Raw genomic sequence first — 72089 nt, forward strand, 5'->3', positions numbered from 1 at the left:
TCTGATTCTCATTATATTAAACCAATCCTGGGATAACCTGTGTAATGGTGCAGTACTGTTCATACGGTTTACTGTTGCTGTTCCACTCACTTATACCAGGCGGTGTTTGTTTTCATTCTGTTATGCATGCACTTATATTTTCATGGTTTATATTTGTATATTATGGTTTATCCAATGCAGCAATAACACTTTCTATCATTTAATTCCAGATGTACACGAATCTCCCATTCTGGAAGATGATGATGATTTTGATCCAACCCCAAAGAGTACGGCCACCACTATTGCTACTTCAGAGCAGAGCACAGAGTCTTGTGATACTAGTCCCTCTATCATTTCCCCGACCATGAGTCAGGACTTTGAGGACTTATCCCAGGCCCCCTCTGAAACGCCATCTGCCAATGGCCAGCTTTTAACAGATGATGAGGCAGCTCATGAGGACTAGTAGACTGTTGTGGGTGAACTATCGCTCATGAAGGTTATTGGAAAGACCTTTGTCATGACTGAGAGTTCTACAATCTTGAAATGAGCACACTGGTTCCAGTAGGAATGTTGGGAGGAACTTTGAATTCCTGAGCCTCTGCATATGGAGACCTCTCCCAAGGCTGAGATCACGCTCTCCCTTGTCCTTCTGAAGGTTGTGTTTAAAACTGCACTTCTTCCTATATTTCCTCTATGTCTATATGTAAATGACTTGACAATACTGCAAGTGAAGATTAAACACTTGGAAAGCATTGCCGTTATTCTCCTTGTTACAGATCAGCTTTTATAAAATACAGATACCCTGCTCTATTGTCAGAATTGCATTACGTTGCTTTGTCTTATCCTATGTAAATGTTTTGTTTGGCTCAGGAACGTAACCCCTCATCATGGTGTAGCACCTTATTACATTGTCTTCTGTCTGTTATTTTCTGTCATTAACAATATATATTACCACTTGTTGCTAATATCCCTTTCTGTTAGTACCTTACTGTTCTGCTGAACATGATCTTTAGTCTTCTGGGACACTGCCATCATAGTTTTGTCTAATATATATGAAATATATACCAATAATAAGACAGTGATGGAAACAGGTTTATATATGCTTTATCTTTTAGGCCGAGCAGAGAGTTATTTCAGGTGTTGCTTTCAATAAGTTAAATTCGTACTGTCCTTTCTCTCTGGAATTATTTGAACTTAGAGGAACCCAAAGTCTCTTTAACCTCTAGAAAAAGATGGCATGTTATTGGCGATCTGTAAGGCTGCTTTCACACTAGCGTTCGCTGGTCCATTCGTGAGCTCCGTTTGAAGGGGCTCACGAGCGGACCCGAACGCAGCCGTCCAGCCCTGATGCAGTCTGAATGGAGCGGATCCGCTCAGACTGCATCAGTCTGGCGGCGTTCAGCCTCCGCTCCGCTCGCCTCCGCACGGACAGGCGGACAGCTGAACGCTGCTTGCAGCGTTCGGGTGTCCGCCTGGCCGTGCGGAGGCGTGCGGATCCGTGCGGATTCGTCCAGACTTACATTGTAAGTCAATGGGGACGGATCCGTTTGAAGATGCCACAATGTGGCTCAATCTTCAAGCGGATCTGTCCCCCATTGACTTTACATTGAAAGTCTGGACGGAGGCTATTTTCACACTTAGCTTTTTTTAAGCTAATATAATGCAGACGGATCCGTTCTGAACGGAGCCTCCGTCTGCATTATTATGAGCGGATCCGTTCAGAACGGATCCGCCCGAACGCTAGTGTGAAAGTAGCCTAAATAACGAAAAACTGATTTCAGATTGATTAAAAGATATCTCAGTACCTGACACCTGGTCATCAGTACCTGACTGGTGGGGGTCTGACACCTGGGACTCCCGCGATCAGCTGTTTGAGAAGGCATCAGTGTTCACAGTGGTGCCGCACTCTTCCACAGCTTAGTCTAGGCTAGTGATGTCCCGTTCATGTGTCACCAGGCGTAGCTCAGCTCAAAGAGGTGAATCGGGAACACCTACAGGCTCGGCACATAGCATCTGCCGCCGGCTCACACCATAGTTCACAAATTCTGAGGTACCAGGGCACTAGTCAGCAACATGCCTAACCTCCAGAGCCATGCTCACTGTCACTTTGACTGCTACACAAGCAATAACAGGAACGCTCTTACCTATTGATGTCACGGGTTTGGCAGTCCCAGGAGATGAGGGTGCTCCAGGAACATCTCCCTCGAGGTGACCCACGCCGGGAGTCTCGGAGGATCTCTCACATGATTCGTCATGTCTCCTGATCAAACAATCCTCCATAGCACACTCCTCCTATCGGCAACACTCCCAGCAATACTTTGTTGCACCTGGTGTGCTCCCCCAAGCCGCAGCAACTTCCACATTTTCATAGTGACCCAAAAAAAAGAATCCTCCACCAATTGTAAGGGATTGCTCTCTCTCTGGGGGTTGCAGTCTTAGACTTTACAAACAACAGGATTTCATGTCCAAACTGGTGCTTTATTGTGGCATTTCAGCACCCACACAAATATAAGCATCAAAATAAACACCTGCCTATCTGGACTCTAACTAATACAAAGTTTGTTTCCCTGATTCACCTCTAATCACAGTTTATACACAGGGTCTCAAGCTCCAACTCTTAGCAGATTCGCTCACGGAACACAAGTCCAGATAGAGATCCGGGAAGAACCTCTGCAGGCCTCTGTTTCCAAGTCTTCTTTTCCCAGACTGACACACAGAGGGTTGGTTTTATCCCTCCTTGATTACAGCAGGCCTCACTTGCGATGACCTCAGGTAAAAGAGAACACATGTACTGGAAGGGTGTGGACTGGCAGATCCCACTACCATACCTATCCACCAGTCCAGAACAAAATGTAGACAACTGTCCCAGCAAACTACGCTTTGCTGAAACCCCTGCAGCTTTCTGGATTTTATTTATCTCACCCAGCTGAGGTATCTAGATGGGATATACACAACTTCCGTTTTTAACGGCCATTAGACTGGTGAACGCCTGTCTAAGCGGCCGTTAAAAACTGTCTAGTTGATTTCAATGGGGTCAGTCTGGCCGGAAAAACTGCCAAAAATAGGACATGTCCTATTTTTGGATGGCTTCTATTCTCTGGCCATTAAAAAAAAAGGCTATTTGAATAGCCCTATGGACTTCAATTCTTCTGAAAACAGATGTTTTTCACTATCATGTGCATGTAGCTTAAGGGCTCATGCACACGACCATGTGTATTTTGTGGTTCGCAAAAAATATGGATGACGTACATGTGCATTATGTATTTTGCGGAACGGAACAGCTGGCCCCTAATAGAACTTGTTTTACGGACAAGGATAGGACAGTTCTATAAAGGGCATAATGTTCCATACTACAAAATGTGGAACAGACACAGCCAGTATATGTCTTTAGCAGACCGCAAAAATGGCAACAACTGTGTGTATGAGCCCTTAAGCTGTGGACTTTCTGCACGAAAATCCATGCATAATGCGCACCATGTGCATATAGTCAAAGTGTATGGCTACATGGAGTGAATTTTCAGCAGCAGACATTCCACTGTGTATTTGGCAGGCAATGAATATTCAGACAAATTCACCCTGTCGATTGCAAAGGGTGAAATCCATGGTGGAAATCCATACCATTAAGGCCAGACACACAGGCGAGTTTGCAGTGTGTCAGTGATGGGTCCAGTTCTGGCCTCCTCTCCTCTGACAGGATCGCACAGCATCTGATATATTATAATGCTGTGTAACCCTTAGGCCCCTTATACATGAGTGAGTATTCCACGCGGGTGCAATGCGTGATGCGAACGCACTGCGCCTGCACGAAATACAGAACCATTCATTTCAATGGGTCTGTCTACATGAGCGTTGGTTTTCACGCATCACTCGTGCGTTGCATGAAAATCGCAGCATGTTCTATATTCTGCGATTTTCACGCAATGCTGGCCCCATATAAGTGAATGGGGCTGCATGAAAATCGCTCCCGGATGCAAGTGCGGATGTGATGCCTTTTTCACGGATGGTTGCTAAGAGATGTTGTTTGTAAATATTCAGTTTTTTATCACGTGCGTGCAAAACGCATTAAATTGCATTGCACCAGCGTGATAAAAACAACAACTGAGCTCGATTGCAAACAAAACTGAATGGACCTGCTTGCAAAATCGTGCAGTTTTCACTGAACGCATCCGCAACGCATCTGGACCTAATCCGGACATGCTCGTCTGCAAGGGGCCTTTTGCTGGTCCTTCTATCTTCATTCAGCAGGACCTGCGCTGACGTCACCATGCTCACCATGTGGTGAGCGCGATGACGACAGCGCAGGTCCTTTTGCTGGTCCTGCAAAAAGAAGAAAGAAGACTATAACGGCTGTGCGATCAAGTGGATGAGGTAAGTAATTTTTTTTATTTTTTTTTAACCCTCAATGGACATTTTACTTAGCATTCTGTAATACAGAATGCTATTATTTTCCATTATAACCATGTTATAATGGAAAATAATTAAGTAAATGAACTTTAATGGGGTCCCGGGTCTCATCCCTATTTATTAACATCATCTCCTTAGCAACCATCTGTCAAAATTACATTGCATCTGCACTTGCTTGCGGATGCAATGCGATTTTCACGCAGCCCCATTCACTTCTATGCACACGCACAAGTCATGCGTGAAAATGGGTTCACCTCACGCATTGCACCCATGCGGAAAACTCGCCCGTGTTAAAGGGGCTTAAGGGTTACACAGCAGTATAAATCAGTATGCTACGAAATCCAGTCAGAGGAGTGGAGGCCGTTCTGGACCTCACACTGTTGCTATCTTGCACAATATTTTTTGTAATGATAGCCAATGGTGTCACACTGTGACATGCCGCGACTGTAATGTGACAGTTGCACCAAAAGCCAACTTGGGTAAATTTTTATGTGACATTTGCATCACTGTCGCAGCATGTCGCAGTTCGACACCATTGACTGTCATTACAAAAAATGTAACAGATAGTTGGATGACATACCTCGTTGTGTAGTCAAGCCCTTAATCTACTATGTTGGCAAATCTGCAGTGATTATGCCTGTGCAGGAGCACCCTTAACACCCAGCGCCGTACATGTGCGACGCACTGATCAGGCGGGTGCAGGAGCTGCGCCCACCCATTCCGCTGCAGGGGTCTGGTAGTCACTGATAGCCTGGACCCCTGCTGTATGCATTAACCATTGATGTGGCGGGGTCAGCACTGACCGCGGCACCTGCGATGTCCGTGAACGGATCTCACAAACGGAAGCCAAAACACCAGTGTGAAAGTAGCCTAAAACTTAAATAAATAAAAAAAAGTAGACATATTAGGTATTGGCACATTTGTAACAATTTTGTCACCTTATATCACAAAAAGTGTAATAGCAAGCGATCAAAAAGTCACACGCACCCCAAAATAGTGCCAATAAAACCGTCATCTCATCCCGCAAAAATCATACCCTACCCACGGTAATCGCAAAAAAACTGAAAAAAATTATGGCTCTCAGATTATGGAAACACTAAAACGTGATTTTTTTTGCTTTAAAAATGAAATCATTGTGTAAAACTTACATAAATAAAAAAAAGTATACATACTAGGTATCGCCGCATCCGTGACAACCTGGTCTATAAAAATATCACATGATCTAACCTGTCAGATGAATGTTGTAAATAACCAAAAAATTAAAACGGTGCCAAAACAGCTATTTCTTGTTATCTTGCCTCACAAAAAGTGTAATATAGAGCAACCAAAAATCATATGTACCCTAAACTAGTACTAACAATACTATCCCGTAGTTTCTAAAATGGGGCCACTTTTTGGGAGTTTCTACTCTAGGGGTGCATCAGGGGGGCTTCAAATGGGACATGGTGTAAAAAAAAACTCCAGCAAAACCTGCCTTCCAAAAACCGTATGGCATTCTTTTCCTTCTGCTCCCTGCCATGTGCCCGTACAGCTGTTTACAACCACATATGGGGTGTTTCTGTAAACTACAGAATCAGGGCCATAAAAATTGAGTTTTGTTTGGCTGTTAACCCTTGCTTTGCAACTGGAAAAAAATTATTAAAATGGAAAATCAGCCAAAAAAGTGAAATTTTGAAATTGTATCTCTATTTTCCATTAATTTTTGTGGAACACCTAAAGGGTTAACGATGTTTGTAAAATCAGTTTTGAATACCTTGAGGGGTGTAGTTTCTTAGATGGGGTCACTTTTATGGAGTTTCTACTCTAGGGGTGCATCAGGGGGGGCTTCAAATGGGACATGGTGTCAAAAAAAACAGTCCAGCAAAACCTGCCTTCCAAAAACCGTATGGCATTCCTTTCCTTCTGCGCCCTGCCGTGTGCCCGTACAGCGGTTTACGACCACATATGAGGTGTTTCTGTAAACTACAGAATCAGGGCCATAAATATTGCGTTTGGTTTGGCTGTTAACCCTTGCTTTGTAATCGGAAAAAAATTATAAAAATGGAAAATCTGCTAAAAAAGTGAAATTTTGAAATTGTATCTCTATTTTCCTAAAGGGTTAACAAAGTTTGTAAAATCTGTTTTGAATACCTTGAGGGGTGTAGTTTATCTAATGGGGTCATTTTTGGGTGGTTTCTATTATGTAAGCCTCGCAAAGTGACTTCAGACCTGAACTGGTCCCTAAAAATTGGGTTTTTGAAAATTTCAGAAAAATTTCAAGATTTGCTTCTAAACTTCTAAGCCTTCTAACGTCCCCAAAAAATAAAATATCATTCCCAACATGATCCAAACATGAAGTAGATATATGGGGACTGTAAAGTAATAACTATTTTTGGAGGTATTACTATGTATTAGGCCTCATGCACACGACCGTTGTGTGCATCCGTGTCTGTTTTCCGTGATTTTCTGCGGACCCATTGACTTTCAATGGGTCAGTTGAAAACTCGGAAAATGCACCGTTTGTCATCCGTGTCTGTGATCCGTGTTTCCTGTCTGTCAAAAAAATATGGCCTGTCCTATTTTTTGGGCGGACAACGGTTCACGGACCCATTCAATTCAGATCCGCAGATCCGTCTGCATAAAGCTTTTTCAGAGCTGAGTTTTCACTTAGTGAAAACTCAGATCCGACAGTATATTCTAACGCAGAGGCGTTCCCATAGTGATGGGAACGCTTCAAGTTAGAATATACTAAGAACTGTGTACATGACTACCCCCTGCTGCCTGGCAGCACCCGATCTCTTACAGGGGGCTGTGATCCGCACAATTAACCCCTCAGGTGCCGCACCTGAGGGGTTAATTGTGCGTATCATAGCCCACTGTAAGAGATCAGGTGCTGCCAGGCAGCAGGGGGCAGACCCCCCTCCCTCCCCAGTTTTAAATTCATTGGTGGCCAGTGCGGCCCCCCCCCCCCCGCACCCCACTCCCTCCCCTGTATTGAATTCATTGGTGGCCAGTGCGGCCCCCCCTGTATTAAATTCATTGGTGGCCAGTGCGGCCTTCCCTTTCCCCCCTAATTAAAATCCCCCCCCCATCATTGGTGACAGCGGAGAGTTCCGATCGGAGGCCCAGTTTAATCGCTGGGGCTCCGATCGGTAACCATGGCAACCAGGACGCTACTGCAGTCCTGGCTGCCATGGTTACTTAGCAATTTTAGAGGCATTATACTTACCTGCGCTGCCTGTGACCGGCCGGGCGCTCCTCCTACTGGTAAGTGAAAAGGCTGTGCTATAAGCAATGCGCTGCACAGACCTTTCACTTACCAGTAGGAGGAGCGCCCGGCCGGTCACAGGCAGCGCAGGTAAGTATAATGCTTCTAAAATTGCTAAGTAAACCAAAACGAACAAGTGGAAATGATGTATAAAAGTATAAATTTATTATGAAGTATAAAGGATGGAACAACTACAGATAATGCAAGGATACGGAGAAGCGCAGGGTCACAGGCACCACAAAACACCAATGTATCTGTGGGTTATAACACACAGAAAGGTACAGTCCATTAATGATAGTAAAAGCTCAGGGATTACCTAGATGGCCAGATGTGGTGTCACCGCAGTAGGACTATGCACAAATCATGCAAATGACCATACCAGGTAAGCAAAAGAGCTTTGTCACACTACACACAGTACTTGAACAATTAAAGTAACAGGTACTCAGATAGAAGTAAGAATCTTGATAATATGCACCATGGGTGTGTTGAGGGACTCACTATGGATGTATACAGAAGTCCCAAGCAACGGTGTGAAACGATACTAACTCAGAACGTACCTGAGGACATGGTGGTGAGTGGACGGTCGGACCCTGCATTAGCGTCATGGTTGCCATGGTTACCGATCGGAGCCCCAACGATTAAACTGGGACTCCAATCGGAACTCTCCGCTGCCACCAATGATCGGTGGTTGGGGGGGAGGCCGCACTGACCACCAATTAATTCAATACAGGGGAGGGAAGGAGGGGTGGGGGCCGCACTGGCTACCAATGAATTTAATACAGGGGAGGGAGGGGGGGGGGGGGGCCGCACTGGCCACCAATGAATTTAATACAGGGGAGGGAGGGGGGGGCCACACTGGCCACCAATGAATTAAAAACTGGGGAGGGAGGGGGGTCTACCCCCTGTTGCCTGGCAGCACCTGATCTCTTACAGGGGGCTATGATATGCACAATTAACCCCTCAGGTGCGGCACCTGAGGGGTTAATTGTGCGGATCACAGCCCCCTGTAAGAGATCGGATGCTGACAGGCAGCAGGGGGCAGTCATGTACACAGTTTGTAGTATATTCTAACTTGAAGCGTCCCCATCACCACTGGAACGCCTCTGTGTTAGAATACACTGTCGGATCTGAGTTTTCACGATTTAACTCAAATCTGATGGTATAGTCTAACATAGAGGCGTTCCCATGGAGATGGGGATGCTTCAAGTTAAAATATACCATCGGATTGGAGAAAACTCCGATAGGGACTCCTGACTTTACATTCAAAATCAATGGGGGACGGATCCGTTTGCAATTGCACCATATTGTGTCAACGTCACAATTGACTTGCATTGTAAGTCAGGACGGATCCGTTTGGCTCCGCATGGCCAGGCGGACACCAAAATGACTTTTTTTTAATTTTCCTTCATGTCTGGTGATCCTCCAAAAATCACAGAAGACACACGAAAAAAACGGACACGGATCACGAAACAACAGAAGCCCGTTTTGCGGACCCTGAAAAAATACTGTTGTGTGCATGAGGCCTTATAGAGGTAGAGAAATTTCAACTTAGAAATTTGCAATTTTTTCAAAATTTTTGGTAAATTTGGTCTTTTTTATAAATAAAAATGATTTTTTTTTAACTTCATTTTACCAGTGTCATGAAGTACAATATGTGACGAAAAAGCAATCTCAGAATGGCCTGGAGTTCCGTCGTCGGGGCTCTATGCCGGAAGGAAGAATCCTGATCAGGATTATCCCCATGCATTCTGAATGGAGAGAAATCCGTTCAGGATGTCTTCAGTTCAGGACCGGAATGTTTTTTGGCCGGAGAAAATACCGCAGCATGCTGCGCTTTTTGCTCCGGCCAAAAATCCTGAAGACTTGCCGCAAGGCCGGATCCGGAATTAATGCCCATTGAAAGGCATTGATCCGGATCCGGCCTTAAGCTAAACGTCGTTTCGGCGCATTGCCGGATCCAACGTTTAGCTTTTCCTGAATGGTTACCATGGCTGCCGGGACGCTAAAGTCCTGGCAGCCATGGTAAAGTGTAGTGGGGAGCGGGGGAGCAGTATACTTACCGTCCGTGCGGCTCCAGAGTGACGTCAGGGCGCCCCACGCGCATGGATGACGTGATCGCATGGACACGTCATCCATGCGCATGGGGCGCTCTGACGTCATTCTGGAGCGCCCCGGGAGCCGCGCGGACTGTAAGTATACCGCTCCCCCGCTCCTACTATGGCAACCAGGACTTTAATAGCGTCCTGGGTGCCATAGTAAGGCCCCATGCACACGGCCGTTGTTCACAGCCGTGTGCGGGCCGTGGAACCGCGGCCTGGATCCCTCCTGAGAGCAGGAGCGCACGGCGTCACTGGTTGCTATGACGCCGTGCGCTCCCTGCTGCCGGCACAGTACAGTAATACACTGGTACGATCTATACCAGTGTATTACTGTACTGTGCCGGCAGCAGGGGGCGCACGGCGTCATAGCAACCAGTGACGCCGTGCGCTCCTGCTCTCAGGAGGGATCCAGGCCGCGGTTCCATGGCCCGCACACGGCTGTGAACAACGGCCGTGTGCATGGGGCCTAACACTGAAAGCATTTTGAAGACAGATCCGTCTTCAAATGCTTTCAGTTCACTTGTGTTGTCTGGATCCGGCGTGTACTCCATTTGCCAGAATTACACGCCGGATCCGGAAAAACGCAAGTGTGAAAGAGCCCTTAGTCAAAGTGTTTTAAAGTTATCAGCACTTAAAGTGACACTGGTCAGATTTGCAAAAAATGGCCTGGTCCTTAAGGTGAAATAGGGCTGAGTCCTTAAGAGGTTAATTCTTGTGGAACACCTAAAGGGTTAACAAAGTGTGTAAAATTAGTTTTGAATACCTTAAGGAGTGTAGTTTCTAAAATGGGGTCACTTTTTTGTGGTTTCTACTGTAGGGGTGCATCAGGGGGTCTTCAAATGTGACATGGCAGCTTAAAATTATCCCAGTGAAATCTGCCTTCCAAAAACCATATGGCGTTCCTTTCCTTCTGCGCAATGCCGTGTGCCCGTACAGCAGTTTACGACCACATTTGGGGTGTTTCTGTAAACTATAGAATCAGGGCAATAAATATTGAGTTTTGTTTGGCTGTTAACCCTTGCTTTGTTAGAGGAACAAAATTTATTGAAATGGAAAATCTGGCAAAAAAGTGAAATTATGAAATTTCATCTCCATTTTCCATTAATTCTTGTGGAAAACCTAAAGGGTTAACACAGTTTATAAAATCAGTTTGTAATACCTTCAGGGGTGTAGTTTCTAAAATGGGGTCTATTATGTAAGCCTCACAAAGTGACTTCAGACCTGAACTGGTCCTTAAAAAGTGGGTTTAGGAAATTTTCAGAAAAATGTAAAGATTTGCTTCTAAACTTCTAAGCCTTCTAACGTCCCCCAAAAATAAAATGTCATTCACAAAAGGGAATCTGTCACCGCAATATTGAACTATAAGGCTATGTTCTGGCAGAAAACGGCCTGCGGGAGTTCTCCAGATCCAGCGTAGCCAGATAGTACAGCGCCGACTGTAATGGGAAGCGGTGGCCTCTCCTCAGCATATCAGCTGGGATTGCTGCACACAATGTTTTTTGTCCGGCCGAATCCCGGCAGATATGTTATTAACAATACAGGCCCACGGACACGTTGCGGTCTCATTGGTCTTATTACAGCTGCTGCAGCCCGTACGCCGCTCAGTAGCCTAACACTGGAGGCTGCGGAATGCTGACATCCATTGCATTTTTCTGTGAAGAATCCTGAACAGTGTGAACATGGCGTTTGTTGTCTGGATATTTAGTGCGGAAATGGCAGCTATGTTTGGGACAGGCTCCCTGAATCCTATTCTTGGCAATTCATCTGATTCCATTACAGGAGTATGGACCTATGTGGACATTGTATATTAACTGCCAAACATTGGCTAGACTCCCATCTATCAGACCTGTCCTTATTTTCTGACACTTTTCGAGCAGTCACACGTCTAAGATGATAAAAGTATAGGTAAATGAAATAAACAAGAAAATGGTGGCTCTTTCATAAATTCAGATTCAGTAAGCAGTCCATTCACTGACCACAGAGTGGTATTAAACAGCACAGTTATGCCACTGATTACAGGGGTTTATGGTGAGCTGTGGAAGGCTGTACAGCCCTGCTGAAGCATGTGCCCACAACAAACATGGCGGCACTGCGGACACGGATGACGTCAACTGGCACCACCCACAGTAACGGGAGTGAAAACGTCACTTCCAGGTCCGGCCAGTCCTTTTCTCCTTAGTCGGGTCCGCCGTGCGGGTGGGTATGTAGAGCCTGGTGGCCGTGCTCTGCACTGGGCGGGTGTGGGGCGCCCACAGTGTGGTACAGTGGTGTGGCGGGAGCGCCTCACTACAGCGAGGGCCGGATGGGCTCCTGAGGGGCCCCTCCTCGTGTAGTGGAGCAGCAGCGGCCTGAGCTCCACATGGCGCCGGCCTGCTGTGTGATCCTCGCCCGCCTGCTCCCGTGTTACATACAATGAGTTCAGACGTGGGTCTCCAGGCTGTGCTAGAGTAATCTCCTGGGACATGTAGCATCCTGTGCGGGTGACATGACTGCCCCCTGGATTGTCAAATAAAGCTCCTACCATGGCTGTGTCCTGGCTCAGAGGGGTGCGGGTGGTGCTAATGGCTGGGGACCCTAGGAAATGGATGTGTGCCATGGAGAGGCGATATGGCTGTTTGTCAGTCTCCAGGTTAGGTGAAGCCAGTGTTAAAGGGGCTGTCTAGCATACTCTCCCACCTGATCTGATACTGTGCACAGGTCTTATTAATTTGCTAGGATCCATTGCCTTGGCAATATGACTGACCAGTGTGCAGTTGTTCTGGTTGACCTATCACTTGTGCGCTTGGCAGCTGTGTTGGCCCCATGTTTATATGTGCCCGCATTGCTGAGAAAAAGGAAATCTAAATATATGGAAATGAGACTCTAGGAGCCATGGGGCAGATCCCTCTAATTGCTGCACTTTGACAGGACCAGGCATGATCACATTTACACTGACTGGCCCCGTCAGTCGTGGTGCAGAGCGCTGAGCCTGTAGGAGTAACAGCAACGCCCCAGTTGCTCCTAGAAGCTCATTTGCACATATGAACATGGGACCAACACAGATGCTTTCAGCTTCTAAGTGCCCATGTGACAGGTCAGCCAGTTTCATAGGTACAAATCTTCTGACAGACGCCCTTTAAAGGTTCTCATATATGTAGGCTAGAGGCTAACTATTAGATCAGTTGTGGTCCTACTGCTTAATTCACCTCTATGGGAGTTCTGGAAATAGTTGCATGGTCCAGGAGATGCGGCTGACACATGGACCATGTTTCCCAGACTGAGCAGGGTTGTGAAAATCAGCCCTTATCTGTGGAGCAAAAGTGGCATCTTCCGTTTAATTATCCTTACGTTTTTCTTTTTTTTTTCTTCAGGCAACAGAAAGGCGTCAAGATGCAGATCTTTGTAAAAACCCTTACCGGGAAAACGATCACACTTGAGGTCGAGCCCAGTGACACTATTGAAAATGTCAAGGCTAAGATTCAGGACAAGGAAGGTGAGGAACCTGTCGCACTTCCCAGTTTGTGCTGAACAAGTTCTCATCCCTCATGCCCCTTTTTTTGTTTTTTTTGTTTGTAGTTTGTTGACCAAGTTATGTTTTCTTAGGTATCCCACCTGACCAGCAGCGTCTGATCTTTGCTGGCAAGCAGCTTGAAGATGGACGTACCTTGTCTGACTACAACATCCAGAAAGGTAGGAGAAGCATATTGAGGCCAGTTTCACACGAGCGCGTTGGGTCTGGAAAACACACTCTTTGTGATGGACACATTTCCCAGACCGATCCTTGCTCCTCTGACTGAACTCATAGCATCATAAGGACTTGTCATGCTGAGTCCCTGTCTGAGTGCCGGTCTGCTGTGAGCACAGCCGAGTGGACCCTCGGTCCGGCAGGAAGTCACTATGCTTCTGTCAGCTCAGAGATGTAGTGCTTGTTCTGGTAAATGCAGCATGTTTACCAGACCTAATACACTGCTGTGAAACTGGCCTAGAAGTTCATCAATATGGTATGGAAAAAATCCATTGTTACATTCCACATTGACCACCCAGCAAGTCTACATGTTACAAGTAAGGTTGCTGCGGGTTTCACGCACTGCAATGCAATCCGTGGTGAAGATCCGCAGATGGATGTCAGCAGTGTGTGGGTGATATTTGGTGAAATCTCATCTGCTGTGCTGCTACTGCAATATGCCGTGGGTTTTCAGCTCACAAATCCGGATGAAAAATCGCAGCGTTTCTGCTGTGTGTGGGCCTTAGTGTTGTATGTTATATGCCATTATTGATCAGTATGTATAATATAGACTTGTTTCTTCATCAGAGTCCACTTTGCATCTGGTGCTGCGTCTTCGTGGTGGTATCATTGAGCCTTCCCTCCGCCAGCTTGCCCAGAAGTACAATTGTGACAAGATGATTTGCCGCAAGTAAGACAGCGTTACTTGACCCTTTATGAGGTTGTAAGGTGTAGTGCATTCCTGTAGAAGTGCAGGATTACTATGGCATAGGCATCTATGTAGCATCATAAATAGTTTTATACACGTAATTCACTGTGAGCAAAATGTGTTATCACTAATGTCCTGATCCTGAATACTCAACCTGCATGAGGCAACATGGTGCGCAAAGGCTCGGGCCCCTACATGATATTTCAGGCAAACTTTATTTTTAAAGCTATTCCGGATTAGAAAACAAAGCAATGCCAGTGAAATTGATGTACCCACTATGTAGAAAGGCCAACTGTTTTCACTGACCACTTGGGCTTCATTCACATCTGTCAGGCATTCCGTTCTGTTTTTTATTTTATTTTTTCAGTCACAGAAACAGAAAAGTGGAATGAAAGTTTGATCTGTCACATGACTGACAAACAGCACCCAAAGGACCTCAGTGATTGTAACGGGGTGTGCCAGGTTTCGGCCATTTTTCCAGACAGTTGCAGAATGCTGTGCTATTTGTCCAGCAGAATTTGACAGAATTTTTGAATGGAGGCTCCAACACAAATGTGAACAAAACCTTATTCTAGCTGTAGGCAGAACGCTCGTTTAGCTGTGCAGACGATTGCCCCCTTTGCCACGTCTGCCAGTGTTGCGTTTTCTCATGCCTGATCCCTTCATATGACTGCTTAGTAAATGGTAAGCCCCCTCATGAAGCATCATAGACTTTCTAAATGGAGGCCATTTCTGTAACCCTCTTCATTGGTTGCAGTGAAGCAGGATTTTTTTGTAAAAAGCAAAATAAACCCTAGCAGGACTCTAGGAGAGTCAGTGAAGGTTCTCCTCCATCCAGTCATGGTGTGTCAGTAGTAATAAGTCACAGCCACTGACCTTGTTGTAATTAATCGAAGATGTTGTCACTAGTCATCTGACTATTTGAGAAAGCCAGTTGAATGACCATATTGGTAGCGATTGACAGCCTTCTGGGTACACACAGATACAGGGAAAGCTAATCAGGACTCTCATCATCCCTAGGACTCAGAATTCCTTCTCCTAATCACATAATCTCTATATATCGGGGAGCTCGGCTTTTCTCCCTCTTGAAGATGAGGTAACAGAAATCGCCTAAGTTCACTTCAAAGGGATTTGACAATCTGTAAAATAATTTGGCTGTAGGCACCAAACTTTTGATGTTGCATAATAACATATAACCTTCTGCTTCTTGGTGCGGGTAAATTATCATGTGACATGGATGTCACATGCTAATCAGTTTAGGGTCTATTGCCAAATTATTTTTATAAATATGCCAACCAGTCCAGGCACCATGTAGTATGCCATTGGTGTGCTGTGACTGAAGCATATTTCAAATGCTGAGCCTGTTCCATACCTGGCTGATGGCGGCTGTGCAATACGGCTAACAATGACCAGCAAAGGCCAAATTGCAGACTCCAGTTGGTTGCTGGGACAGCCTATTGCCTTGTGAAGTATATGTGATCAGAGGATCACATATTCAAACCCCTTGAGGGGACAAACGGATTGAGTAAAAGTATAAAAAATGTTAACTCGGATCACCCTTCTTTCCTTTTTAGGCTACTTTCACACTGGCGTTTCTGGGTACGCTTGTGAGATCCATTTCAGGGCTCTCGCAATTGGCCCAAAACTGATCCGTTCACCCCCAATGCATTCTGAATGGATAAGGATGCATCAGTTTGGCTGCGTTCAGCCTCCATTCCGCTCTGGAGGCGGACACCAAAATGCTGCTTGCATCGTTTTGGTGTCCGCCTGACTATGTGGAGCCAAACGGATTGTAAGTCAATGGGGACGGATCCGTTTTCACTGACACAATATGGTGCAATTGAAAAAGGATCCGCCTCCCAATGTCTGAACTATTAAAACATTTCAGAGGTGATGAACGCCATACTGGAAAAATAAAAATGGCCAACTTGTTTTTTTTTTTTTTTGCCACCTTGCCCATGAAAAATAATTGAATAAAAAGTGATCAAAAAGTTTTATGTACCTCAAAATAGTACCAATAAAAACTACAGCTCCCCCCACATAAAGCAAGCTCCGACACCCCAAAGTTGTGGGTGTCAGAATGTGTACAGTATTTCTTTTAATTGCCGGTGTAGCTTAAAGGGGTTGTCATTTATCATGTAGAGAAAGTTACTACCAGTGATTGTTCATATAGCTGCTTTTGATGCCTGGGTTTACTTTTCTATCACATGATGTACTGCTAGTTTCCATTTATTACAACCACCCTGCAGTCCAGCAGCGGCCGCGCTTGTGCACTATAGAAAAAAGAACCAGCCTATGTGAGCTCCTGCGGTCCTGGCCACCAGAGGGGCCGGCATTTTTTCCTATAGTGTGCAAGTACGAGCACCTCTGCTGGATGGCAGGGTGGTCGTAACCATGGAAACGAGCAGTGTATAATGTGATGGAAAAATGAATCAAGCCAATAAAGGAAGTGCCTTGTATTAACTCTCTCTACATGATAAATGCCACTTACTGAAGTGACAACCCCTTTAACAGTTAAAAAGTCAGTTGCACTTTGAAGTCTCCATGTAGCCCAAGATGTCTTAATAGTGTGGTGCCAAATGGTGAAATGATTTGAAAAGGTGTGTACAGACGGCTTCATACTCTTGTGAAAGTGCTACTTAAATGGTCTATTCTAAGGCGATATTCACAAAAGTGAGCTGAGCCTAATTTACATATGGGGTCATTTATAAAAGTGATGTAAAGTAACTGGCTTAGTTTTCTATAGCAACCAATTAGATTCCGCCTTTCATTTTCCAAAGGAGCTGTCAAAAATGAAAGGTGGAATCTGGTTGCTATGGGCAACTAAGCCAGTTCTACTTTACACCTGTTACAGTTTGATAAATGACCCCAATAGTGGCTGAAAAAAAGTCTGGAAAAGCAGAACCCGTGTGTGTGTGTTTTCTAACGTGGTCGTGGAAATTCCCTAATTTGTATCTATTTATCACACATGGTTTGTGAGCAGTCATTGGTCTGATTTTATTATTTTTAAATAAAATAAATATTGCTGTTATTTCAGGTGCTATGCCCGTCTTCACCCACGTGCTGTGAACTGCCGTAAGAAGAAGTGTGGCCACACCAACAACCTGCGCCCCAAGAAGAAGCTCAAATAAACTCCATATGTCCTCTGCTTATTGTTTGAGTTTTGTTCAGAAATAAATAAAAATCTAAAGTAATTGGGTTTCCAGCATTGTGTAACAGTTGTGAGGAACATTCACACACTTAAGTGGTCTAAGGCTACTTTCACACTAGCGTTCGGCTGTCCGCTTGTGAGCTCCGTTTGAAGGGGCTCACAAGCGGACCTGAACGCTTCCGTCCAGCACTAATGCATTCTGAGTGGACGCGGATCCGCTCAGAATGCATCAGTCTGGCAGCGTTCAGCTTCCGCTCCGCTCAGCAGGCGGACACTTGAACGCTGCTTGCAGCGTTCGGGTGTCCGCCTGGCCATGCGGATCCGTCCAGACTTACAATGTAAGTCAATGGGGACAGATCCGTTTGAAGGTGACACACTATGGCTCAATCTTCAAGCGGATCCGTCCCCCATTGACTTTACATTGAAAGTCTGGACGGATCCGTCTGAGGCTACTTTCACACTTAGAAATATTTTAACAATATAATGCAGACGGATCCGTACTGAACGGAGCCACCGTCTGCATTATATGAGCGGATCCGTCTGAGACGGATCCGCTCTGAACGCAAGTGTGAAAGTAGCCTAAAATGACATGTTTTAAAAGCAGTTGGCATACATCAGAAGGCCTGAATCTCTTCTAGTAGAATGGTTGTTTATGATCGTGCCTCAAAGCAAAGTAGTATCTCAGGATAATGATCTGTAAAATGGATGTGTGACACTGGTCATAGCCTAAAATAAAGGGGCGTGCTCACAGATGTGTGATGGGGGAGAAAATCTGCTCCCTTCTGCAGGCTTTGCCAACCTCTTCTGTACACCCCTGAAGTGGTTGGTATCAACAGTTGAAGATGGAGGATGTCTGGGCTTTCCTAAGTGATGGCCTATCCTCAGGATAAGCTGTCACTAGCTGATCTCATCACAGGTCTGACACCCTGCATCTCCAACGATCAGCTATTTGGGTGTAGCTATGTTGCTCAGTCAGTGCCAGGACTGCATAGCACCAGCAGCCTACACCAGTGCCAGGACTGCATAGCACCAGCAGCCTACACCAGTGCCAGGACTGCATAGCACCAGCAGCCTACACCAGTGCCAGGACTGCATAGCACCAGCAGCCTACACCAGTGCCAGGACTGCATAGCACCAGCAGCCTACACCAGTGCCAGGACTGCATAGCACCAGCAGCCTACACCAGTGCCAGGACTGCATAGCACCAGCAGCCTACACCAGTGCCAGGACTGCATAGCACCAGCAGCCTACACCAGTGCCAGGACTGCATAGCACCACACCAGCAGCCTACACCAGTGCCAGGACTGCATAGCACCAGCAGCCTACACCAGTGCCAGGACTGCATAGCACCAGCAGCCTACACCAGTGCCAGGACTGCATAGCACCAGCAGCCTACACCAGTGCCAGGACTGCATAGCACCAGCAGCCTACACCAGTGCCAGGACTGCATAGCACCAGCAGCCTACACCAGTGCCAGGACTGCATAGCACCAGCAGCCTACACCAGTGCCAGGACTGCATAGCACCAGCAGCCTACATCAGAGTAGCTGATCAGCACCGTGTCAGACCCTATAAAGTATGGATATTCATTTTGCGATTTAGTGGAAGCTTTCAACATAACTTCTGGGAATTCACTTAAGATCCCTAATCTGAAGATTCTAAATATTAAATGGCTGCAAAATGCAGCTTTTGAAACTGCTGATTTCCAGCTGAATGTTTCCATTTAACAAATTAAAATCCACAGCAGTCAGAAGTCCGTGCTTCCCTGTCAGGTCTGTATGGCGGAATCCTATTTTCAGGAGCTGGCCATGTTATTTCATGGGTAAACGTATGAATTTCAATGTGTTTTTATATGGCACTGACAGCATCTTCACCTTCGCTGCCATTAAAGTGGTTTTCTGGTTATATTGTTATTGCTAACTATTTGGTGGGACCCCACTGATCACAAGAACAGGAGCCCCTGCATCCCCTGAAATGAAAGGAGTGGCTGGTAGGGCTTGCTTGTGGCTGTTCCATTAACTTCTATGGGAATTCCAGAGCTAGCTGACTACAGCTATCTGGTTATCTCCAGAATTCCCATAAAAATGGATATAACCGCTGTGCGCATGACTGCACCATTCACTGCGGGATGTATGGACCCCTATCCTATTTAATGTAACTGGAATACCCCTTTAAACCTCCCTCACTTGGCCATCCACGTTTTTGTTTAGACAGCGCTTGCAGATGGCAGGACGTGGCTAATCGCATCATTGTGCCGCCTTTATTGACATACTGTGCACCTGCCATCTTGTGCATATGAGCATGCCTGAACATCAGACATGTCGTCATGCCGCCTCCTGGTCACCTGCCCCTCTATCGCAAACCATTGTGTGTTTGGAGGCTGGCCGACGGAGTTGAAAGGGTCAAGAAGATGATCTAAGGACTTATTAGTAAGTGCCATGTATTGCATGTCAGGACTCCGTGACCAACCCCTTTTAGGCAACTTTCGACAGAGTGGATCTTTCCATTATACGTTGTAGGTTCCACTCTGGGTTTTGGCTTACAAATACTGATGAAAGGAGCCTTAAACATACTGAGGGGGAGACTGTGGCTGGTTACGAAGGCAACGCGCATATCGTCATCTGTTTTGTGGTACGTCCACACAGGATGTATGTAAACTAGTGGAAAAATCTACATGAGGTGTGTGCAGATTTGCAATGAATTTCGCCCTATGCATTGAAGATTAAATATCCACTCAAGGTCTCATGCACACGACCGTTTTTCGGGTCTGCATCAGAGCTGCAGTTTTTACGGCTCGTATGCAGACCCATTTACTTCAATGGGGCCGCAAAAGATGCGGACAGCACTCTGTGTGCTGTCCGCGTCCGAGGCCCCGCAAAAAAAAAAAGCATGTCCTATTGTCCATATTGCGGACAAGAATAGGCATGTCTACAATGGGCCGGCTTCTGTTTTTTTGCGGAACGATCATGTGCATGAGGCCTTACTGCTATTGTATAACGCTGCAGACGTGTGGACGTACCCTCAAGACGTGGGCACTTCAGAAGTGCAGCTGCTCTTTACCTGCTGTTATGCTGTAGATTTACTTTACTAACACATTATATTTTCTCACATTATACTGAATAGAACATATTCCAAATTCACAACTGTCTTCAGTATAATGTGGACTGTAGACTCAGCCAGTCGTGCACCTAAACAGAAATTGGTGCCATAGATTTCTGGCTTTATTTGTGCAAGAAAACTGGCGTAAATGAAGATAAATTCTTCTTGGCTGCTGGTCACGCCCCCTTTCTGTCCTTGCCACTCGCCTTTTTCAAAAGCGGGTGATGATAGCCCCCACCCTAGTCTGAATATAAATGCTAAATCTGGTGCAGGGACACTTTAGTCTAAGGCTACTTTCACACTTGCGGCAGAATGATCCAGCAAGCAGCTCCGTCACTGGAACTGCCTGCCGGCTGCGGCAAAACGTATGCCAACTGATGGCATTTGTAAGACTGATCAGGATCCTGATCAGTCTTAAAAATGCCTGATCAGTCAGAAAAATGCATTGCAATACCAGATCCTTCTTTCCGGTGTCATCCGGGAAAACGGATCCAGCATTTATTTTTTTCACCTTTTTTTCAGTCTGCGCATGACGGATCCGGTATTTTGAATACTAATACATTCCTATGGAAAAAAATGTCAGATCCGGTATTCAGGCAAGCAGTGGCGACTCTAGGAACAATATATAGGGGGGGCACAAAGATACCACAGTCAAAAATGGGGGGGCAAAAACAAAATAAGTATATAGAAATAAGATTACAAAATACTAGAGAGTTGCGGTATGCAGGGATACATTTATAATAAAACAATTTACTTACAAAAGAAGCTATTCAGTCGTCTGCTGTGCCGTCCTCTGCTTGCTTCCGCGGATTCTTTCCCCTTCTTTCTGTCTCTCGTCAGTGCACAGGCGCACTGTTATGGTGGATCTGTGGAAGACACACTGTTATGGGGGCATCTGTGGATGACACATTATGCCTCTCATTAGCCCTCATTATGCCTCTCATTAGCCCCCATATCAGCCCTTATGCCTCATTAGCCCCCATTATTCTTCATATTAGCCCCATTATGCCTCATTAGCCCACATTATGCCTCATTAGCCCACATTATGCCTCTAATTAGCCCCCATTATGCCTCTTATTAGCCCCCATTATGCCTCCTATTAGCCCCCATATGCCTCCTATTAGCCCCCATATGCCTCCTATTAGCCCCCATATGCCTCCTATTAGCCCCCAATTAGCCCCCATATGCCTCCAATTAACCCCATATGCCTCCAATTAGCCCCATAGACCCCATATGCCTCCAATTAGCCCCCATATGGCTCCAATTAGCCCCCATATGCCTCCAATTAGCCACCAATTAGCCCCCATATGCCTCCTATTAGCCCCCAATTAGCCCCTATATGCCTCCAATTAGCCCCTATATGCCTCCAATTAGCCCCCATATGCCTCCAATTAGCCCCCATATGCCTCCAATTAGCCCCCATATGCCTCATATTAGCCCCCATATGCCTCCAATTAACCCCCATATGCCTCCAATTAGCCCCATAGACCCCATATGCCTCCAATTAGCCCCCATATGCCTCCAATTAGCCACCAATTAGCCCCCATATGCCTCCTATTAGCCCCCAATTAGCCCCTATATGCCTCCAATTAGCCCCTATATGCCTCCAATTAGCCCCCATATGCCTCCAATTAGCCCCATAGACCCCATATGCCTCCAATTAGCCCCCATATGCCTCCTATTAGCCCCCATATGCCTCCTATTAGCCCCATATGCCTCCTTTTAGCCCCCAAATATGCCTCCTATTAGCCCCCAAATATGCCTCCAATTAGCCCCCAAATATGCCTCCAAATGCCCCCATATGCCTCCAATTAGCCCCCAAATATGCTTCCAATTAGCCCCCAAATATGCCTCCAATTAGCCCCATATGCGTCTAAATGCCCCCATATGCCTCCTATTAGCCCCATATGCCTCCTATTAGCCCCCATAATGCCCCCAGCAGCCACATTTTTTATAAAATAAAATAAAAAAACACTTACCTCTCCTGCTCCTGGACGGACGCCGCCTGCCATTTTCTCCCTCCTCAGTCGACTGTGCTCTAAACTGGCGCGCACAGCGTGAGGTCACAGAGCGACCTCACGCTGTGCGCAGCCCTGCACAGCCGACAGCCGAGGACCAGGAAGTGGTGAGTACAGAGCGTTCACCACTTCCTGGTTCTTCGGTACTAATGAGCGCTTCCATAATGGAAGCGCTCATTAGTATTCACTCAGGGGAATCAGCGGGGGGGCACCCGGGGGGGCAAGGAACAACATAGGGGGGGCAATTGCCCCCCCTCGCCCCCCTCTAGCGACGCCACTACAGGCAAGTCTTTTTTGGCCGGAGATAAAACTGTAGCTGCTGTGGTTTTATGTCTGTCCTAATCAGTCAAATAGACTGAACTGAAGACATCCTGATGCATCCTGAACGGAATGCTCTCCATCCGGATATGCCCGATCAGTTCTTTTCCGGTATTGAACCCTTTTGATGGAACTCAGTGCTTCAAAAGAAAACCGCTAATGTGAAAGTACCCTAACTTGATATCATCTGTTGGTTGGCTTAGGGTGCATTCACATAACAGACCACAGATCCACAAAATATGGATGCTGTCCATGTTGTATAGGACATGTTATTTCTTTTGCGGAATGGACATACTGATGCGGACAGCACACAGCGTTTGTATTTTGCAGATCCTGAATTTGTGGACTGCAAAGCAAATACGGTCTTATGAATACACTCTTAGGCCTCTTTCACACAAGCGAGTTTTCCGTCAGGGTGCGATGTGAAGCAAACACATAGCTTCCGTACTGAATCCTGACCCATTTTTTTTAATGCATCTGCGTTTTGGAAAAATCGCAGCTTCTATATTCTACGTTTTTTCACGCAGCCCTGGTTCCATAGAAATGAATGGCGCTTCAGTGAAAAACGGAAGGCATCTGGATGCAATGTGTTTTCTCTGATGGTTGCTAGGAGATGTAGATTGTTATTCTTTGGCTTTTTTTCACCTGCATGAAAAACGCATCAAAAGTGATTGCACTCGCGCAGAGAAAACAAAACCACTGAACGTAATCGCAGACAAAACTGACTGAACCATCAGTTTTAGGCCTCATGCACACGACAGTTTTTTTTCACGGTCCGCAAAAACGGGGTCCGTGATCCGTGACCGTTTTTTCGTCCGTGGGTCTTCCTTGATTTTTGGAGGATCCACGGACATGAAAAAAAAGTCGTTTTGGTGTCCGCCTGGCCGTGCGGAGCCAAACGGATCCGTCCTGAATTACAATGCAAGTCAATGGGGACGGATCCGTTTGACGTTGACACAATATGGTGCAATTGCAAACGGATCCGTCCCCATTGACTTTCAATGTAAAGTCAGGAGTCCCTTTACTTTCACACTTGCGTTCATATAATGCAGACGGTGGCTCCGTTCAGAGCGGATCCGTCTGCATTATATTGTTAAAACATTTCTAAGTGTGAAAGTAGCCTCAGACGGATCCGTCCAGACTTTACATTGAAAGTCAATGGGGGACGGATCCGTTTGAAAATTGAGCCACAGTGTGTCATCTTCAAACGGATCCGTCCCCATTGACTTACATTGTAAGTCTGGACGGATCCGCTTGCCTCCGCACGGCCAGGCGGACACCCGAACATAACTTGAAGCGTCCCCATCACCATGGGAACGCCTCTATGTTAGAATATACTGTCGGATATGAGCTACATCGTGAAACTCATTTCCGACAGTATATTCTAACACAGAGGCGTTCCCATGGTGATTGGGACGCTTCAGGTTAGAATATACTGAAAACCTGTGTACATGACTGCCCCCTGCTGCCTGGCAGCACCCGATCTCTTACAGGGGGCCGTGATCAGCACAATTAACTCCTCAGGTGCCGCACCTGAAGAGGTTAATTGTACTATCATATCCCCCTGTAAGAGATCAGGGCTGCCAGGCAGCATGGGGCAGACCCCCCCCCTCCCCAGTTTGAATATCGTTGGTGGCACAGTGTGCGCCCACCATCGGGCCCCCCCCTTCCTCCCTCTATTGTTATAAATCGTTGGTGGCACAGTGTGGCCCACCATCGCCCCCCCCTCCCTCCCTCTATTGTAATAAATCGTTGGTGGCACAGTGTGCGCCCACCATCGGCCCCCCCTCTCTCTATAGCAGTAACAACATTGGTGGCAGTGTGCGGCCTCCCACCCCCCCCCCCCCCCCCCGATCATTGGTGGCAGCGTAGTTCCGATCGGAGTCCCAGTTTAATCGCTGGGGCTCCGATCGGTAACCATGGCAACCAGGACGCTACTGCAGCCTTGGTTGCCATGGTTTCTTAGCAATAGTACAATTGTAGAAGATTCATACTTACCTGCTTGCTGCTGCGATGTCTGTGACCGGCCGGGAGCTCCTCCTACTGGTAAGTGACAGTTCTTTAGCAATGCGCCGCACAGACCTGTCACTTACCAGTAGGTGGAGCTCCCGGCCGGACACAGACATCGCAGCAGCAAGCAGGTAACTATGAATCTTCTACTATTGTACTATTGCTAAGTAACCATGGCAACCAGGGCTGCAGTAGCGTCCTGGTTGCCATGGTTACCGATCGGAGCCCCAGCGATTAAACTGGGACTCCGATCGGAACCACGCTGCCACCAATGATCGGGGGGGGGGGGGGGGAGATGGGAGGCCGCACACTGCCACCAATGTTGTTACTGCTATAGAAAGAGGGGGGCCAATGGTGGGCGCACACTGTGCCACCAACGATTTATTACAATAGAGGGAGGGAGGAGGGGGGGTGATGGTGGGCGCACACTGTGCCACCAACGATATTAAAACTGGGGAGGGGGGGTCTGCCCCCTGCTGCCTGGCAGCCCTGATCTCTTACAGGGGAATATGATAGTACAATTAACCCCTTTAGGTGCCGCACCTGAAGGGGTTAATTGTGCTATCATATCCCCCTGTAAGAGATCGGGTGCTGCCAGGCAGCAGGGGGCAGTCTTGTACAAAGTTTGTAGTGTATTCTAACTAGAAGCGTCCCCATCACCATGGGAACGCTTCTGTGTTAGAATATACTGTCGGATATGAGTTTTCACAAAGTGAAAACTTAGATCAGAAAAAGCTTTTATGCAAGTCAATGGGTCCGCGAAAAAAAACGGAAAACGGCACAACGGGCACGGATGCACACAACGGTCGTGTGCATGAGGCCTTAAACTAAACAGACCCTAACGCTGGGTTCAGACCTGAGCGTTCGGAAACGAGCGCTCTGTATGCGCGATTGTACGGGCGTTTACAATCGCGCATACAGAGATTGGCGTTCACACATTGTCGCGCGTTCCCGAATTTCTATGTGCGGGAACGCGCGACAAACGCCCAAAAAAAAGCTCAAGCACTTGTTTGAGCGTCGGGCGTTTTACAGCGCGATCGTACGCGCTATATAACGCTCAGGTGAGAACCATTCCCATAGGGAATCATTGGTTCTTGCCTGTTGAGCGTTTTTACAGCGCTGTAAAACGCTCAGGTCTGAACCCAGCGTGAGAGAATCTGTATCGCGAGTGTGAAAGAGGCCTTATAGGGAACCTGTCGCCTGGATTTTGTGTATAGAGCTGAGGACATGGGTTTGTAGATGGCCACTAGCACATCCGCAATATCCAGTCCCCATAGCTCTGTGTGCTTTTATTGTGTAAAAAAACGATTTGATACATATGCAAATTAAGCTGAGATGAGTCAGAGCTTGAAAATATGACTCTTCTCTGGTCACACAAGCAAGATATGACTCTTTTGTGTTAATTTGCATATGTATCAAATAGTTTTTTTGACACAATAAAAGCACACAGAGCTATGGGGACTGGGTATTGCGGATGTGCTAGCGGCGATCTAGCAACCCATGTCCTCAGCTCTATGCCCAAAATCCTGGTGACAGGTTCCCTTTATATTGTGACCAAATTTAGTGACAAAATTTCGGTGCAAAATGTCACATCTTAGGCCATGCCTCCTTGGCAAGCTAAGTGCAGTGGATTTATTTTATTTTTTTACCAGATGGGCCAAAATCCCAATTTTATGACAAGCCATAGAGACCACTATTAGTAAATGTGAGCCTTAGTTTTAAAAGTAAAAGCTACAGTTGCAGAAAATCAAACACTTGGATTTTTTGTTGTAAGTTGCACATGGATTTGCCATCATAGACCACAATGTGCAGTGTGCGACATGCAACTTGCCTGCGCCTTTTCTATGACTTGGCGGCTTCTTTATAGAGAAATCTCAGCTCAAAAATAGTTGCATCACAGGAAGTTGTAGACAAGTCGCACAAATATTTCACGTCGTGTCATTTTCCTGAGCCTTGGTGGCACTAGTGAAAGGGGGCATAACTACCGTAAAAAGGGGAACTGCTAAAAAGGGGGTATAACTATTGTTGAAAGGGCAACATAACTATTATTTAGTGGGCACAATGTGAGAACAACTACAATGAGATGGCACAATATGGGCATAACTCCTGTGTGAAGACACCATGTGGGCATTACTACTGTAAAAGGGGCACAATATGAGAATAACTACTGTGAAGGGGTACATTGTAGTCATAACTACTGTGAAGGAGGCACAGCTGTGAAAGGGGAACAATGTAGGCACAACTACTGTGAGAAGGCACAATATGGGCATAACTACTGTGTGGGCACAAAGGGGAAATAATTATCATGTGGGGGCACTAAGGGTACTACTGGACAGGATTGTGTGTGTATTGATGCACTGGGCAGAGTTAGAGGTGTGGCATAGTATTGAGCCCCTGCTATCACCCTCTTTGTGATTTTTAAGAATTGGGAAGTATGTATGCCCATATGGTGGAGTTGGGCGAAATGGCTGTCGGTCAAACAAAGGACTGGCCCACAGTCTGCAACTTATATCATTATTGGTAGCAATTCTGCTCATTTTACTTTAAATGAATAAAATAGGACATGAAGAAAACAAATGTCTTTGGTATCATTTACTTGCCATAAGTCATCCAGCCGTTAGAGGGCGCTCCTTAGTCACCGATGAATCAGCACCGGGCCCTCCTTGCCTGGTGGAGGAAGGCTTCAGTCGCTGGTGGGATACATGACGGTGTGTACGATGGTGAGTGGTAGAGGAGTGGGCTGCCGCCTGTGCTGGGGCAGTGGCCGGTACTTCTCAGTGCTCTGTACGGCGGGGGCTGGGAGTCTATTGTTCCCTGTTATCAGCCATTGCAGGCCAGGAGAGGGCCTCTGTATTGTGTAGTATAACCGGATAAAGAAGCTGCGGGTTGCGTGAAGTGCTGTCCATGTTTATTGTATCACAAACGCGTTAATTCCCTGCTGTTTGCAGATTTGGTTACAGTATACGTTGTGGGTGACAACGCCTTGGGGTGCTGTAATGACCTGCCTACAGATTCTCACCCAGCTTTCCTGGAAACGGATGTACTTAGGACTGCGTTTGCACATTGCAGTCAGCCTGTTTTTTTTTTCAAGTGTGATTTTGGGAAACCATTGCTTTTGCTGCAATATCGTAGAAAAATTAATGCAGTATATCTGCAATGTGTGAAAACTAGAATTTAGCAAGGGATGACTGAGCTGACATTAAAGCGAACCTTTCACCTGCATTTCACTTAATAAACTATCAAAAGTACCTTCTAGATCATCCTCATTGTGTTATCACACAGTCTTGTCCCGCTTTTCTGCCATGTATATGCATGAAAAAAATCGCCTTATAAAGTACTCTTCTCCAGCTCCACAAGTCACGATAGAAGTCAAGGGGGTAGCCCTTCCTGTAATTCAGTTACAGGATCGCGCTTGAGTCCACTCGATAGAAGGGATCGCGCTGGCAGAAAAGCGGGACAAGACTGTATGATAACACAATGAGGATGATCTATAAGGTACTTTTGATAGTTTATTAAGTGAAATGCAGGTGAAAGGTTCGCTTTAAGGCCTCTTGCACGTGTTCGTCGCCCCGTGAATTTGCGGGCAGCGGATTGCGGACCCTGTCACTTTAATGTGGGTCCGTGATCTGGCCTTTCCGCAAAAAGATAGGACATGTTCTATCTATTTTGCGGAACGGAAGTACGGGACGAAACCCCACGGAAGCACTCTGTAGTGGTTCCGTTCCGTATCTCCGGATTTGTGGACCCATTGAAGTGCATGGGTCTGCATCCGTGATGCGGAATACACACAGAACGGTGCCAGTGTATTGCAGATCCGCAATGCGGCCACGGAGCGCACACGTTCATGTGCAAAAATAGGGTATTCTGGTTGGTAAATGTTAAGGAGGTCCTGTACCCCCTGCAGCTCCCCTGAAAAGTACAGCGCTTGGCTAACTTGTCCTTTTCAAGCATTATTACAAAGTGCACAACAGGTACATATATACCCCCACCTCAAACTGCGCTGGTACCCATACAAGTGTTTCTCATATATAATTAATCACTCCTCCCACAACTAAACAATAATACTGCCAACCTCAGATCTATACAGTATCTCACAAAAGTGAGTACACCTCTCTAGGGCTGCAACGATTAATCGATGTAATCGATTATATTCGATAACTGGATTCGTTGTCGACGAATCCAGTTATCGAATAATCGCCGATTCGTTGCTATTCGGGCGGGCGGGCGGTCGCTGCATCTTTATTTTACCTTTTTACAATGACGCTCCCGCTCCTGTAACAGCCAGGCAGAGCGGACGGCGGCGTAACGTCACTCACTCACGTGACACGCCTGCTCCGCCTCCTTCATTCATGAAGTGGGCGGAGCAGGCGCGTCACGTGATTGAGTGACGTTACGCCGCCGTCCGCTCTGCCTGGCTGTTACAGGAGCGGGAGCGTCATTGTAAAAAGGTAAAATAAAGATGCAAGCATCGGGGTCGGGGCTGTTAGGGGGAAGGGGGAGGGGGGATCTGTGTATAGCACTGCTATGGGGAGGGGGGAGGATCTGTCTATGGCACTGCTATGGGGAGGCGGGTCTGTGTATGGCACTGCTATGGGAAGGGGGGTCTGTGCACTGTTATGAGGAAAGGGATCTGTGCACTGTTATGCCCATAACAATGCACATATCCCCCTCTCCATAACTACGCCGTCCACAGATCCCCCTCTCCATAACTACGCCGTCCACAGATCCCCCATAATAGTGTCGTCCACAGATCCCCCATAATAGTGTCGTCCACAGATCCCCCATAATAGTGTCGTCCACAGATCCCCCATAATAGTGTCGTCCACAGATCCCCCATAATAGTGTCGTCCACAGATCCCCCATAATAGTGTCGTCCACAGATCCCCCATAATAGTGTCGTCCACAGATCCCCCATAATAGTGTCGTCCACAGATCCCCCATAATAGTGTCGTCCACAGATCCCCCATAATAGTGTCGTCCACAGATCCCCCATAATAGTGTCGTCCACAGATCCCCCATAATAGTGTCGTCCACAGATCCCCCATAATAGTGTCGTCCACAGATCCCCCATAATAGTGTCGTCCACAGATCCCCCATAATAGTGTCGTCCACAGATCCCCCATAATAGTGTCGTCCACAGATCCCCCATAATAGTGTCGTCCACAGATCCCCCATAATAGTGTCGTCCACAGATCCCCCATAATAGTGTCGTCCACAGATCCCCCATAATAGTGTCGTCCACAGATCCCCCATAATAGTGTCGTCCACAGATCCCCCATAATAGTGTCGTCCACAGATCCCCCATAATAGTGTCGTCCACAGATCCCCCATAATAGTGTCGTCCACAATTTGTTTTAATATGGCCTTTGAACATAATTTTTCAAGTAAGATCATATAAACCTCTCTGTTTTGTAATTTTGTCGTTTTTCCCGATTAATCGATTAATCGTAGAAATTAATCGGCAACTAATCGATTATTCAAATAATCGTTAGCTGCAGCCCTACACCTCTCACATTTTTGAAAATATTTTATTATATCTTTTCATGGGACAACAAAGAAGATCTGACACTTTGATACGATGCAGTCAGTGTACAGCTTGTATAACAGTGTAAATTTGCTGTGCCCTCAAATAACACAACACGCAGCCATTAGTGTCTAAAGCGCTGGGACCTGCACCTACAGGTGAACGGAGCGGAGAAAGTTGAGGAGGGCACACTGCGCATGTGCAGCCACCCTCCATTAATTTATATGGAGCCGGGCTTAGCTATTTCCGTCGGCACCGATAGAGATGAATGGGAGCGGTGGCTGCGCATGTGCGGTGCGCTCCCATTCACTTCAATGGGAGAGGCAAGGAGCTGTGCCTAGTGGTGGACCCGGGGTCCTCCAGCCACAGCTCTACCCGACTATGTTCTTGTAGGTGCGGGTCCCTCTGGAACCCGCACCTATCGGACAATGGGGGCATATCCTAGCGATATGCCCCCATTGTCTAAGATGGGATAACCCCTTTAACTCTCTTGGACATGGAGTTCACTAGAGTTTCACAGGTTGCCACTAGAATTCTCTTCCACTCCTCCATGATGATATCACAGAGCTGGTGGATGTTAGAGACCTTGTGCTCCTCCACCTTCCATTTGAGGATATCCCATAGATGCTAAATAGGGTTCAGTATGTCACAGTACATGTTGGCATTCATGGTTCCCTCACTGAACTGTAGCTCCTCACAGCTGGCAGCAGTCATGCAGCCCCAAACCATGACACTCCCACCACCATGCTTAACTGTAGGCAAGACATACTTGTCTTTGTACTCCTCACCTGATTGCCACCACAAACTAAATACATTTATGGCTACTTTCACACTTGCGTTCATATAATGCAGACGATGGATCCGTTCAGAACGGATATTTTAAAATTTTTGCATAGTTTGCATGGAAAAAAGCCTTTTCTGACATTGGCTTTCTTGCTCACTATATTCTTTTTAACAGACGGAGCTACAAGATTGCCTAGATTGGCAGATTTTTTAAAAATAAATGTCGGTTTGGGGGGGATTTTGTTCCCGATGGTTTTGTCGTATTTAAGAATATCCCAATATTTATAGATAATTTTCTTAAAATAATTGGCCCCTGCACTATATGTGGTGATGATTGGTACTTGGATGTTGTCAGTGTCATCACTTATATATTGTTCGTTTTTAGTTTTTATATTTTCTTTAAGTAATTTATTTCTATCCATGTCAATCACAGTTTTAGTGATGGGAATCAGTGTTTCTTCCTTGTAGCCCTTCTCAATGAGTTTTTTATTTAATATGTCAACTTCCTTGTGGTAATCTTTGGTGGTGGTGCAGTTTCTACGGGCTCTTATATACTGACTAAAGGGGATGTTGTTGAGCCATAAGGGTAGATGGCAGCTTTCCAAGGGGATGAAGCTATTGGTGTCCGTCGGTTTATGGTAGGTTTTGTTTTCTATTTTCCCGTTTTCAATGAATATGGTTAAGTCAAGAAAATTGATTTGTTTTTTTGTCAAAGGTTGGGGTGAAGTGTAGATAAAATTCATTTTTATTTAAATTAATTAAAAAGTCATTTAGTGATGGTACGTCCCCTTTCCATATAAAAACATCATCAATAAATCTTCTCCAGAGGACCAGACCCGCACCGAGCTCGCCATTGGGAAATATGGCAGACTCCTCCCATCTGCCCATATATAGGTTTGCGAAGCTCGGTGCGAATCGGGTCCCCATCGCGGTCCCCCACGTCTGAAGATAAAATTCTGATCCGTATTTAAAATAAAAAAAAGTTCCATGCTGGGAGTTGTAGTATTACAGCAGCTGGAGTGCCGAAGGTTGCTGGTCCCTGACATAGAAGATCCATGCTGGAAGATGCACTACCAGAGAGCGGCATCCGATGGCTTGTGACCACATTCCGATTGTTAAAAACTATAAATTATTACCAATATATATTGTTGAATTTGGCGGTATTATTGTTTAGTTGTGGGAGCCTGGGAGGAATGATTTTGTGATTAACTGTCCTTGTTTTATACTCCAGATGTTCATCTGGTGGTTATGGGCACAGTGGGCACAAATTCCAGAGCCCTGGTTTATAATGTATGTATGTATGTATGTGTGTATATATATATATATATATATATATATATATATATATATAAATATAATATAAATATATATGTCACACATGCTACAGGCATACGCAGAGGATGTTTAAGGGTTCAGCTACGCAGCGACACTGGTTACACAAGACATCGTGGCCAGGATAGAAAAGTAGCAGTGATACAATGGAAAAGAATGCAGCACTGCATTCGAATGTAGGTGGAAATATAAAAACTTATGGGTGTCAGAATATGGCAACACAACAGTGCAAAATCCCCCCCATTTTTAAAATGGTGAAAGCATAGGAATAACTATTTAAATGTTAACCTGCGGCACTCCACCTGTTGTGAAACTACAATTCCCAGCATGCTCCACTGATTATTTACGGGAGTTCTGAGAAGAGCAGAGCAAGCATGCATGCTGGGAGTTGTAGTCTCACGAGAGCTGCAGTGCTGGAGGTTGCCTACCACTGATCTAGAGGAATATCAATAGGATATGCCATAAATGCCTGTGTGCTAAGGGGCCCACCTCTGGGACTCTCACCTACAGTATATTGGCAGAAGGAGAGTCCTATGACTGCAACAACAATCACCACATTAACCCCTTCCTGACATCCGCAGGACATGTAGGTATGTTGGGTCTTTAAAGATAGCGCCTGCTATGGAGCGAAGTGGATGCCATATCAACTGGGTGCCTGCTTTTTAACTGCAGACAACCGTGGCTAATGTCTGTGATCAGCAGTAATGCAGATCACGGACATTTAATCTTTAACCCCTTAGGGACCCATGACGTACCTGTATGGCATGGTTCCCGAGTCCTTAAGGACCCATGATGTACCGGTACGTCATGTATAGTTCCGATCACCACCGCCCGGCGGGTGGTGATCGGAACCCGGTGCCCGCTCAAATAATTGAGCAGGCACCTCGGCTAAATGCGCGGGGGTCCCAGTCAATTCAGACCTGCGGTTTGCGGCTTTTACCTGGTGCGGCGGCGGTGGTGCCATCGGGTCCCCATGGGGCTGTGGGGGGGACCTGATGGCATGGAAGGCAGCGCAATGCCTTCCTGAGGCATCTCGCTGCCTTCCGGTGAAGATCCTGTGAGATCCAGCCCCCTGGATCTCACAGGCCGGAAGCTGTGTGAGTAATACACACAGTATTACTCATACAGCCAATGCAATACAGAAGTATTGGAATGCATTGTGAAGGATTAGACCCCCAAAGTGGGACAAAAAAAAGTAAAAAAATAAAGTAAAAAAAAAGTTGAAAAAATAAAGTTTCAAGTAAAATTAAACAAAAACGTAATTTTCCCCAAATAAAGTAAAAAAATAGGGGAAAAGAAAAAATCATATGCACCCCAAAATAGTGCCAACCAAACCGTCATCTCATCCCGCAAAAAATGAGACCCTACCTAAGATAACCGCCCAAAAACTGAAAAAACTATGGCTCTCAGAATATGGAGACACCAAAACATATTTTTTTTGTTTCAAAAATTATATTATTGTGTAAAACTTACATTAAAAAAAGTATACATACTAGGTATCGCCGCATCCGTGACAACCTGGTCTATAAAAATATCACATGATCTAACCTGTCAGTTGAATGTTGTAAATAACAAAAAATAAAAACGGTGCCAAAACGGCTATTTCTTGTTATCTTGCCTCACAAAAAATGTAATATAGAGCAACCAAAAATCATATGTACCCTAAACTAGTACCAACAATACTACCACCCTATCCCGTAGTTTCTAAAATGTGGCCACTTTTTTGGAGTTTCTACTCTAGGGGTGCATCAGGGGGGCATCAAATGGGACATGTTGTAAAAAATAAAATAAAAAACAGTCCAACAAAATATCTGCCTTCCAAACACTTTATGGCATTCCTTTCCTTCTGCGCCCTGCCGTGTGCCCGTACAGTAGTTTACGACCACATATGGGGTGTTACTGTAAACTACAGAATCGGGGCCATAAATATAGAGTTTTGTTTGGCTGTTAACCCTTGCTTTGTAACTGGAAAAAAATAATTAAAATGTAAACTCTGCCAAAAAAGTTAAATTTTGAAATTGTATCTATTTATTTTCCATTAATTCTTGTGGAAAACCTAAAGGGTTAACAAAGTTTGTAAAATGTGTTTTGAATACCTTGAGGGGTGTAGTTTATAGAATGGGGTCATTTTTGGGTGGTTTCTATTATGTACCTGAACTGGTCCCTAAAAATTGGGTTTCTGAAAAATTTCAAGATTTGCTTCTAAATTTCTAACATCCCCAAAAAATAAAATGCAATTCCCAAAATGATCCAAACATGAAGTAGACATATGGGGAATGTATATAACTATTTTTGAAGGTATTACTATGTTTTTGGAGGTATTACTATGTATTATAGAAGTAGAGAAATTAAAACTTGGAAATTTGCAATTTTTTACAAATATTTGGTATTTTTTTTTTAATTAAAATGTTTTTTTTTTTTTTTTACTTTATTTTACCAGTACAATATGTGACAAAAAAACAATTTCAGAATGGCCTGGATAAGTCAAAGCGTTTTAAAGTTATCAGCACTTAAAGTGACACTGGTCAGATTTGCAAAAAATGGCCAAGTCCTCAAGGTGAAATAGGGCTGAGTCCTTAAGGGGTTAATCAAATGTGACCACGGCATCTGAGAGGCCTAAAACCCGGAAGCTTCGCTTTCCAGTCGGGAACGCCTTCCCTGGGCTGAGATGGGGGAAGGCGTTCCATGTAAGTATTGAGCAAGAGCTTGTCCTAGTCTTCTAGGCTCATTCCTTGTATATTACAATTCAGGCCAGCAGGTGGCAGAACTGAATTGTAATATGGAAAGTTATGTATAGAATAATGGAGTAGTAATCCACTACTCTATACAAATTGCAATTTGATGATTTCATGTTGGGGACCTAAAAAAATAAAAATACATTTTTTTTAAATAAAATTCTAATCACCCCCTTTTCTCAAAATATACAATTAAAAAATTGACATCAGGGGCATTTCCACACGTGAAAACGCCCATACTATTAAAATATTAAAAAACGTATCCCATACGGTGAATGGTGTAATGGAAGAAAAAACAAAAAAAATGGCCAATTCTCAGTTTATTCATCACTTTTCCTTCCCAATTTTTTTTAATAAAAATTATCCAAAATGTTTTTCCATTTTTTTATTTATTAACTTTATTCTTTTTTTAGTCCCACTGGAGGACATCCTTCCTTAGTGCACTGGTTTACCTTGCATACCACGGCATCATAGCTTATCACTGTGATAGTGACAGGTAGTCTGTTAGGGCTACTTTCACACTCGCGGTTGGTGCGGATCCGTCATGCATCTGCACAAACACATCCTTCATATAATACAACCAAATGGATCCGTCTGCCAAAATGGGTCCGTCTTGAACACCATTGAAATGGGAGACGGATCCGTTTTCTATTGTGCCATATTGTGTCAATGGGGACGGATCCGTTTTCACTGACACAATATGGCACAATAAAAACGGATCAGTCTCCCATTTCAATGGTGTTCAAGACGGATCCATTTTGGCTATGTTACATATAATACAAATGGATCCGTTCTGAACGGATGCATGTGGTTGTATTATCTGAACGGATGCGTTTGTGCAGATCCATGACGGATCCGCACCAACCGCGAGTGTGAAAGTAGCCTAACAGACTACCTGTCACTGGCTCAGGTTCGTCAGACTGACACCAAAACACTGCAAGCAGCGTTTTGGTGTCTGCCTCCAGAGCAGAATGGAGACTGAACTGATGCATTCTGAGCGGATCCTATTCTATTTAGAATGCATTAGGGCAAAACTGATCCGTTTTGGACCGCTTGTGAGAGCCCTGAACGGATCTCACAAATGGAAACCAAAACGCCAGTGTGAAAGTAGCCTTAGGCTGTATCTGTGGCTCAGTCTACCAGATATACAGATTGTGTTCACCCCCTCACACAGCAAACACAATTGTTGGGGTCCTAGTGCTATACAGCATATAAGGAGTTAAGCAGCTGGGATTGGAGCAGTTACAGTAGTACCAGGCTCCCATGGTGATTCAGTGTGCTGTATAGTTCCTGGCACGTCTACCAGGATCAATGTTGTAGGTGGCAGGGATTGAACAGACTACACAGATACAAGATAATTTCTTGTAGATACATACTGTATACATATAAGACGCCAGCAGATGGGGATGTAGCTTTATCTAGAAACTGCTCTCTTCTCAAATCAGTATGAAGGTCTGTCCATCGATAGACTCATCTAGTGGATCCAGCGATGAACACAGCACAGACGTTGATGATTCAGAGTAGAATATATAACTTTTCTATAAAAACACTTTCATTCCCACGGAAAGGAATGGGTTAGGAGCCAGCACAACATGGAGAAAGCCTGTTCATGGGAAAATGTGCAAGTGGCTGTTTTGAGCTCTTTTCTCATCCTATGTTTGCATTTTTACCAGTGCTTGAAGTTACCTAAAATGATGGATGAGGTTTTTGATTGACTATAGCTAGCCGGCAGTCACTGCTGAGAGGGACATGGGAAGGCAGGGAAGCGCTCTGCTCATGAATACACTCCTTCAGGGTAAAATGTGACCACTCTTTTTAGCCAATGAGGAAATTTATGAAGACTTGGGTTTCATACACCGGTATTAATAAGAAGTGTGGTGGAGTAAGAAGCTCCAAATTTATTAAATAGGTTGTCTGGGATTTTGATATTGATCAGTATTTGACCGTTGAGGGTCTAAATGCTGGCACCCCCAACGATCATCTGTTTGAGGAGGTCGTAGCACACTGGCTGCTGCCTCGTCTCAAGCCAGAGACGCATTGGCGTGGCCTGGGCCTAAGCACAGGTCGGTCCCATTCAAGTAAATAGCCCTGAGCTGCAATACTGAGCACAACTGCTGTACTTGGTAAGCTGTAAAGAGTCCTGAGTCCCATGACCTGAAGAAAGGCCATCAATATCTAAATCTTGGACAACCCCTTTAAGAGGTGCTGGACTCTTAATATATTTAGTACATCTTCTGGCTGCTCATGTGCCATAAAATCTACGACCACTGGTTGTGCCGTATATGATAGTAAATCTGCTGACTAATGTAATATAAATCTAATGTCCTGACATGCTGAAACCTGCAGTGTGCGCCAGCAACATGTGTCTGAGGCTCGCTGTCCCCGTCCTCTCCTACCTCTGGACTATTAGGTTAGGTCTACACGACGACATTTGTTGCACGACAATTTTTATAATGGCAGTCTATGGTGTCGCACTGCAACATGCGACATGCTGCGACTGCGAGGCGACATACTGCGACGCAAGAGTCGCCGAAAAATCCATCTCAAATGGATTTTCTGCGACTGTTGCGTCGCAGTCGCAGCATGTTGCAGTGCGATACCATAGACTGCCATTGGTCGTCGTGTAGACGTAGCCTAATTGATAGGCCTCTTTCCAGTTGTGCATGGGAAAGAAACCAGTCAGTCCTCATCCGGGGGTGGGGCACCCAGTCTCATCAGACTCATTTCCCTCTCAGCGCTGGCACACACTGCAGAGTTTGGCGTGTCAGCACTCTGAAAGTACTGAGTGCCATCACAGAAGTGACAGACAGCTGTCTGTCACTACACTATGCTGCCCTCTGTGACGTTCCCTTTAAGCGTAGCGTACACACTCTCATGATTGACTGAGCATGCGTGTTTAGTTGGTTCCAACTACCATATATTGCTGTCAAGTGGTGTTTTAATCTCCTCCTCACTATTCTTTTCTTTGTTCTTTTTTAGACTGACAGTGACTTTCGGCTCCTTATACAGAGATTTTACCAGTTACAAGGTGAACGTGTGGAGACTTACCGCCTCTTTGATGAGTGAGTACCTTCCATTTCTTTAGCATAGCACAAAAATGTGTTGGCATGAAAATAATGTTCGCTTCTTTATATTAATGACCTATCCTCAAGATAGGTCATCAATATCGCATCAGCATGGGGCCGGCTGCCAGCACCCTCACCAACATAGCACTCATACGAGACATCCCACTGAAGTGAATGGGGACGCAGAGTTGGAATTACCCCAGCTCGCCGCTGCAATGTCAATGGCGAGCAGGTAAATAGTCAAGAGAAGGCATGATTCAAATGACCACATATAAATGTTTTTGGTTGTATAAAAACATAAAAGTATTAAAGATTAAAATATAAAAGTAGTTATCCTGGACTGTAAAAAAAGAAATAAAATTGACTCGCTGTTTTTTGGTCACCTTGCCCCACCAAAAATTTTTTATATAAAGAGGGAAATTTATCAAGATATACCCTGGGTGTTATAATATAGTGATGCAAAGAAAAACGTGTTTTTCAAAGATTTTCTTTTTAAATACAGTAAAAAAAAAAATGGAAATTACGATATATAAATTTGGTATTGTTGTAATTGTACCGAGCCACAGAATAAGGTGAGTACAATAACTGAATAAGTCATTTTTCTCAACCCACAGCTGCTACTTTCATGTATGACTCAAAAGACAATGGACATTTTCTATATATAGCCTGCCCATGACTGTAAATCTTACCGTAGTGGGCACATTGGTCCATCTACCGAAATTCCCTGCTTTGATTGTCATCATTGTCCAAATTTATGTTTACGGAATATTATACTAAAATGTATAATATAATATTTGTTGACCTATCACATGGTCCCAGATACCAGGCCTACGCAAATGAAATCAGTCTCGATAAAGCTGGCTCGCAGCTAACTCTCTTAACACACCAATGCAAATGCTTGATTAACTTGATTTTGTTACCAAGTAAAGTGTCCTGATACTCAATACCAAATCGATACTTTGCAAAAAAAATAAAGTCCGTCCAATGTTTAAACATACAACTTTTATTGAATTATTTTTCGGACAATAGGATGCATTTTTCCCCCCAAAAGGCCAAATGTCCCTGTGTCTTATAGTGCGAATATAGCACATGGCTGGCATATCACATGTGTATATTGCAGGCTGTGCTAGGTGGAATACGCATAGTAGCCTGCGATGTACACATGCGATGCGATGAAAAGCTGGAGGCAGTTGCGCTTCTGAAGCGAGACAGTAAATGGGTGCAGACTTTCCTTACACATAATGTGCCTCCCCCACATGAGTGCCCTGACAGGAGTGCTCAAGTACCAGCTTAAGGTACCCTATGCATGTGTAAGCCGAATAAAGTGTCCCCAATAACAGTATGTCAGCAGATTCCCCCCCCCCCCCCCGCAAAAGGGTGTCAGCAGATCCCCCCCCCCCCCCCCCCCGCAAAAGGGTGTCAGCATCAGATCCCTCCCCCATAACAGTGGGTCAGCATCAGATCCCTCCCCAGAACAGTGGGTCAGCATCAGATCCCTCCCCCAGAACAGTGGGTCAGCATCAGATCCCTCCCCCAGAACAGTGGGTCAGCATCAGATCCCTCCCCCAGAACAGTGGGTCAGCATCAGATCCCTCCCCCAGAACAGTGGGTCAGCATCAGATCCCTCCCCCAGAACAGTGGGTCAGCATCAGATCCCTCCCCCAGAACAGTGGGTCAGCATCAGATCCCTCCCCCAGAACAGTGGGTCAGCATCAGATCCCTCCCCCATAACAGGGTGTCAGCATCAGACCCCTCCCCCATAACAGGGTGTCAGCATCAGACCCCTCCCCCGCAAAAGGGTGTCAGCATCAGATCCCTCCCCCATAACAGTGGGTCAGCATCAGATTCCCCCCACAACAGATGAGACCCCATAGTCTGCTCCTCCTGTGTTATTTACGCAACTAAAGAACCAGAGTCTGCCCCACCTCTACATTAGAGCCAGAAGTTAAAGGGAACCTGTCACCTCCCAAAATCATACCAAGCCTCCAGCAGTGTGTTTCTGATGATGCTTTTCTTCCTGAAGGCAGATGCTGCAAAAGTACTCAAAACTTTGTTTTAGCCCCTGCCCGCCGCGCTTCTCCACACATGCTTGAAGTCGAGGGGGCAGCAGCCTCCTTGCTTCAAGTCACAGTAACCATGCCCCCTTCCCTGCCCCTTAGCTGTGACTGACAGCACTTATGCAGAGAGTTCGGCTGCCTTTGCCGAACTGTCAGCTGTTAGTCACAGCGAAGGGGCAGGGAAGGGGGTGTGAGAATAGGTAATCAATATTAAAATCCTGGAAATCCCCTGGAGACTCCTGGCTCTGGATTTGCTTTATAGGATGCACTGCCATTTCACCCCACTTTTAGGGGAAAAAGGTGTGTCTTATAAAGTGAACAACACGGTATATACAAAACTCAAATTAAACAGTTGCGTTACTTTTCTATAAATAATTGGGTTACATTTGGTTAAGGTCGTCTGTTCATTTGTGTTATGTGAACACGGAGCATTAGTGAGGCACTTGCCTTTACTCACGCTCTGTGGTCACCCACCTGCCCACACTGCGCTGGATCCTGACACATTGTCAGGACATAGTGCATGTAAGCCCGCACTATGACCTGACCCTGTATGACATCAGGAGGACATTGCAGCGCTCGAAGAAGAGACTGGAATTGATGAAGAGTGTCGGTGGCACCCTGTGTAGGAAAGGTAAGTATTGGCCCTGGGGATCACCTGCGCTGGGGACTGATGGCTAGTAGCGTAAGATGGTGGCACTGGGGGATCTGAGGGCTGGTGGCACAGAGGACTGATGGCATGGGGGGGTTAGCACTGGGGTTGCTGATGGCTCAGAAGACTGATGATGGCATGGGGGGAGCTGATGGCACAGTGGACTAATGGCACCGGAGGAGCTGATGGCACAGTGGACTAATGGCACCGGAGGAGCTGATGGCACAGTGGACTAATGGCACCGGAGGAGCTGATGGCACAGTGGACTAATGGCACTGGAGGAGCTGATGGCACAGTGGACTAATGGCACCGGAGGAGCTGATGGCACAGTGGACTAATGGCACCGGAGGAGCTGATGGCACAGTGGACTAATGGCACTGGAGGAGCTGATGGCACAGTGGACTAATGGCACCGGAGGAGCTGATGGCACAGTGGACTAATGGCACCGGAGGAGCTGATTGCACAGTGGACTAATGGCAGTAGGGGGCAGCTGATGGCATGGGGGAACCGGATGGCACGGGTGGGGGACTGATGGCAGTGAGAACTGATGGCACAGGGTCTGATGATAGCACGGGGGGCTAATGAGTTTTTAGAAATGAAAACGTTCTTTTAATTAGTTTTCTCTTATTCGAGAACTAATTAATCGTTGGATTAATTGATAGAATACTTGATTATTAAAATAATCGATAGCTGCAGCCCTAACTGTAGGCCTCATGCGCTTGGGCCTATTTTGGTGCCATACAATCTCTGAGTTGAACTGAGCTATAGCAATGCCATGCAGTGCCCTACAGGCTCCATGACTGTGCTGTGTGTGGGATTCTTTACAGTAAGAGAGTAGGCAGTGACTGGCACACCCAACCTAAAATCTATCAACTCTTCATAATTGTGGCCCCAGCTTCCTGCATACCAACAGTAAGGTTAGTAAGTTATCATCAGTGAAGAATGGTACACATATTAGAGAAGGGCACAAGCCCTTATTTTGTGTGGTGATCATCCTGCTCCCAATACTGTACAAATATTGGTGTCTACTGAAGGGGAAGCGGCTGGGACTTCAATTTCCGTCTCTATAAGTGTAGTGTATAGATTTCTGTTAGGGAATTGCTATTTGTACAGATCAGATGCTTGGAGAAATGATCTTAAAAAGCAGGTTGTCAGTTTGGTGGGGGTGTTGCCCTTTAATATAATGGAAGAGAGAGAGTGCGTTTCCACAGTAGGAGGATGAGGGTTGGATGTGAAACATGCTGTTTTATGAAGTGTTTTATTCACAGATGTTTAGCTAACATTGTCAACATTATTCTCACCTCCAGCAGTTTCCTGCCTGGGCATTGTGCACGTATCGGGGCAGTGCTGGGGTTAGTGCCTCCATGCTTTACCTAGCAGCGGACCATTAGCATCACCCGGGGGGGCCCCCATATATATGTGAGTTAGGAGCAGTATATACAATTTGATTATAACTTGGATCCATTTGCATGTGGCCGTCTTTGAAATCAAATACGAGATGTTTCATTTTTCTCCACTTACCTCATCTGGACTTCATCAGGATCCCACATAATGCTTTACTTCTTGTTCCGCCTATTTAAGCTGCTTTTTTTCCACGTTGGTAAAGAATAACAGAGCAGAGGAGCGCCTGACTTTAATTTGGTTTGCTTACTGCAGCCTTGTTCTTTCTCGTGTATCCATAACACTAGATAATATTTGGTATTGGTTAGCCAGTTAAAGTGCCTCTCTGATTTATTGGCCGCTTTGGGGAAAATACATAAGTGCGCTAAACACTTGCAGATTTTCCGCCAGTGCAGTTAATTGCTTCATGTGCATAGCTAAAATTATATCGGATTCCCCTCAAGTTTGTGAATTACCAATTTAGCTACAAAGGCAGATTGCGCCACAGTATGTGTGTGTTTTGTGGCTGAGAGATTACCTAGATTCACCAAACATGATGCTAATTGAAATCTAGAGGAATGAGGCGTTCCAGGGTAGGTATGGACCACACAGGAAATATATTACACACATTTTTTTGTAACATGTTGAAACTTTTCAAGTACAGATCGTATAATAAGAGTTCAGAGGATTGGGCAGGACCATGGGCTATATATGGTGTATTTGAGTCAAGTATGAGCACATGGGTAAAACGGCCTGTACAGGAGTATCTATCTACTGCGCCTTGTAGGGCTATCTCAGACGAATATATTTCTACGTTTCACCTAGTAATCTATTTCTTCATTCTGGAGAAAAACTGCTTAAACTCCATATGCAAAGGAGTGGTTGAGTGCACCGAGGGCAGGCCCAAGTCACTCCGTGCACCCTTACTCCTCCTGCTTCCTCCAGCACGCCCTTCCTCTTTTTCTTGATTGACAGGGCCAGGTTCCTGCATAATGATCCTGTTCGGCCGGAAGAGGAACCAGGAGGAGCCAGGGTGCACAGATTTGTTTGGGCCTGCCCTTGGTACACCTAACATTTGCATATGGATTAAGGATGCTTTTCAGTAGGAAAGGTATCTTTATATTCAGCTGAGCGATCCCTACAAGGTATTGTCTGATTTATCAGTGAATTTCCTTCTGGCAGACTCCCTTTAATTTATCTCCTTGAGACATAGGAGCAGATTTAATATTGAAGAAACTGTCAGACACGATTTGCACTTCATTTGTCATTACACCAAAGGGGTGTGGTTTAGCTGAAAGGGGCATGGCTCCATGGAAAAGAGTGGGCCTTAAAGGGAACCTGTCACCTGGATTTTGTGAATAGAGCTGAGGACATGGGCTGCTAGATCGCCGCTAGCACAACCGCAATATCCAGTCCCCATAGCTCTGTGTGCTTTTATTGTGTAAAAAAAACAAAAAAAAACAAAAAAAAACAGATTTGATATATATGCAAATTAACCTGAGATGATCCTTGTCCTTGAGATGAGCCCAGCACCGCCCCCGCATCGTCCGAATCTCCCCCTTGCTTCCCGACGTCACAAAGCTAGAGCGCCGTATTCTCGCGATGCGAGAGCTAGCACATGCGCAGTTCGTTCCCTGTGGCTAATGCCAGCACAGGGAAGGAACACTATGCTGACACTGCGCATGCACTAGCTCGCTCATCGCGATATTACGGCGCTCTAGCTTTGTGACACAGTTTTGGCACAGTTTTGGAGTAAAACTAAAGGTCCCTTTCCACAGGATAGCAGAGCTTCAGATTGACAGGAAGGAAGCGTTCCCTCCCGATAATCTTATGATCACTGGTGGAGGAGAGAGCTGCTATTATGTGCAGCGATCTCCTCCAGAGTATGGTGAGCAGCGACCACTAATGCCATCGCTCGTCCCCATACTGACTTCTCTTTGTCGGCAGCAGATCATGATTACACAGCACAATCTGCTGTCGGCAAACGACGATTTTTTTTTTGTGTACACACGAACGATCAGATTACCAGATGAGTAATTTAGACAGTTCACGAGCATTTAGACAGTTCATCAGGTAAATGGCGATAATCGCTAACAAGCATTCCTATGAATGCTCCTTAGCGATTATCTTTTGGATTCTCGGCCCATGTAAAGTAAAACTGTTAGTAAGTAAACTTGTATTTACACCATGTAGATTCGGGGAATTCTCCTGAAGTATATTGCACAGATATAGGCAAATGCTATTTTAAGTGATGCCCATTTATTGGAAGGTTTTCCAGTCCAGTGGAATAAAAGCCGCCCAGTGTATGCCATAAGGAGACTTATTGTAGGTGATGAATGCTTTCTGCAGTGTGCACCAAACCTAAAAATTGATATGTTCATTTTTCATATGTTACATGAAGAAGTTTACACCTTGCAGTGAAATGTAGAAGGTGGAAACTCTGCCAGATATGTATGTATATATATATATATATTACAACATAAGTATCTCAGCCGTATCTGCTACAATGTGCAAACCAGATTTTCCATCTTCTAGCTGTGAAACTGCAATATTATTTTTTCACACATCTACAGAGAATGCATCTGCAACTTTGCTCAGCCTCCCGTACACTCCTTTATGGGTACGCTCTAGATTCTGAAGGTTAACCTTTCAGGGTCAATCTGCAAGTCAGTTTTTCAAAGCCTGAAAATGTGGAGAGTTCCAATTTTAACACTTCTGCCCCAAATCATTGGCTTATTTATTTTATATATCTGGAATATTTTTATTTGAAAAAAATAATAATAGTAAAATAAAAGTATATAATAATAAAAAAGTTAAACGTTCCCACATGACAGGATATTGGAGGATTGCTTGACTTCAAGACATCTGCTGGCTCGGTGTCTTATAAGCTTTATCCGTATGAAATATCGAGGTATTTCTGCAATGTGTTAATCATATTTGTGTTACTTAGGATTAAACAACAAACACACTCATAAATTCAGTCTAGAAATTGCGCAGTTTATTGTCTGCATGATTTTGTTGTTAATAACTTTTGGGATTTACCCCAATGTAATAAGAAATATAAAGCTGAATGACTGGCAATGTCAGCTTTATGAAAAAAGCAATTCAGAATTACACTGTAGCAGTGTTGTAGTGTTCTCATTCATACTTCTGGTCACTGTTGCAGTTCTGGCCTGTGAGAACCTTTATTTGGGAATCTGTCACCAGTTTTATGTATGTTGTCCTAAATAAGGACCGCATAAACTAGTGAGATCAAACAAGCAAAATGCTGGGTCAGTTTTCTCTAATTGCCCCAGGTAAAATCTGGTCTTGAACAGCTCCAGTATGTGCCGATGACCCCATCTTTCTACATGTACGGCCTAGTTTGAAATAATATAATTTGGTTTTGGCGGCACATAACCTTTTTCTACTTTCATTTCAGAGGGCATCAAGCTTATCTGAAGTCTGGCCCCCACTATGACTTTATCCATTACCGGCAGTTGGTTCATGAGATTACACAGGCTTTTAATGGCATTAGCAAAGAACTTATCCAGATGAAGGATCAGTTCAGGGAACTCCATGATCGATCTGATCTTTACGAACACCTAGAGAAGATCCAGGAGCTAGAGAAAGAGAAATTAGAACTGGTATGATGTACAGTTCATATTTACTAGATTTCAGATTTTCTATTTTAGTATTCTTTTTTTATTTTGAGGTTTTTTTTAGACTGGTTTATAATGCTTCTTTTCCTTTGCAGACTGCACGATTACAACTAGCTAAACAGAATGCCCAAGACCATCCTAGTGATGAAAGCCATCAAGAGGAGGTTCAGCTTGTGAAACACAAGTAACATTTTTAATAAGTTTTTTTATTTTCCCCTTTGATTGTTATTTTCTTCTGGTATGAAGTGTCTAGGAAAAGAACAAAAAGGTCCTTTATGATCACTTGACATTACAGTTCCAAGCCCGGATTTTGAGATTGGAAGTGGATACTGTTGTCGACTAGGGCTATACTGCAACTTTTTGTAGTGCTGCTAATAGATTTCAGCTATTAAACTACAGCTGCATCCCAAATAGTCGCACTTCAAAAAGTTGCAGTGTAGCCCAGGTCTAAGGGTCAAGGCATTTTTAGCACACAGTGTATACTGAAAACAATTATTTTTTTGTTTTAATTTCACCCTAAGGCATTGTACCCCCCCCATCCACCCCCTAAAAAAAATCCTCTCTGTTGTTCCATTTTATATGACTGGATGGGAAAATGTTATCCCCTTCCTATCTTCCCCAGGTTATTCTTTCCTGTGGTTAGGGCCTTCTCTTTCAAATGTAATGACATGGGTTCAAGGAAATCAAAGAAAGGGAAAGAGTGGAATTCATGCTATATAAATGTGGTTATATTGCCATAAAGTGCCCCCATTTATTTCCACTGTTTAGATCTCAATCACTTCGACAACACCTTGAAAGTGCCTCACTTCTAAACAAGGAGCGCAGCCCTTTTTTCTGGGTGTTTCATAAACACTACCTAAACTTCTATATTGTGAGTAATGTAAGCCAGATGTATATTATTTATAGTTCCCATCCCTTCCCGTAGGATAATTAAAACCGTGGAAGCAATCAGTGAAGTACTACAGGATTTCAATTATGATTGTGAAGAAATAAAATGACGTCTGCCCCTTTGGAAGCCACAGAATGGAAAGCGGAGCCTAGTCTGGACCACTTACTTGGATCTGCACTGTAGCCAGCTCTGTTTCATCTGCTGCCCTCTTGGGTGACTTTCTGGCTCTTTATCAGTAGGTGTTGCTTAACTGACATGGCAGGGACACGTCTTTTTGCACTGCAATCTCTCCAAGTGAATTTGAGCCGTAATGTATGTTTCTTTCCAATGGTTTTTATTGGTAATATGAAATGTGCCTTATGATCTGTTTCCAGTCGTACTGTTTTCTTAATTTGCTATTGCTTCACATTGCTGCAGCCTGTGTAAATGAAAAGATTACTATTATTTTGTGATTGTACTTCCCTTTGTATATAAAGGTTAATGATAACTTTCAATCTTTTTATTTCTGTCTATTTCTGATTGATTTAACTCTAGTGTGAAACTAGCCTTAGGAAACTCAGTAATCGGTCAATATTTCTCATCAGTATTTGTAAGCTAAAACAGAGGAGTAAGGCCCCATGCACACGGCCGTGTTTCACAGCCGTGTGCGGGCCGTGGAACCGCGGCCTGGATCCCTCCTGAGAGCAGGAGCGCACGGCGTCACTGGTTGCTATGACGCCGTGCGCTCCCTGCTGCCGGCACAGTACAGTAATACACTGGTATAGATCATACCAGTGTATTACTGTATTGCGGCGGCAGCAGGGAGCGCACGGCGTCATAGCAACCAGTGACGCCGTGCGCTCCTGCTCTCAGGAGGGATCCAGGCCGCGGTTCCACGGCCCGCACACGGCTGTGAAACACGGCCGTGTGCATGGGGCCTAACAAATAGTTCTATTATACTTTTATCTGTAGGTCCCACTCCTGGTTTTAACTTACAAATACTGATGCAAAATACTGGCCAAATACTGACCATGTGAAAGTAATGTCAAGGTATTTTACAGCAAAACAAAATTAGTGGCAGCATGGTCAGTGTAGCTAAAAACCATAGGCAATAATCACATCCACTGATTCCCCACCGTGTACATTCCAACACTGCCCAGCTCCCTGTTGCTCTCTACTTCTAGCTCCTCTCTTTACACACAGGAACTGCCTCAAATTGTCCTTTCAAGTAATCACTGGCCAATACATCAAGCTGCTTTGGCCAATGTTTTTTTCTGGCTGAGGTTTCCATCAGGAAATCCTTCCAATGGAAACCTGGGATGCATGCCTGGATGCAAACACAGTTAAAAATGATAGTTACCAAGGGGTGCAATGCAGGTAAAAATGGCCCGACATCCAAAGCAGTAACAATTATCTCACCAGAACAATGTTGAATACATTTCTGATTGGTAGATTGGATTTACTCCTCCCTATGATGGCAGCCTTGGTGAGGACTTCCACTGGACAGGAAACCTAAATGATGAAAAGTAGAACACACCTCAGTACAGGTTTCCTGTCCTGCATGGGTCAGCCTGGTTGGTCTCTATGGAGGGGGTGAAGATTTTGTCTCTCCTCAATTTAGGACTGCAGGTCCACTGTGGTGATTTGTTAGAAGGGGTTACCTAAGTGGCATAAGGTATTGAGAGCATCCTCAGAAGTTCGGTTGGGGCTCCCCTCTGTTTCATCCTCTAAAGTAGAGGTTCTGGTGATGCTGGAACCTCTCTGGGGGAGAACAGATTCTCTTGCAGCTGGTGTTGGTTTCTCCAAGTGCACTGTCCCCTGGGACCACTATTCAGGTGGTCGTTCTGACATGTTCGTCACTTTACATTCTTCGAAAGCCTTCAGGGTCCCACATTTGAAGAAGGTATGTTGGCGTCCTGCAGTCAAAAAAGAACTCCTTCCAGCCAGTCCTCAGCCGATACTTCAGCTGTAACTTAGTTCTCCATTGATTCCTGACAACATTCCACCACGTCAGATCCAGCAGGGGATGGAACAGAACACACAGATATGAGCAACTCCAATCTGGCAATGAGTTGTCCTTTGGAGCTGTGCTTATTGTTCCTTTATTGATTCATGTTTTATCCTATTATGTTTTCGGTGTGGGAAAGCTCCCAGGAAATCTACTTCTAAAACTTGCAACAAAGAGTGTGCAGTATGCAAAAAGAAATTGCCGTGGTCATTGTTAAAAACTTGCATGTATTGATACATTTCTCAAAATTGATGCCCTAGTACCCAGGATGATGAAGAAAAATTCTTTGCATTTGAGTGTCTTGGCTCCTTACTTCAACCCATAGAATGCAAATCAGACCACTACCTTAAAAAGAACAGGGAGGACTATATCATCGCATTAAATTCCAGTACCTGCCACACGTTGCAAGATCTATGAGAGTATTGTTGTCTGCATTGGAGGTAGTACATCCAAGGGATTAAAAAAAAAAAACTAGGGATCAGATCCTGCCCTTCCCTCCAGCCTTCTCCAAGGCACTTGAATTTCTGCAGATGCAGATGCTTCACTTATTCTCCTCACAATTTTAGCAGCACTCCGTGGTCCACTTTTCACACCCAGGTAAGTTTCAATATGGACACACACACACAGATTTCTTTCGTGTACATTACCACTCCGATGGGTGTTGCGGCTACACGCTTTGAGTTTCGCTGTGAAGCTGAGCAGTCGGCCTTGGATTGTTCGGTGTGGAGTTGCGGTGTATTCGCACTACGTGGCGTCCTACGCGTGCTAAGGTAAATCATGTCACTCAGTCCGCCAGCAGTATCGTCGTAGTGTGCTGTACTAGTAGTCTCCAAGCCGCTGATGTATCTTTGATGTTATGACTGCTTGTTGGTCCTTGCTGCATACCCAACGCGTTTCGGAACAACACTGTTCCTCCTTCAGTGGTTAACCGCTTGCGATTTAGTGCAGGACAAGGCAGTGCATCGGAGCATGAGATGCTCCGATGCTAGCCCCAGGGGGGCTGCCTGGATGAAAATAAGGGTATGTCTGGGTTCAGCTCTGAACCCGGACAACCCCTTTAAGTTGGAGACAGAAAAGCAATAGCAGCAGTCTTTTAAGGGACCAATGGAAAGGGACAGGGGACATTAATAAAAACTGTTATTATAAGGTAATTACAGATCTTTTGATTATTGACAGACTAACTCATGCCTAATAAACTAGCAAATAAAAAAAAATGATAGTTACACTTTAAACTATTTTCTCATGAAAAATGTTGTATGGAGACCCTAAAATCTACTATAGATCTCACAAGCGCATTCATGAAATTGATGGTAATGTTCTTCGTAAAGACCAGATACCCGCAGGTTTTTGGGAATCTCTCTGGACTCTGCAGCTCTGATTTCCCCGTAGAGCTTATAAAAAAAGAGTTTTTATTTTAATTTTCCTATTTAATTTCTTTTAGGAAAGTGATGTTTCTATTGCAGTTCAAGCCCAGGATGTTTCAAAGGGAGATCCTTCAAAAATGCAACAAGTATGCTTCCCTGGAGAGTGTGATTTTTTTTTTTAATTTTTTTTTCCTCTCGCCCAGGACCAGACTATCCCTCACCTGGTAGAACATCACCAGTATGAAGAACGGTATCCCCTGGAACAATTTTCCAATAGTGAGCATCACAACAGATGACAATCAATGGACCTGATGAGCTCATCTTGGCTCTTGCATTCCTTAGGGCTGTCTGGAAATTCTCCAGTTTCAGATAACTTCAGGATAGGTCATCAGTCAGACTGGTGAGGGTCCGACACCCTGTGCTCCTACCAATCATCTACTTCAGCCAGGCACTAGAAACTATACAGTGTAAGGAAGGGTCTATGCACTGTATAGTTTCCATCACTGGTGTACTGCTGCTCATCTCCCATACACAGGACTAAGTCCTGGAAAAAACCTTTAAACAAGCAGGGCAGAACCACTTTTAATCTGTAATTCACAATTTTTAATCTAGCCAACTTCATCTTTTTTCTCTTACAGCAGTGCATCTGAACGGGAAGAACAACAGAGTAGCAGATCATCTGAGACTGAGCAGGGTCAGGTCGATTTAGTCAGAATGGTCTCTCGGCATAAAGATTTTACTTTTGACTGCAAAAAAATGGGGAACTCTGTGTATAGACTTATTTCCATCTAGAGGTAATGACAGTCAAGAGGTTCACTTAGCCTGCAGGACTTTCCAGTTGCCATAGATGTTTTAGCTCTATGCTGCTCAGGAGAAAAGGTGATGCTTTCTCAACAAGTTGCATATTCCACAAGTGGTAAAGAAAATCAGAGAGTACAGGGCAGCAGTAATTCTTGTAACAATCTTTTTATTGATTTTACAGTTATATATGATACGAGCAGGGTTGCCATCAGAAATTTTGGGGCCCCTTACACAGCTCGAGGCCTGGGCCCCCCCTCCTACCCCGCCCCTTTAGAATCCGTCCTGACTCCACCTCCCCTCCACCCCCAAGGACCTACCCCCAATTTCATTATTTTTTTACAACTACAAAGACAGTAAAAAGTGATAATCGGCAATTTCAGTAAGGAATTAATTTTTGACCAAATAATATCAAGCCTGCTACCACGACATGGTAGACTCTTTTAAATGGAGTCTGTCAGCACATTTACCCCTTTTTAATAGTTCCCATAGCGCTGTAGCCGCAACACAGATGATTAAAACGATACCTTTATATGCTTTAGTGGAGTTTTAAAACTGCCAAAAACGAACTTTTATGCATATGTAAATGAGGGCTCGCAAGTGCCCAGGGCGGCGTCCACTGCGTTGGAGCCCAGTCAGCTCTGCCTCTTCAGTTCTTATCCCCGCCCAGCCTCTTCCTCTGCCCGCCCATCTGTTTTCTCTCCCCCTCGGCGAGATACCGCGCCTATGCGCTGACTTCCTTGGTCGGGGCTCATTCGACTCATTCGATTCTTTCTTAGACTCCCTGTACTTGTGTCAGTGACTCAGACTCATAGCTGCTAGTGCTTGCATTGCCTCAGCTCTGATTGGTTGGTGGGAGGGGCGGGGCTGGCAGAAGCAGCTTCCACTGTAGGATCAGATTACACTCCTCCCGAGTCCCTCCCCTCCCTGCTGCCAGCAGCTCTGCTATTGTGTGCTAGGTCAGACTGGGCTGTTTCACTCGGATCAGCTCAGTCAGGTGAATCGACTACTCCGGTTCAGTGAACTGAATCGATTCAAATGAACGATTCGTTCATGAACCGGACATCACTAGCAAGGAATAATCAATTGCCCCCCTCCAGCGATGCAATAAAGTTCAACTCAAGTCACTGACAAATGGGAGGGGAATTTTTTATTGGAACTGCCCGGGCCCCTTACTGGGGTATCGGCTGTACCCCCCTGATGACGGCCCTGGATACGAGTTACAAAAGATAAGGATTTTAACAATATTTGTATATTGTATAGAAAGAAAATACTTTGTCGTAGGTTATATCTATACAATTAATTCACTGATAGTGTAGATTTTTATTAACATTGTGGAATTATAACAATATTATATAGAATTAGATAGTTTTTAGGCATGTCATGCTCACAGAGTAGAACACAATGATTTTCCATGTAATTGTCGTATGTGATTCATATCTTCTGGATTGCCAGTATTGCAAAGATTGAAATTATTGTTAAACTAGAGCTATAATGTAATAACATATAAACGTGCAGGTTTCTCTATCAGATACTCAAAATTGAGATCGGTAAAAGGTGCTCCATCCAACTATTCCATCTATATTGGAAGGAAGGAATTTTATTTTGTATGCAGGCAATTACTCTCTCATATGAACAGGTGATATTGACTGTTCGCAAAACTTCTGGTATGTGTGGGGTGTCTCTGGATTTCCAGTGTCTGGTAATTACCAGTTTGGTAGCCATGACCATATGCGCTATTATAGATCTATGCTCAACTGGATAGTCATTTAGGCCTATAAGGAGTAGTGCTAGTTGTGGAGATATATTTATTTGGTAACCCAGAATAGAGTTTAACATTGTCCTTGTGGCGGACCAGAGAGGTCTAATTGCATCGCATTCCCATAGAGTGTGTAGCAAGGTACCTTTCCTTCCACATTGTCGCCAACACCTAGCTGAAGTGTTTGGATATATTAAATGTAGCCTACTAGGTGTGTAGTACCATCAAAGCTTCTCTGTGAGTGACACTGCATAAATATTTGTAGATATTAGAGAATAGATTATGCCACTCAGGCAGTTCAATTTCTAGCTGTAGGTCTTCCTTCCACCTCTCCATATATGTATTTATGGACCTGTTTTGTGTTTCTGCTAGCTCATTATAGAATAGCGAGATTCCTCTAGCTTTCCTAAATAACTTGGAAGTCAAGGTCATGTTTTGTGAGTTTTTCCTATCGGATATTTTATGTTTGACTGTGAACTCCCTTACATTTAAAAATTTGTGAAAGTCCTCTTTTTCTAATTTAAATTTAGACACCCAAATCGCGAAGCGAATAAACGCCCGGTATTGTTGCTGTCCAAACTAACTACAAGTATTAACCCAAAACTAGAACAGCATAAATTATAGAAATACAAAATCTCTGTTTTGGTCTGTATTTACCTTTTTATTGCATACATCTTCCCTATGTCATTTTGTGAGCTGAGGCACTATGCACTTTATATATACTGACTGTGGGCTGTGACTGCTCACCTTTCTTCACAGCTTGGGAATTTTTATTGCAAAGCTACATGTACTATAATGTGACAGACCTGTGGATATCATCCTGTGTGATTTAATGCTGCTTATGTCTATGGATTTCTATGTTTTATACAAGTGTATGTCCAATAAAAGATTTAGTATTTCTATAATTTATGCTGTTCTGAGTCTAGTTTTGGGTTAATAAATTACATTTATTTTTAAGGTCTGTAAAAGAAGTGAATACCCTATTTTCAAAAATCTTGGAGGTTGGTGATACCAAGGTCCTTCCAGCCAGTCAAGGAAATATTAGGAATGTAGTCTTGTAAAAATTCCAAGGGGGAATCGGATAAAGGGCAATGTATTTTTCCCTTTCTCTGCTTGAGGAACCATTTCCATGTGTTGTCAGACACCTTTATTACATCTATTGGAAGAGAAGAAGGAGAAAAACTCCAGATATTTGCTAACAGTTTAGATCGCATAGAGATCTGTCCACATAAGTTATTTTCTATTTGGACCCATAGCTTGGAGTTGTCAAACCACCAATGAGATAATTGGTCTAATAACGCAGAAAAATAATAGTTCTGTATATGTGGGACTCCCAGGCCTCCTTTCTTGTGGTGCCTGGTAATAATTTTAAAGGCAATTCTGGGTTTTTTGTCACTCCAAATGAAGGATTTCAGTTTTGCGTTTACAGTTGTAAAATAGGTTTTTGGTATTTTAATTAGCAGCGATCTGAAGAGGTACAGTAGCTTCGGCCAAGATATCCTGTTTTTGGAGAGTTCAGCTGTGTCTTTCGCAATTTCAGTGGCGAGCTTAGGGAAGTTTGACTAAAGATATGATATTTCTGATTGTTGCCAATCTAAGTTGTGATCTGATTGGAGCTCTCTTAAGAGAGTTGGATTCAGTCCTAAAGGTAAAGCTTGTGATTTGTCTTGATTGTTTTTATAGTAGGATAAATTGCTAAATGTATAAGTAGGCTCAAAGAAAGCTTTTAATGAATTTTGGGGGTCTGTAGGGGTTAGGATTATATTGTCAGCAAAAAGAGCTAGTTTATATTCATGCTGGCCTACTTTTATCCCCTTAATATCTAGATTTTGCCTAATAGCTGTTGCCAAGGGTTCCATCGACAATACGAAGAGTAGGGGGGGGGAGAAAGGGCAGCCTTGGCGGGTGCCATTTGATATTTCAAAGTTGTCAGATAAAGAGCTATTAACATAGACATTTGCAGAGGGGTTGCTGTATAGTGCTTTAATACCTGAGTGAATGTTGCCCAGTATACCAAATTCTTCTAGTACTTTGAAAGCATAACTCCAGTTAATACGGTCAAATGCCTTCTCAGCATCTATTGTTAAGAAGATGGCTGGGATATTTGTACTCTAACAGTATTGAAGCAAGGAAATAATTTATTCTAGTGTTGTCTGGGCCTTGTCTATCCTTTAAAAAGCCTACTTGGTCCCTTTCTATCAAGTCAGGTAATATATTATGAAATCTAGTGGCTAGTATTTTGGCGTAGATCTTTATATCCACATTTAATAAGGATATTGGTCTATAGTTTTTAACTTCTGATTCGTCTTTCCCAGGTTTAGGTATAGTTACCTCTCAACATATCTTTGGGAAATTTTCCTGTGGTGAATGCTTGGTTGTAAATCCTGTGGAGGTATGGGAGCAGTATTTGGGAGAACTTTTTGTAATATTCTGTAATGAACCCATCAGGTCCAGGAGATTTTTGGTTAGGGGATGAGAATATGGCTTTGGTTATTTCATTGAAAGAGATAGGAAGATTTAATTCTTTAAGGTGTTCTTCTTTTATTTTTGGTAAGTGAAAGTTTCCTAGAAATTCTGAGATTTCTGAATTAGTTGGCAGAGATGTTAGATCTGAGGCTAAGTTATATAGCTTCTCATAGTAGTCTTTTAATGTGTTCGCTATATCCCTGGGTACAATTTTAACTTGTTTTGTAATTGGATGGATCATTTTTCTCATTTTTGCCTTTTGTATTTTAGCTTTCAATCGTCTGGAAAGTAATGCATCTGCCTTGTTGTCATGGGAATAAAAAATAATTTTAGTTTTCCTCAGAGTTTTTTTCACAGTTGTGCAGAAGCAGGTTGTGCATATGAAACCTTACTTTTTGCAATTGTAGTGTTATGTGATGAGTTGGGTTTGTTTTATTTTGTGACTCTAGAATTTTAATCTTTTTAAGAGTATCGTTTATATCCTTTTCCTTCTGTTTCTTGACAAAGGAGCCTAGTGACACAAACAAGCCTCTTATTTTAGCCTTGTGAGCACTCCATATTGTAAAAGGATCCATGTCTGGAGTGTCATTGATTTTAAAGTACTCTTTGAGATCTGCCTCAATTGAATCTCCCAATTTAGTGTTGGATATAATATATGAATTTACTCTCCATATGTAGTCGTTTGTACAGGACTGGTATATAGAGAGTGTTAAGGTAATTGGGGCATGGTCAGACCATACAATGTTCCCAATTTTTGTTTCAGATACTGAGTCTATCAACGGTCTCTCCACTAGGAAGAAGTCTATTCGTGAATATGAGTTGTGTCTATTTGATAGGTGTGAATAGTCTATTTCTGTGGAGTGTTGTAGTCTCCAGATGTCGTAGAGTCCTTCATGGTCTACTAGTTTTTGGAAGGCGGAATCTCTATCTGCCGCTATGTGTAGTATCCAAGTTAGAATTTAAAATTGCATTAAAGTCCCCGCCTATTAAAAGATGACCTCTTCTAATTGAGTTAATTTTCCTAATAGTTTTTTTCAGGAATTTGGTTTGGCCTGAGTAGGGAGCATATATATTGACTAGTGTGAGAGGTTTATTCTCCACCAGGGCTATAACAATGATAAATCGGCCTCCAGGATCAGTATATTGGTCCTGAATTTCTACTGATATAGAATCTTGAAATTCTATCATTACTCCTCTTTAAAAAAAAAAAAAAAAAAAAAAAAAAAAAGGTAGAGTATATTATTTTGGGGAATTTTTTATGTTGATGCCTTGGAGGGTTTTCTTTTGAAATATGTGTTTTCTGGGCAAACAGGATGTCGCATTTCTGAGTCAAAGCCTTTTTCCATGGCTGGTTTCTCTTAAAGGGGGAGTTAAGGCCCCTAACATTTAATGGCATTATACTTATAGCCATATTGCAAAATTAGACAAAGCTGAGTACCATTTTAACTTCAGATCACTAGCCAATTCAGTTTCAGTGTGAGGTACATCTTTTCCCTTGTGTGGTGAGATGGATTTTGATATCTGGGTATAGTCAGACCTCTGAGTATTGAGGAGCGCCTGCAATAAAAAGAATTACTACATAATCAAATAATATAACATTAACATGAAACTGTAAAAGTGAAACAATAGCCAAGTGTGGATCATGGCAAAACGGAGTTGATGAATTAGGGCAGTGATGGCGAACCTTGGCACTCCAGCTGTGGTAAAACTACAGCTCCCAACATGCCCCGCTTGCTTTGTTGCTCTCAGAACTCTGTAGAAATAAACGGAGCATGCTGGGAGCCGTAGTTTCACCACAGCTGGAGTGCCAAGGTTAGCCATCACTGAATTAGAGTCATCAATGAAATCGTGGGGTGGATAGTTCTAGCAAACGTGAAGTTTGCAGCTTCAATAATAGCTCAAGCTTCTTGTAGGTAGTTCAGGTAGTGTCTCTTGCTTTGGATGCTCTCTTCCATTCCTTGGAGGGATGTGATCTCTCTGGACGTTGTCTTTCCTGGGGATCTTTATCCTTAGGAGATGGTTAGGAAAGGATTGGTCAATCTAGAGATGCCATCCTTCGATTGTCTCCAGGGCAGCTTCTGGTGATTTTTAATACATGTAAAGTGCCGTCTTTAGTAGCCAGGATTTTGACCGGGAAGCCCCACCGGTAATTGATGTTGTTTAGTCTGTGTCCTTGTGACCAAAGAGAAACTTTTCCTAGCTTTAATAGTAGCTGCTGATAGATCTGTAAAGAGTTTTAGCCCTGTGTATTGCTCTGGTAGGTTAGGAGCTTTTCTCATCTCTTTAAGAATCTATTCTTTGACATGAAAAAAGGTGAATCTAGCTAATACATCTCTAGGAATTTCTTTTAGGTAGGTTTCACCACTCTGTGTGCCCTATCTATGCTCAGTTCAAAGTCCTTGACCTGTGGTATCAGGAACTTGATCAGTGCGGTAATATATGGTATAAGGGTATTGTTTGTGACAGTTTCACGAATGCCTCTAAATTTGATGTTATTTCTCCTGCTTCTGTCTTCCAAGTCAGTGATCTTGGCCTGCAAGGTTTCAATTTTGTCTTTCATTGCATTATGACGGTCTACAACTTCATTATGAGAAACTGCAAATTCGCTCATTTTATTTTCTATGTGGGATACTCTGTCTCTTATATCTTCAATAGATTGCTGGAATGGTTTAATGGATTGTTTAAAGTCTGCATTTATTGAGTTGCGTAGAGCAAGTATCATGTCTTTAATCAAGTGGGCTGACAGTTCTTTGTCTCTAGCTTGAAAATCTGCAAAGTTATCAAATGTATCATGAGATAAATGTTCTGTACTCACTGTGTCCTGTATTGGGTCATGCGAAAGTCTATTATTTTGCTTTAAAGGACTAGATGTTGGAGACTTGTCCTCCTGGTTGTCAGAGCTCTGTATACTCTCCTCAGTCCTGTGGCCAGTAGATGTGAGTTCTGTTAATTGTTGAGGATGTGATTTGTTTTTCAGAGCGTTAGTAGAAATTTTTGCATTATTAGGAATTTTCGCGCTTTTTCCCGCCATTATATTCGCATTCTCGGGCGACTTGTTTAATGTCTCTACTTCATTAGCAAGCTGTTCCTCAAATTTACTTGCTGGTCTCCCCTTCTTCACTGGAGGGTTAGGAGGTTGTTAAGGAGTCTTTTCTCCCGTTTTAATTGGGGTACTCGGCGCCACTTCTTTGAGGACCAGGAAGTCTGGTAGCTGGAGCATGAAGAAGCATCGGAGAGAGCTCCGGCGCCATCTTGGATTACATGCGTGTGTGCAGAAAGTGATCTATATCTCTGATTTGAACTCTCGGAATCTCTCAATTTTCTTGTCCTAGCTTGCCTGCTTCTTTGTGAGCCAAATAAGGTGCTCATTGTGGAGTTTGGTCGGGTGGAAGTTGCTTTCGGAGCTGTGCTGGAGAGGAGCTGCTGCTTCATGCGGCTATCTTACTCAGCGGCCAAGCTACGCCCCCCCCCCCCCCCCCCCTGCAGCAGTAATTCTAATTGTCCTGATCCCACCAAAAAGGTATTGGTTTTCCTGCCTCAGGAATCTTTCAGTGGATTAGTCCCGGATCCTCCCAGAGAGACCAAATCTGTTATCACAGGGTCCAGTTCTTCAACCTCGGGTTCCAAATCTTTTATTAATGGAATGAAAACTCAAAAGTTAATTTTAAAGCAGAGGAGTCTATCAAATCCAGCTACCTCCACTCTCCTGGCCAACAGAAAACAAGTCACTTTCAACATCTACCTAAAGGGTAAAAAATATTTCCCTCATTCTACACTTCCTGCAGGCCAGTTTAGATAAAAATCTTAGGTCAAATACCACTATGCCACCTTTTATTAGGAGATTTCTATTGGCAGCTGAGGCTACGTTCACACTGGCGTTTTTACTTTCCATTTGTGAGATCTGTTCAGTGCTCTCAAAAGCAGACCAAAACGGATCAGTTTTGCCATAATGCATTCTGAATGGAAAAGGATCCGCTCAGAATGCAACAGTTTGCCTCCATTCAGTCACCATTCCGCTCTGGAGGTGGACACCAAAACACTGCCTGCAGCGTTTTGGTGTCCGCCTAAAGAAGCAGAGCCAAAAGGATCTGTCCTGGCACACAATGTTAGTCAATGGGGACGGATCCGTTTTCTCTGGTATAATCTGGCACAATAGAAAGACCTCATGGCCATAGAAAACATAATACAAACGGGATCCGTTCATGAGGGATACATGCGATTGTATTATTGTAACGGAAGCGATTTTGCAGATCCGCGACGGGTCAGCAAAAAAACGCTAGTGTGAAAGTAGTCTAACATACATAAGCCCTTTCCTAGATCACCTAAAGTGGGACCTAAAGTTTTTTTTCTGTTCTGACAAATCCCCATTTTGAGTCTGTTTTAAAATTTGTCTTTAAAAGCCTAACTTTAAAAATATCATTGTTGCAGGCCATCAGTACAGCTGCGGGAATCCTAAAGAAGAATCCGTTCATTATGTTAATGTGAGATGTCTGAATTCTACGACAGGTTGCAATTTTTTTAGGCCATACATAGTAATTTACGATGCAGTGAGTTTATATCTGACCTCTGGTCTATTGTACTATACTCACATCATCATGTAAGTACAGTACAATAGACCAACAGTCAAATAGAAACTTACTGCATAGTAAATTACGATAATGTAATCAGTTCATGTCAGAGGATCCCCCATTTGTCTGGTAGATCTGGCTGACACATGGGCCATGTTTCCCGGATTGAGTATGGTCCTGTGCATGAGCCCTCAGTTCACTAACAGGTAGATAAAGCAAGTAATCTGTTTTCACTTCCTTCTTTGGGTCCCTCTCTACCAAGGCAGTATAAACATTCAGGATGAAGAGGGCAGATGCCTTTTAGGCCATACTTGTAGGACATCTACATGGTCATCTCCTACATTTCTATGGCAGTTAATTCTCTTTCTAATGTGGCCTTTGGATGCAAGGTGCTTCAGGCCATTGTTCCTCCCTAAGATTTATTCTGTACCTTATTTCTCCAGTGGTGCAGTCATGTGTTTGTGAAAACTGGATTACTAGGATGAGTAATTACTCTTTTCCATCATAAATTATGTTTGCATACTGATTGTTACCATGAATAATTATTTTCAACTTATTCTACAAAACACACTATAAATGGTTATGCACATGACATTTTCTCCTTAGTGTGCTATTCGTTTTTCAAGTCAATGGGGCCACTCATACATCCATTTTTTCACAGATTCTTTTTCCTGATCTGAGAATCTCACTGTAGATCATTTTTTTTAGAATAAAAATAGCCCTTTCTATTCATGGGGGTGAGTAAAAAACAGAATACACGTTTTTCAAAGATCTTTTTTATGTGGGCCAAATGATTAAGTTTTTACAGTGTTCATAATGTTTTATTTTTTTCCAAGAATGTGCAGGTTTATTTTATACTGAAAAAAAATCTTCCATTCCTGCTATTTTAATGTGCTTGTGGAGCAGTAGGGGTGTGTAGTATGTACCGGTTCAGTATACCTTACAGTTATATTTTATGAAGTCACTTTATGTGTAAGGGGTCTGCTATAAAAGCTATACTTTCATAGATGTTGAAAAATGTTGATTTTGGTAAGGCAGTAGTATATTTTGTTTGATCGTTTTTACAGGTTAAGCCCATATGTTGTATGCATGGTCTTATAGGTATAGACTTGTGTAATGTATCCATTTTTACTTGTGTACCAGTTTTAGGACTTACGAATAAATTGAACACTGCCGTAACCGAAAACTTTGCCCACGACCGGTTGTTTTTGTGCGCCCTTTGTGGTCCATACGCTCTACCTAAAGTTCAGCATTTCTTGTTTTCATACCGCTACCCGAATGGCAGGGTGGCCCTTGCTCAAGGAGATCGGACGAATCTAGGCTGCACCAACCGTTACTCATCCATACTTGATCTTCATTGCGGTTGCGTCTAATTGATGCAACCTCAATAGGTGAGCAAACCATTTTCTTTTAGTAGAAATTTGATTTGCTGAACTTACTCACCCTATGAGCGCCTTTCTCCATCTTATTGGCCACTATTTGCAATATTTTCTTGCCGACAGACGTAAGTGGCATTTATGAACTTTACAAATCTTTAGGCCTCATGCACATTCTATATTTTCTGTCCACAAAAAAAATTATCTTTGAAAAAAATGGATAGCTTATGTGTGCATTTTTGTATTTTTTGTTTTCTCGGTCTATAGAAATGGCTTTTCTGATCTGCAAAAATGGACAAGAATAGGACCTGCTGTGAGATTCTTGTATTAGGCACAAGGATCCATGAAAAGCTGCATTGCTCCATTGACTTGCAGGGGTCAGTGTACTACACATTTTTAAAACTGACAGCACACTGAAGAAAAACACAGTCAAATGCATGAAGCTTTACTGCACTGTTCCTCAACTCCAGTCCACAGTGCCTGCCAGTCTTTTTTCAGGATTTCCTTAGTATTGAGCAGGTGATATAATTTACTACTTATATTCATTCTGTGGGATATTCTCAAATTATGACCAGCAGTTGAGGAACACTGCCTTAGGCCTCTTTCACACTACCATTTTTTTTTCCATTTTGCGGTCCGTATATGGAACTATTCATTTCAATGGGTCCGCAAAAAAAAAAGGAATGTATTCTGCATCTCCGTTCCGTGCAAAGATAGAACATTGTCCTATATTTGGCCGCAAATCGCGTTCAATGGGTCCGCAAAAAAAAAACAATGCATACGGAAATGCATCCGTATGTCTTCCGTATCTGTTTTTTGCGGAACCATCTATTAAAAATGTTATGCCCGGCCCAATTTGTTCTTTGTAATTACTGTATACTGTATATACCATACAGAAAAACGGAAATGCAACGGAAATAAAAAAATTGAATAACGGATCCGTGAAAAACAGGACCACAACACTGAAAAAGCCATACGGTAGTGTGAAAGAGGCCTTGGGCTAAGCTCACACTTTGCGGATATGCTAAAAACTTTCCTTCAGGAATTTGTGGGCAGAAAATCCACAGTGTATTACAGTGGATTTTCCCTTTCATCCTCCATGACGGCATACCATGAGAGATGACCCGCCTCCAACCAGGTAGGGACAGGAAGTATAAGTTTGACTCTCCTCCGGCTCCTCCTCAGTGTCTTCCTGTCCCTCCAGGTAGGAGATGGGTTTTCTCTTATGGTCGCCGACCATGAAGAAAGAAGTAGAAGAAGGAAAGTGGATGCCATGTGAGGAGGCAGCAGGGTCCGGTCCCCATTGGGGAAGCCGGGCTCTGGAAGACCTGTCTCTTACCTGCTGCTGGTGCGGGCAGACAGGTCCATGTGGGGCCGGACACTCAGGGAGTCCCTCCGGTCGGTTGCGATACTCCACACTGCGATCCGGCATGGCCGGCGCTCACAGTGTCGTCACCGGAAGTGGACGCGCGTCATGCGTTCCACGAAGCGTTCCACAGCTCACTTCCGGATTGGGGCCTGAGAGCACTTCCGGGCGGTGGATCGCATGCCGGCGGCGGCGGGAAAATTCAAAAGAGCGCACAGGATTATGGCGGAAGTCGTCCTCTGATCTGAGGTCTGGAGGTAAAAACTATTTAAGGGGGGAACAGTGACTTTTGTTTCCCTAAAAAAGATGCTGGACCCAGGTGAAATTATGGAGAACACTCAGGGATCCGTACCAGTGAGTATTTTACCAGGACAAGGGTAAAAGGCAGTATATTCTGTTAGATTAACCCTTATGTATTTTCTTTCTTTCTGTATGTGTGCAGAGCGAGAAAGAGAGTGCTCAGAAAGCAAAATCTAGTCAGAGGGCAAAAAAGTGCAGTCTCTGTTCTATTAAACTTTCTGATTCTTCTGCTAGGAAAGTGTGTAAAAAATGCACTGACAACATTTCTAAGGATTTAGTTCCGTCCCTAAAAGAAGAACTTAAAAACACAATTAGGGAAGAAATCAGGGCTGCTATGTCAGACACCTCATTAATTCCTTCCTGCTCCAAACAGGCGCAGGGACCAGCGACAAAAGCATCTGATTCAGAATTTGAGGAGGACTCAGAGTCAGGTGAACTCGGGTCTGAAGATTCTGGTTCAGATTCCGAATTTAAAAACTATCTTTTTTCATCGGAAGATACCAGAGAATTAATTAAGGCAGTTAGAGCCACTATGGATCTTTCTGATGAAAAAATCTGTAGATCAGTCCATGACAAGATGTTCAGTGGTTTTGAACAGAGATCTAACCGAGGTTTTCCGGTGCATAAAAACATGCACGATCTGATTAAAAGAGAATGGAGGTCCCCGGATAGGAAACTATTCATTCCTAGGACAATAAGGCGACGTCTCCCCTTTTCTAGCGAAGACGAAGCCTTGTTAACCACCTGCCCTAAGATAGATGTTTCTCTGTCTAAATTAGTGAAGGGTCCTAACGCCTTACCATTTGAAGACATGGGGTCATTAAGGGACCCCATGGATAAAAAGACAGATCAGACTCTTAAAAAAACATGGGAAGCTTGTGCTGCCCTGTTCAAACCAAACCTAGCGGCAACCTCAGTATCCAGATCATTAAAAAAATGGCTCACACAGTTAGAATCCCTACTGAAAGGCGGTAGTACATACGGTGATCTTAAAGATTCCTTTCCGCTCCTAATCAAAGCGGTGGATTTCCTATCTGATGCCACTGCGGAATCTGTCAGGATAGCTGCTAAGGCATCTGGGTTAGCGGTCGTGGCAAGAAGGTCCCTCTGGTTAAAATCCTGGTCAGGTGAGGTCAGTTCAAAATTAAAATTATGTACCTTACCTTTTCATGGTAATCTATTGTTTGGAGAGGATTTAGAGTCCATCCTAGAAAAGGCTTCCGATTCTAAGAAGACCTTTCCCAGAGATTCCGGGAAGAGGAAATTTCCCTTTCGGAGAGTTAAAAAAGGGACCCCCTTTCAAGCAAAGAAAACAAACAGGGACTCAGGCTGGTCAAGGGGAAGAAACCAGAAGAGTAGAGGGTACCTGTTTTCTTCAAAGAATACGGAACCGTCAAAGCAATGACGCCAGTGCTCAGGTAGGAGGGAGACTAAGTTGTTTTTTAGACTACTGGGAAAAAATTACAACAAACCCTTGGGTCTTAAATACGATCTCAGAAGGCTACAAGATAGTTTTCCGTCTTCCTCCTCCCTCAAATATTTTCAGGGTAACTCCCATTCAAAAGACAACTGTTCTCCAAACAAATCTGGAGGAAGGGATTCGGAAGCTTCTGGCTCAAAGGGCCATAATTCCGGTTCCCTATTCTCAAAAAGGTCAGGGATATTATTCAACCGTTTTTCTAGTAAAAAAACCAGACGGGAAATTTCGGTTAATAATAAACCTAAAAAACTTAAACAAATTCATACAGTACAACAAATTCAAAATGGAGACAATAAGATCAACCGTGAATCTGCTGAAAAAGGGGGACTTTTTAGCCTCCCTAGACTTAAGAGACGCATACTACCACATTCCGGTATGCAAACAGTCCCAAAAGTTCCTGCGGATAGCGGTTTATTTGGGGAAAGTTCTGTTCCATTTTCAATTCCAGGTATTACCCTTTGGGATAACCTCGGCCCCCAGGGTCTTCACAAAGGTGATGCTGGAACTAGTGGCCCACCTGAGAAGGAGGAATATCTTGATCATTCCGTATTTAGACGACCTACTGATAGTAGGCGAGTCAAAACAGTCACTAGAGAACAATCTCTTTGTGACCTGCCAGACGCTGTATCTGGCGGGATGGCTAATAAATTGGGAAAAATTAAAGCCAGTCCCGTCCCAGGAAATAGTTTTCTTGGGTCTCTCCCTGGACACCACTCGTCAGAAAACGTCTCTTACAGAACAAAAAGTCTCTGGAGTGGTAGAAAAGGTCTCACGGTTTCAGAGTCATCCATCCTGTTCGATACGAGAAGCCATGAGACTACAAGGGACCCTGACTTCTTGCATCCCTGCAGTAAAGTGGGCTCAGTTCCACTCTCGAATTCTACAGCAGTGGACGCTGGCCTGCTGGGACAGAAGCCAGAGCTCTCTGGAACAGACAGTTCTGGTTCCTGTTTCGGTGAATCAGAGTCTTCAGTGGTGGAAGCAAGTAAGCCACCTACGCCAGGGAATTCCGTGGAATACGGAGGAGCAGGTTTTCATCACTACAGATGCAAGTCCTTGGGGGTGGGGAGCGCATTACTCTCATCACTATTTCCAGGGGGCCTGGGTAAACCACCAGAAAACTTGGTCCTCAAACCAAAAAGAATTGATGGCAGTTTGGGAGGCCATAAAAGTGGCGAGTCAAGACATAGAGGGAAAGGATGTCCAAATAAGATCAGACAACACCACAGTGGTAGCGTACTTAAACCATCAAGGCGGAACAAGAAGCCTATGTCTGAGTCAAATAACAGAAAAGATTTTTTCCTGGGCAGAAGGAAATATAAGATCCCTTTCAGCGGTCCATTTAAAAGGAAGCTTAAATGTGAAAGCAGACTTCCTAAGCAGGGTCAAGATATATCAAACAGAGTGGAGTCTGAAGGAAGAAGTTTTTCTCCAAATAACCCAAAAGTGGGGAGTTCCCCAAATAGACCTCTTTGCTTCAGCCACAAACGCAAAAGTAGACCGCTTCTTCTCCCTCAATCCAAGAGACAAAAGCGAAGGCATAGATGCCTTTTCAATAAAATGGAGGTTCCATCTAGCTTATGCCTTCCCCCCCCTACAACTAATGTCTCGGGTGATAAAGAAGATAAGGAAAGACAAAGCCCATGTTATTTTGATAGCTCCCTTATGGCCCAAAAAATCATGGTTTCCTCTTTTGAAGATCATGTCAATCCAAAGTCCATGGATCCTTCCTTGGGATCAGGATTTGTTGTCGCAGGGTCCCCTTCTCCATCCCGAGGTGGAAAAGCTGCATTTGGCAGCTTGGAACCTGAAAGGTTGATCTTAAAAGCTAAAGGCCTGACAGATCCCGTCATCAATACTATGTCGGCCAGTAGAAAGGAGACAACCTCTAAGATCTATAATAAGGTTTGGAGAACCTTTAACCCCTTAAGGACGCAGGGCGTATCGGTACGCCCTATTTCCCGAGTCCTTAAGGACTCAGGGCGTACCGGTACGTCCTAACTTTAAATCGGTATTCCGGCGCCGCGGGGGTTAATCGGAACGGGATGCCGGCTGAAATCATTCAGCCGGCATCCCGTAACAACGCAGGGGGGGGTCATTTGACCCCCCCGTATCGGCGATCGCAGAAAACCGCAGGTCAATTCAGACCTGCGGTTTTCTGCGTTTCCGGTCCATTCGGGTGTCCTGTGACCCGATGAACCGGAAAAAGACTGCGATCGGTGGCGTAATTATACACCACCAATCGCAGTCCGAGGATTTGAGGAGGCGGTGCTGGCCCTGGTGCTGAACACTGCTGTCCAGGGTGCTGATTGGTGCAGGGGAGAGAGGCGCGAGATTCAAACTTCCTGCGCTCCTCTCTCCCCTCCTCTTCCTGTTCTGCACGAGCACCCGGCAGCATCGTCCAGCACCAGCTCCTGTGTCCCCCTAATCGCCATCCATCACCCTCCTGCACCCATCGCCACCCAGGTAGGTTAGGGTCAGTGAGGGAGAGGCACCGTTAGGCAGGGAAAGAAGGGAAAAGTTAGAAAAAAAAAAAAACTTTTATTCCTAACTTTTTTGATCCATCTATCAGACCCCAGCCTCCCCCCTGCCACTTGCACCCCCTACCAGCCCCCCACCACCACCAGCCCCCCACCCCCACCAGCCCCTTCCCCCCCCCCCCCCACTTCACCACCAGCCCCCTTTTTTTTTTTCTGCGTGCACTGACTGGTCGGCACTTTTTAGCGTCCGTCCACTGTTAGCGCCCGCCACCCCACTGTTAGCGCCCCACCACCCCACCGCTGATCAGCCTTGTACCGCTGATCAGCAAGTTTTAACTTTTTTTCCTAACACTTGCCCTTTTTTTCTTGCCTTTTTTAGTACGCGAACACCCGTTGCCCCCACACACACGCACATATAATAAAGTTTGCCACACACGCACACCTACACGCACACACACCCATGGCCCGCCGGGTGTTCTCGGCCGAGGAGGCATATGCCCAGATTGCCTCCGACTCTGAGAGCCCCAGTGAGGATGAGGATGACCCCACATTCCTTTTATCATCCGCATCCTGCCTCATCATCATCGGATGACGATGAGCCACCAAGGCGGCGGAGACGCCGCCAGGCGGAGCCAGGGGCCCCACATGCTAGGGATCCTGTGGCCCACCCTAGTACGAGCCGCCCTGGGGTTCGTACTGGTTTCCCGGCCCACCAAATAAGTTCACCGGAGCCCCCTGCCGATGAACTTAGCTGGTGTCCCCCAGTGGACTTTGAGCCTGAGATTCCGGATTTTGCTGGCAATCCTGGAATCCAGATTCCCACAGTGGGGTTTACTGAAATAGACTATTTTAGTTTTTTTTTCAGTAACCCACTGGTGAATCTGATGGTGGAGCAGACGAATCTGTACGCCCAACAGTTCGTCGCTCAAAACCCAGGCTCATTTTTGTCTAGACCCGGTGGCTGGACGCCGGTCAGTGCAGCCGAAATGAGGACATTTTGGGGCCTCGTGCTGCATATGGGTCTAGTCCAAAAACCCAGTGTCAGGCAATACTGGAGTGGGGACGTCCTATACCAGACCCCACTGTACAGTATGGTCATGACACGTCCCCGGTTTGAGGCCATCCGGAAATGTCTGCATTATTCCGATAATGCAGCATGTCCACCCCGAGGTGATCCTGCCTATGACCGGCTGTATAAGATACGGCCGGTCATCGATCACTTTGGGGCCACATTTCAGCAGGCCTACGTACCTGGAAGGGAGGTCGCGGTTGATGAGTCTCTCATTGCGTTCAAGGGGAGACTCAGTTTCCGCCAATATATTCCCACAAAGCGGGCGAGGTATGGCGTGAAGCTATACAAAATTTGTGAGAGTACCTCAGGGTACACTTACAAATTTCGTGTGTACGAGGGGCGAGATTCCCGTATTCAACCCCCAGAATGTCCCCCCACTCTGGGTGTTAGCGGGAAACTCGTGTGGGACCTTATGTACCCACTGCTGGATAAGGGTTACCACTTGTACGTGGATAACTTTTATACCAGCATTCCCTTGTTCAGGTCCCTTGCCGCCAGATCCACGTTCGCTTGTGGGACCGTGCGGAAAAATCAACGCGGCCTCCCTGCCTACCCCCTCCAGGTACCTATCCCCAGGGGTGAGACCCGTGCACTTACCAGTGGAAACCTGTTGCTGGTCAGGTATAAGGACAAGAGGGATGTCCTTATGCTGTCCACAATCCACGGTAACGGCACCACCCCAGTCTCTGTGCGAGGTACCACGGCAACGGTCCTCAAGCCCGATTGTATCGTCGACTACAATCGGTATATGGGAGGAGTTGATCTCTCTGATCAAGTCCTCACGCCATATAACGCCATGCGCAAAACCCGGGCATGGTACAAAAAAGTTGCGGTCTACTTGGTGCAGGTTGCCATGTACAACTCTTTTGTACTATCCCGAAGCGCTGGCAGCACAGGGACATTCCTCCAGTTCTATGAGGCAGTCCTCAAGGACCTGATCTTTTCGGACCGGGAAAGAGCAGGCCGGAGTACCTCGGGAACTGGAGGCGCCCGGATCGTCCCTGGCCAACACTTTCCAGGTGTGGTCCCCCATACTGGAAAGAAGGGACGAACCCAAAAAAAGTGCAGAGTGTGTCGCAGGAGGGGGATACGGAAGGACACCACCACTCAGTGCGACACGTGCCCCGATCATCCGGGCCTCTGCGTTATCGATTGCTTCAGGGAGTATCACACTTCCATGGAGTACTAAATTTTTATAATCCCCAACAGTCCACTAGAGAACATAAAAAACTATGGCTCTCAGCCTTTGGAGACACGAAAACATTTTTTTTTTCCCCAAAAAATATTAGTTTTAGTGCAGGCATCCTCAAACTGCGGCCCTCCAGATGTTGTAAAACTATAACTCCCAGCATGCCCAGAAAAACCTACAGCCATCAGCAGGGCATGGTGGGAATTGCAGTTTTACAACATCTGGTGGGCCGCAGTTTTAGGATGCCTGCTTAGTGTCTCCAAAGTCTGAGAGCCATACATATTGGGCATCGTCGCGTGCGTAAAAGTCGTCGCTATAAAAATAACTTTTGACCAAACGCCTCGGATGAACGGTGTTAAAAATATTTAAAAAAAACGGTGCCAAAACAACAATTTTTGGGCAAAATTTCCATTTGAATCCTTTTTGCCGGTAATAAAGCAAGGGTTAACAGCCAAACAAAACTCAATATTTATTGCCCCGATTCTGTAGTTTGCAGAAACACCCCATATGTGGTCGTAAATGGCTATATAGCCGCACGGCAGGGCATAGAACGAAGGGAACTCCATACGGTTTCTGGAAGGCAGATTTTGATGGACAGTTTTTTTTTTGACACCATGTCCCATTAGAAGCCCCCCCTGATGTAGCCTAGACTAGAAACTCCAAAAAAGTGACCCCATCTAAGAAACTACACCCCTCAAGGTATTCAAAAGTTACTTTACAAACTATGTTAACCCTTTAGGTGTTCCACAAAACTAAATAGCGAATGTAGAAACAATTTTTAGAATTTAATTTTTTGTTACATTGCCTCAAAAAAGAGTAATATAGAGCAACCAAAAATCATATTTACCCCTAAAATAGTCCCAAAACAACAACCCCCTTATCCCGTAGTTTCCTAGATGGGGTCACTTTTATGGAGTTTCTACTCTAGGGGTGCATCAGGGGGCTTGAAAGGGTACATGGTGTAAGTAAACCAGTCCAGCAAAATCTGCCTTCCAAAAACCGTTCCCCTTCTTCTATGTCCTGCCGTTCGGCCAAACCATAGTTTACGACCACATATGGGGTGTTTCTGCAAACTACAGAATCAGGGCAACTCATTTTGAGTTTTGTTTGGCTGTTAACCCATTTTTTCCAGTAATAAAGTAAGGGTTAAATTGGAAAATTTTCCAAAAAATAGAAATTTCAAAATTGTTTCTCCATCTGCCATTAACTCTTGTGGAACACCTAAAGGGTTAACAAAGTTTGTAAACCCAGTTTTGAATACCTTGAGGGGTGTACTTTCTTAGATGGAGTCACTTTTTTGAAATTTCTATTCTAGGGGTGCAACAGGGGGCTTCAAATGGGACATGGTATAAACAAAACCAGTCCTGCAAAATCTGCCTTCCAAAACCCATATGGTGTTCCCCTCCTTCTATGTGCTCCTGTTCGGCCAAACAGTAGTTTACAACCACATATGGGGTGTTTCTGCAAACAACAGAATCAGGGGAACCCATTTTGAGTTTTGTTTGGCAGTTAACCCTTGTGTTACTCCTGGAAAAAATTGATTATATTGGAAAATTTTCCAAAAAATAGACATTTCAAAATTGTTTCTCCATCTGCCATTAACTCTTGTGGAACACCTAAAGGGTTAACAAAGTTTCTAAACCCAGTTTTGAATACCTTGAGGGGTGTACTTTCTTAGATGGAGTCACTTTTTTGAAATTTCTATTCTAGGGGTGCAACAGGGGGCTTGAAATGGGACATGGTATAAACAAAACCAGTCCTGCAAAATCTGCCTTCCAAAACCCATATGGTGTTCCCCTCCTTCTATGTGCTCCCGTTCGGCCAAACAGTAGTTTACGACCACATATGGGGTGTTTCTGCAAACTACAGAATCAGGGCAACCCATTTTGAGTTTTGTTTGGTAGTTAACCCTTGTTTTACTTCTGGAAAAAATTTATTATATTGGAAAATTTTCCAAAAAATAGAAATTTCGAAATTGTTTCTCCATCTGCCATTAACTCTTGTGGAACACCTAAAGGGTTAATAAAGTTTGAAAAAACAGTTTTGAATACCTTGAGGGGTGTAGTTTCTAGAATGGGGTCATTTTTGGGAGGTTGCTATTATCTAAGCCCCACAATATGACTTCAAACCTGAACTGGTCTATAAAAAGTGGGATTTTGAAGATTTCAGAAAAATTTCAAAATTTGCTTCTAAACTTCTAAGCCTTGTAACATCCCCAAAAAATAAAATATCATTCCCAAAATGCTACAAACATGAAGTAGTCATATGGGGAATGTAAAATCATCACAATTTTTGGGGGTATTACTATGTATTACAGAAGTATAGAAACTGAAACTTTGAAATTTGCTAATTTTTCGAAATTTTTGGTAAAAATTTTATTTGTTTATGCAAAAAAATTCACTTTTTTGACCCAATTTTAGCAGTGTTATGAAGTACAATATGTGACGAAAAAACAATCTCAGAACGGCCTGGGTAAGTCAAAGCGTTTTAAAGTTATGAGCACTTAAATTGACACTGGTCAGATTTGCAAAAAATGGCCAAGTCCTTAAGGTGAAATAGGGCTGAGTCCTTAAGGGGTTAATACCTGGTGTGTAAAAGAAAAAGTATCCCCTGAAAAATTTTCGGTCCTTTCAATTCTAGGTTTCTTACAGTCTGGGCTGGAGAAAGGTCTTCGTCCCAATACTCTGAGGGTTCACGTATCAGCCCTTAGTGCAGTTTTTGATGAAACAATTGCAAATCATTCTTGGGTTGTCAGATTCCTTAAAGGGGCAGATAGACTGAGACCATCATTGAAAGCTATGACTCCACCATGGGATCTTAATTTAGTTCTATCAGGTTTAACAGAAAGCCCCTTTGAACCTTTATCATCTGTCTCTATAAAATATATAACACTTAAAACCCTGTTCTTAGTAGCAAATACATCAGCCCGCAGGGTTAGTGAAATCCAGGCCCTGAAAATTAATGAACCTTTCTGTGTTATCTCTGCAGATAGAATTACGTTTAAGTTAGACAACTCCTTCCTTCCCAAAGTTGTGTCTAATTTTCACAGGCAAGAAGAGATATTGGTTCCTTCGTTTTGCGACGACCCGAAAA

The 72089-nt window shown here is 44.4% G+C and overlaps 3 protein-coding genes across 4 annotated transcripts in view; all 3 read left to right on the top strand.

The window, feature by feature from the left end:
• Positions 1 to 1071, top strand: part of KXD1 (KxDL motif containing 1) — a 12754-nt gene extending 11683 nt beyond the window's left edge. The window contains exon 5 of the mRNA XM_044282836.1: positions 210 to 1071. Within this exon, the coding sequence (XP_044138771.1) occupies positions 210 to 442 (233 nt within the window). The 3' untranslated portion in view covers positions 443 to 1071. The remainder of the gene's footprint in view (positions 1 to 209) is intronic.
• A 10787-nt stretch (positions 1072 to 11858) lies between these two features.
• UBA52 (ubiquitin A-52 residue ribosomal protein fusion product 1) lies at positions 11859 to 17335 on the top strand. The gene is made up of 5 exons (XM_044278874.1): positions 11859 to 11925; positions 13080 to 13201; positions 13312 to 13398; positions 14021 to 14123; positions 17179 to 17335. Exons 2-5 carry the CDS (start codon positions 13099 to 13101, stop codon positions 17270 to 17272), a joined length of 387 nt encoding a protein of 128 aa, XP_044134809.1. The 5' UTR covers positions 11859 to 11925; positions 13080 to 13098; the 3' UTR covers positions 17273 to 17335.
• Positions 17336 to 27362: 10027 nt separating this feature from the next.
• Positions 27363 to 47285, top strand: REX1BD (required for excision 1-B domain containing). Of its 2 annotated transcripts, XM_044282838.1 has the most exons (6): positions 27644 to 27779; positions 28124 to 28231; positions 38090 to 38172; positions 45683 to 45887; positions 45998 to 46086; positions 46828 to 47285. In XM_044282838.1, the coding sequence occupies exons 2-6, from the start codon at positions 28214 to 28216 to the stop codon at positions 46898 to 46900; spliced, it is 468 nt and encodes a 155-aa protein (XP_044138773.1). In that variant the 5' UTR covers positions 27644 to 27779; positions 28124 to 28213; the 3' UTR covers positions 46901 to 47285. The 2 variants fall into 2 exon arrangements, with proteins under 2 accessions (XP_044138772.1, XP_044138773.1); XM_044282837.1 differs by lacking the exons at positions 27644 to 27779; positions 28124 to 28231 and adding an exon at positions 27363 to 27456.
• Positions 47286 to 72089: the final 24804 nt, after the last annotated feature.

Source organism: Bufo gargarizans, chromosome 2 (assembly GCF_014858855.1).
Source record: "Bufo gargarizans isolate SCDJY-AF-19 chromosome 2, ASM1485885v1, whole genome shotgun sequence".
NCBI classification, from domain to species: Eukaryota; Metazoa; Chordata; class Amphibia; order Anura; family Bufonidae; genus Bufo; species Bufo gargarizans.

What these genes read in the sequence shown, in the direction of transcription:
- UBA52 (XM_044278874.1), top strand. Translation starts at nt 13,099, where the DNA reads ATGCAGATCTTTGTAAAAACCCTTACCGGGAAAACGATCACACTTGAG. An exon ending in TAAGATTCAGGACAAGGAAG is followed by an intron (nt 13,202 to 13,311) that starts GTGAGGAACCTG and finishes ATGTTTTCTTAG; the next exon opens with GTATCCCACCTGACCAGCAG. An exon ending in TGACTACAACATCCAGAAAG is followed by an intron (nt 13,399 to 14,020) that starts GTAGGAGAAGCA and finishes TTTCTTCATCAG; the next exon opens with AGTCCACTTTGCATCTGGTG.
- REX1BD (XM_044282837.1), top strand. An exon ending in ACTTACCGCCTCTTTGATGA is followed by an intron (nt 38,173 to 45,682) that starts GTGAGTACCTTC and finishes CTTTCATTTCAG; the next exon opens with AGGGCATCAAGCTTATCTGA. An exon ending in GTTCAGCTTGTGAAACACAA is followed by an intron (nt 46,087 to 46,827) that starts GTAACATTTTTA and finishes CCCTTCCCGTAG; the next exon opens with GATAATTAAAACCGTGGAAG.